This window comes from Malaya genurostris, chromosome 3, assembly GCF_030247185.1.
Source record: "Malaya genurostris strain Urasoe2022 chromosome 3, Malgen_1.1, whole genome shotgun sequence".
Lineage (NCBI taxonomy): Eukaryota > Metazoa > Arthropoda > Insecta > Diptera > Culicidae > Malaya > Malaya genurostris.
This window is the reverse complement of record NC_080572.1, coordinates 26,977,260-27,049,348: the sequence shown is the minus strand read 5'-3', so window position 1 is coordinate 27,049,348 and position 72,089 is coordinate 26,977,260. Positions and strand designations below refer to the sequence as shown.

At 38.6% G+C, this 72,089-nt stretch overlaps 2 protein-coding genes across 8 annotated transcripts in view; both read left to right on the top strand.

Moving 5' to 3' along the window:
• The first annotated feature begins 15,493 nt into the window (after positions 1-15,493).
• On the top strand, positions 15,494-52,528 carry LOC131434949 (elongator complex protein 4-like). 6 transcript variants are annotated; one of them, XM_058602284.1, is made up of 4 exons: positions 15,494-15,646; positions 15,707-15,871; positions 34,016-34,131; positions 34,199-35,144. In XM_058602284.1, the coding sequence occupies exons 2-4, from the start codon at positions 15,721-15,723 to the stop codon at positions 35,030-35,032; spliced, it is 1,101 nt and encodes a 366-aa protein (XP_058458267.1). In that variant the 5' UTR covers positions 15,494-15,646; positions 15,707-15,720; the 3' UTR covers positions 35,033-35,144. The 6 variants fall into 6 exon arrangements, with proteins under 6 accessions (XP_058458267.1, XP_058458268.1, XP_058458271.1 ...); XM_058602288.1 differs by lacking the exons at positions 15,494-15,646; positions 34,016-34,131; positions 34,199-35,144 and adding exons at positions 49,555-49,794; positions 49,852-50,247; positions 52,096-52,528 and having other exon boundaries at positions 15,735-15,871; XM_058602290.1 differs by lacking the exons at positions 15,494-15,646; positions 15,707-15,871; positions 34,016-34,131 and adding exons at positions 49,555-49,794; positions 49,852-50,247; positions 52,096-52,528 and having other exon boundaries at positions 34,459-34,587.
• Positions 52,529-59,693: 7,165 nt separating this feature from the next.
• Positions 59,694-72,089, top strand: part of LOC131437501 (neurogenic protein mastermind) — a 256,373-nt gene continuing 243,977 nt past the window's right edge. Inside the window, exons 1-2 of one of the 2 annotated variants that reach the window (XM_058606888.1) lie at positions 59,694-59,838; positions 61,426-61,785. The gene's annotated coding sequence lies outside the window, so the exon portion shown is untranslated. Of the gene's footprint in view, positions 59,839-59,874; positions 59,892-61,425; positions 61,786-72,089 lie in introns of those variants that run through there. The other variant, XM_058606889.1, reaches the window with a different exon arrangement.

Genomic DNA, 72,089 nt, shown 5'->3' with positions numbered 1-72,089 from the left:
AGGTTTTCTCGGAGATGGCTGAACAGTTTTTGACAATTAGATTCAAATGAAAGGTCCCGTGGTCCCATACGGAATTCCTGAATTTCATCCGGATCCGTCTTACAATTCCGAAGTTATAGGGTAAAGTGTGTTCAATATTGTACACCTCCACTTAGACCAGCGAAACAAAAAACGTAAAAAAAAATTCTAAGCTGGTCTCAAAACTAAACAAATCGATAGTCATTATCAGTAGGCAACTAAACAAACCGATTCCGGCTAACCTGGTTCCTGGTATCCGGTTCCGGAAGTACCGGAAACAGTGGTCATATATACCAAAATAGATCTCACTCACTTTTCTCAGCGATGGTTTGAACCGATTTTGACAAATTTAGATTCAAATGAAAGGTTTGATGGTCCCATACGAAATTCCTGAGTTTCATCCGGATCCAACTTTCGGTTTCGGAGTTATAGGGTAAAGTGTGTTAAATATTGTACAGCGTCACTTAAACCGACGGAACAAAAACCGGTTCCGGCTATCCTGGTGCCTAGTATCCGGTTCCGGAATAACCGGAAATAATGGTCATATATACTTTTGACCGATTTCCACAAACTTAGATTCAAATGAAAGTGTGTTCAATATTGTAAACCATCACTTAAAATATTTTCGGATGCAACAAACATTTAAATCGTAATTTGGAGTGCGTACTAGTAGAGTTTGTGTGTCATGTTAGTTGGTGGCCGTACGAACCGACTTTGATTAAACGGTTCTCGGGTGCCGGTGCCGGAAGTGCATATAAAAGTGAACCCACTTTGTTTTCTTAAGGATGTCTCACGCAATCAAAGCACTGTTTTATTCTTATTTTGTGTGCATGGGAAAGGCATCATTACACCACTAGGTTGATTAAAACAGCTTTTTGTTCCGTCGGTTTAAGTGACGCTGTACAATATTTAACACACTTTACCCTATAACTCCGGAACCGAAAGTCGGATCCGGATGAAACTCAGGAATTTCGTATGGGACTGAAATGCCTCGAGCATGCATACTTGCAAATAGTGCTCTCGATGTTTCTCTCATATCGGAGCTCACAACTCGGGATATTTGTGCTGTCACAGTTGGTATGACTACTGATGGCATAGACAGGAAATATGTCTATTGTTCGGCATATTTGCCGCAAAACCAACCTTCGCCAAGCGATGACTTCAAAAAGGTTGTATCATACTGCTGCAAAAGCGATTTACCGCTTGTAATCGGCAGTGACATAAATGCTCACCATATCATTTGGGGCAGCACAGATATAAATTGGAGAGGCTCTGATATAATGGAATTTGTGAGCAGTACAAACCTGCACATAGTCAATGCAGGAAACCGTCCAACTTTTGCGAGAGCTGGAAGAGAGGAGGTTTTGGACGTAACTCTCTGCTCTCATAGAATTGCGCATGAGTTGGTGAATTGGCTCGTCTCCGATGAGCTCGAACCTTCGTTGTCTGATCATAAGTACATCTTCTTTGATCATTCAAACGTTAAATTTGATATTATCACATATCGTAATCCCAAATCTACAAACTGGGACCTCTATGAAGAGGGCTTGGCGACTAGATTTTACGGGTACCAACCAACAATTGAAACCCCAATTGATTTGGAAAATGTTGTCGACGAGACAAATTCACTCATAGTTGCAGCATATGAAGAGGCTTGTCCACTTCGGATTGTGCGAGCTACTAGAGGAACTCCTTGGTGGAATGCTGAACTTGCTAGACTAAGGAAACTATGCAGAAGAGCTTGGAACCACCGACGCAGAGATGGGTCGGGGGCATTCGTGTCGGCTCGAAGGGCTTCAGAACAAATTGGCTCAAATGACACGTTCCCCTTGATATGATATCAACGAGGCTAGCAGATTAAATAAGTTACTTTCGAAGTCTAAGGACTTCAATGTCAGTTTCTTAAGAACTTCAGATGGTGAACACTTGTCTGATGAAGGTGATGTACTTCACTATCTTTTTAACACTCACTTTCCAGGATGTATGGATCCATCACCGACAGCTCTTCCCGAGACTTTTTCAGGTAGTTACGATTCTTGGGCCCTTGCTCGAAGCGTTGTGACGATTGAATCGGTCAAATGGGCAGTTGAGAGTTTTGCTCCGTACAAGTCTCCTGGAAAGGATGGAGTTTTCCCAGTGTTACTGCAGAAAGGGTATGAACATTTCAAACATGTTTTGAAGAAAATACTTACTTTTAGTCTTGCGACAGGATAAGAGCCTGGCAGGAAATAACTGTCAAATTTATTCCCAAAGGCGGTCGCGACACTTATGAGGAAGCGAAGAGTTTCAGGCCTATCAGTCTTAGCTCATTTCTTCTTAAAACAGTGGAACGCATAGTAGATCACTATATCAGGAATGTTAGTTTGGGCGTGCATCCGCTACATGGAATGCAACATGCTTACCAGCGTGGAAAGTCCACTACACCCCTGTTACATGATGTTGTGTACAACATTGAAAAAGCTTTCTCACAAAAGCAATCTTGCTTGGGAGTTTTCCTAGATATTGAAGGTGCCTTTGATAACGTGTCTTTCAATTCAATTCTGGAAGCAGCCCGTGGTCATGGCATACCTTCAAGTATCACAAATTGGATACACGCAATGCTTAGCAATCGACTTCTTTGTTCATCGCTTCGGCAAGCAGAGATTAGAAAGCTGAGTGTCCGTGGGTGTCCTCAAGGTGGTGTACTATCCCCACTTTTATGGAACCTAGTCGCTGATGGTTTGTTAAGGAAACTTGATAACCTTGGATTTCCGACTTATGGTTTTGCCGACGATTATCATATATTGATGACCGGTATAAGCATTAACACTCTCTTTGATTTAATGCAGCAAGCCCTGCGATCTGTTGAACAATGGTGTTGTCAGGTTGGATTATCTGTAAATCCGGGCAAAACATCAATGGTGCTTTTCACTCATCGTAGGATAATCACAGGAGCTCGTCCGTTGCAGTTCTTTGGTTCAGAGGTGACTGTGGTCGAACAAGTTAAATACGTCGGGGTTATTCTTGACTCAAAACTGAATTGGTCTGCTCACATTGACTTCAGAATTAAAAGAGCTTGCATGGCTTTCGGCCAATGCAGACGAGCTTTTGGAAAATCATGGGGACTCAAACCCAGATATATCAAAGCTCAAAGCTAAATCATCTCCAAAGGATGGTCCTAATGGCGATGACAGGAGCATTCACGACAACTCCTACTGCTGCTCTAGAGGCGCTACTGTGTATTAAACCACTACATGTGTTCCTAAAACAAGAAGCATTATCTTGTGCATACCGTCTTAGGGTTACAGGGCTTTGGAACAGTAACCCATTAGATTATGCTACCAGCCACACTCGCTTGTGGTCTCAAATGGTTACGTGGGATGAGTATTTACTAGCTCCTAGTGACCTAACTCTCACATGCAGTTTTCCTTTCAAAACATTCAATGTGAGCTATCCTCTTCGTGAGGAATGGTTGTCTGGTTGTCTGGAACGACAACTTGATGAACACATAGTTTGTTATACGGACGGTACTCTGTTGAATGGTCGTGCTGGTGCTGGTGTCTACTGTCGTGAAATGAGGCTGGAGCAGTCTCATTCACTTGGTAAATACTGTACTGTGTTCCAAGCAGAAATCTACGCGATTCTGTGTGGAGTACAATCAGCACTTCAGCAGAGGATCTGTGGTAAGCGAAATTATTTTTGTTCCGACAGTCAGGCAGCCTTAAAAGCACTCAGTTCGAATGACTCACGGTCGAATCTAGTGATCGCATGTCGAACTCAAATTGAAGACCTCAGCATTTCAAATGCTGTTTACTTCTTATGGGTACCCGGCCATTCTGGTATTACTGGAAATGAATGGGCTGATGAGTTGGCTAGAGCTGGTGCAACGAATGATTTCGTTGGTCCTGAACCAGCTTTACCACTTTCAACTAGTTGGATAAAGCACAAGATTCGTTCTTCGGCTGCATCCAAACATGCCAGCTACTGGCGCAGCTTGCAAACTTGCGCTCAGACAAAAGCATTTCTACCAGATTTAAATCTGAAAATGTCAAAGTGTCTACTGCATTTCTCCAAGCATCATTCTGGTCAGAGTAGCAGTATTCTGGTCAGAGCTCTGACTGGACATTGCAAACTCAATTATCACATGGCTACTATTCAACGTGCTAAGTATTATTCGTGTGATTTGTGTGAATGCGATTATGGTACTTCATATCATCTGATATGTAACTGTCCCGCATTGACGCAGCTACGTATCCGGGTTTTTGGTTCTCCATACATGGTTGAGTCTGTGTATGCGGAGCTAAAATTGAAGGATATTCTCTCGTTTCTCACCCAATGTGGTAAGGAGCTATAGTCAGAAGGGTTCATCGTCCTTCCTGGAGTGAATGAATCCCTTCTGTATTCACCTTAAATAGGGTTTAGCAGATTGTTTGGCATCTTTTGGGGGGTACCGAATTTACTTCTGCTCGTACATACTGCGAATCGTTCTGCATTCTTCCGGGAGTGCTGAATGGTGTCGCTTTTGTAAGATCTCTAAATAGTCTCGGGGGTTGGAGGTTTTATTAACAGCAGACTGTTCGGGACCTCGTAGAGGTTCAGAATTTACTTCTGCTTTTATGTGTTTTTGTGTCGTCAATTTTTCCCATCCTCCTAGTCCAACCCTTACCATTTCCTTTCAATCCTTCCCTCTTATATATCGGGAAAATGATGCTAAAAACAAATTGATGGCAAGGCACAAATCTCCAAATATCAAGGGGAACGTGCCATTTGAGCCAATTTGTTCTGATTCCTGATCAAACCTTTCATTTGAATCTAAATTTGTCAAAATCGGTTCATCCATCTCCGAGAAAACCTAGTGAGTTTATTTGACACATACACACACACACGCGCGCGCGCCTTTGGATTAGTCCTTGCAGTCTCTGGGGCAGTAAGGGGGATGTGGTGGGGTTTGACGGCAGGCTCTGTCGAACCTCCATAAAAAGCTACATGTGTCCACAACCAGGCCCTATCAGAGCGACCGTGCGCCGCTCAAAGCACACAAGCCCAGCAGGATAGACATCGGTAATATCCTGATTATGGCATACTGGTTATGGCGTACGACGATGGACATGATACGGATCATGGATAGGATGCCGTTTTTGGGCTGACAGCCGTACTGTTCTGCTCCTTGAGTAAGGATGGGTGACACCGACTTGAAATGGCGAGTAGGCTTACAGTGCGACTGCCTCCGTCCCGGTAAAACCTTGGCAGGCCTTCGAAAACGTTCGATACCCGTCCATCATACTTGTTAAGTACTAGGCTCGGATGTAGCATTCCTGACTCACACCGATCCGGCTCTGTACGCGGTCCTCATGAGGGACCGCGTCAACCCTAGCATGGCCTCACTGCATGTAAAGATAACCATGGGATTACAAAAGATGACTATGTACGACGGTTGTAGACAGCGGCCACCTCAATATTTATTTATTTATTTATTTATTTATTTATTTATTATTCCTTCATCTGACCAGATATAGTCTACATGAAGCATTGGAAGGGGAAAAGCCCAATTGAAGATCCAAACAGAAACTATCTTCAATTTGGCATAAAAACCCCTTCTTCTTTTCTAATTTCTATGGTTGGCTGAACTGACAATATAATCACATCACAAACAGTTTCATGTTACATAAATTGACATATTGGTTTTTACATAAATTCTTATACACTAAGTAAATTTCTTAAGTCTATCTTTAAAATTATCACATGAAATGGAAAAGTCGAAAAAATCATAGACATTGTTAAAAATACAACACATCCCCCTTATGGGTTCGTTCTGTCCATAATCAGTACGTTGATGGTCAAGTTTTAAAAAGTTCCACGATCTTAAAGTTCTAGGTGGTACGTTAATATTAACTCGAGAAAGTATATATGGAGCGTCAATTTGACCGATTAATAATTTTCCAATAAAAGCGGCCCTAAAGATATTCCTTCTTTTGGCAAGCGTGTCCATACCAAGCAATCTGCAGCGATCTGTATAGGGTGGTAATTCTGTAGGGTTACGCCATGGCAGAGATCTTAGAGCATAACGAATGAACCTAGCTTGAACTGTTTCAATTCGGTTAATCCAGACATCTATGTAAGGACTCCAAACTACAGATGAAGTTTCAAGGACTGATCGCACAAGGGTGAAGTACAATGATCGAAGACAATATGGATCTTTGAACTCTTTTGCTATTTTGAATATGAATCCAAGATTTCGGTTGGCTTGAGCAATAATATGACAGTAGTGGTCTCTGAAGGACAGCTGTGTATCCAGTAGTACACCAAGATCTCTGACAACTGATACTCTCTCGAGACGTTCTCCGGAAACAGTGTAGCTCCAAACAACAGGCTTTTTCTTGCGTGAAGTTCAGGAGTTGTACGAACAGAAGCAACATCTGCAACAGCAGCAGAACGAGCAGCAGCAGCAACAAAAACAACAACAGCAACAAGAACAAAAACGGAAGCAGAAGCAACAACAGCAGCAGATGCATCGTCCAGGGCAGAGCGGGTTGAACAAAACCCCGCAGAAGCCGAAAATATTGTTGGTTAAGGGTTTGGTGAAGCAACTTCACAACTTCATATACCCGAAGAGCAATGCCCATAAGGAGATCAAGATGATGGTCTAAAGGATCCGCAAGGCGGTAGTGTTGGCCGAGAATGATCTCGAAACGGCAGCACCGAGAGCTGAGGCGGCGGAGTGCGTTTTGGCGTCGGCTAAGGCTACCTCCGCGCCAACCTCTTCGGACCAGGGAATACCAGTGCAGCGACGGTAAACCCTATGAAGCAGGGTAATGAGATGCTGAGGAGATCTATTTCCATGGCTCCAAAGAGGGCAAGGACGTCGCCAGGTGATGAGAGACCAGGTGGACCCAAAAAGCAGTAGGTCCTACGGTCGACAGCTCGACTATGCAGGAGCGTATGGCTAAAGCGTTGGAAAAGATGGCTGAAGTGAAAGCCCTAAGCCCGGAAATAGCGATTATGTGTAGGGACCTGGATGAGGTCACAACGGTGGATGAGCTGGCTGGTGCACTAAAAGCGCAGTGCAACTTGGCGAGGTGCAAATGGAGATCCGGTTGATGAAGTCGTTCGGAGGCACACAGACAGCGATGATTCGTCTGCCAGTTACTGCTTACATGGCAATGGAGGTTGGCAAAGTAACGGTTGGATGGTCAAAATGCACATTGAAAGCCGCTCCGCAAATAAATAGGCAAGCGGAGAGATGCTTTAAATGTTTCGCCTTTGGTCATCGGTCAGGGGCTTGTAAAGACACTGTCCGGGACAAAGTTTGTTGGAAATGCGGGGAGACATGTTGCGAGAGACTGCACGCAGAAACGAAAGTGCATGCTTTGCACTCCAGAGGACTGGAACAACCACCAGACGGATGGCTTCAGATGCCCTGCCTACAAGAGGGCGATCGCAGGTCAATAACAATGGAGATTACCCAGATAAACCTGAATCATTGCGACACCGCACAACAACTGTTGTGGTAGTCAACGACGGAAACTAAGTGGGATGTCGCGATTATCTCAGAGCCGTATCAAGTGCTCCCTGACAACGGCAACTGGGTGGTGGATAGGACGGGTGCGGCTGCGATACAAGTTAGGGGCAGTTTCCCGATTTAAGAAGTAGTAGAGAGTTCTGAAAGCTTCGTGATCGCAAGAATCAACGGCGTCTTCGAATGCAGTTGTTACACAACCCCAAGGTGGACAGTGGAGCAGTTCAACCAGATGCTGGACCAGTTAACCGACAGTTTGACCGAACGAAAGCCGGTAATCATCGGAGGTGACTTCAATACCTGGGCTGTAGAGTGGGGCAGTAGATTCACCAACACCAGAGGATATATCTTGCAGAAAACGAAGCTAGATGTACGTTTTTGTAATGAAGGCACATTCCGAAAAGATGGGAGGGAGTCTATTAACGACGTCACGTTATGTAGTCCTTCACTGACGGCGAACATGAACTGGCGAGTTTGCGAGGACTACACTCATAGTGATCATCAGGCGAATAGATATTGCATCGGAAAACAGAACCCTGTGGTGAATCTGACAAGCATGACCGGTAGGCGAATATTGAAAAACACCTTCGACAAGGATCTCTTCGTTGAGGCACTTCGGCCGGATAGCGGATCAGAGAACACTGATGCGGGTGAGCTAACAAGAAGAATGGTTACGGCTGGTGACGCTACAATGCTGCGAAAACTGGAGCCAAAGAATAGACGTTCAGCTTACTGGTGGAACGAGACGCTCACTCATGGCGAGGAAAAAGCACAAGCAGTCGAGGATCGTCAAGTGTCCAATGACGAACTTGTAGAAGCGGCAAAGCGATTGAAAGCGAAGAAAGCCCCCGACCCGGATTGTATACCAGGTGTAGCGCTGAGAGCTACAATCTTGGCGTACCCGGACATGTTCAGGACGGTGCTGTAGAGATGCCTGGATGAAGGTAACTTCCCAGAAATGTATTGCTGCCAAAGCCAGGGGAGCCACCGGGGTCACTGCGTTCCTCAAGGGTCCATCCTCGGTCCATCTTTTTTGAAACGGGATGTACGATGGCGTCTTGACACTGCAGCTACCCAGGAAAGTGAAAACCGTGGGTTTTGCTGATGATGTAGTCTTAACGGTGCTAGGCGAGACACTCGAAGAAGTGGAGGCAACAATGTCGGAGGCAATGGGCGTCATCGAGAGCTCAACTCTTTGCATAAAATGATACCCGACACTTACGACTTTCGAACAGAACTGTGAAATTCAAGAAAATCTTTATAATCACATCACAATAATCGAAAGAGAAAATAAACAAAGAGAAACTGTCACTTGCTCTTATGGCTTTCCGAAAAATCAACCGAGATATGTTCTGAATGTCGGTTATTTTTATATTTACCGCAAGTTTTCGTCAAATAAATTACCGAACGGCAAAATAAAATCTTCCCACTGAGAAAACAGTTAGACCTTTCCGATTTGTTGGCATTTTCTTTCCTGTAAAATGTATGTAGTGTTTATTAAAAAAATAGGAGGTTAGATCCTTCCAAAATTATCCAGTAAAACTAGTCCAACGGGGCTCAAACGCCTCATATTGAAAATGGCTCAACAATGGACCTCCGTCTGTCGAGTTTGTTGAATGAAAAAAATGGTACTCGGTTCAATGAGCTGGTTCAAAATCGGCAAACGTAGGCCCCGAATCGGCCTCCTGTTGGACGGTTTATTGAACATTCATCGGACCAACTGTTCGACGTATTGGACCAACGGAGAACTTCCGTTTGACGTTTTTTTTTAGAGTGTTAGTGCGCAATAGAGAAGGTCGGGTTTCAGTTATGATTACCTGAGACCCGAAACGAGCACGAACTCAACGTGTTCTGTTTGGTTTCGGGTTCAGAAAAAAAATGTTTGTCATGTTCGGGTCGGGTACGGGTAACGATATTTTCATTTTACTGGTGCAACAAATCGCTCACCCGACCATCTCTAATGTGTAAGTTACAAGAAACCTATATACAGGCGCTTCGAGCGGTCTAGTAACAACTCGCACCCGACGGACAGATTTCCCTTCAGACGACGGGTTATGTCTGCCAGAATTTTTTCCGGCCTTCTACCAGAATTCGGGTAAAATCTCATCCCGTTCAATATCACTCCTGTTATAGAAATAAATCAAATTCATGATAAATAGCGTTTAATTGGGTTTAATCTCATTCGACCATGACGAAAATCAATTCTGTAATTTAAACAGTCTTTTGTCTCTATAATCATTATTAAATTTTTTCGCTGTATTTGCATAGCATCCCTCTTAGAATAAAACGTTCAACGGTGGTCCTTCATTGGTCCAATACGTTGGATCATTGGTCCAATGAAAGTCCAATCAATCGTTCAACGGGAGGCCAACATGGGACCTTCGTTTGCCGATTTTGAAACAGACCGTTGAACCGAATGCCATTTTTTTCGTTCAACAAACCCGACAGACAGAGGTCCATTGTTGAGCCATTTTTTACATGAGGAGTTGGAGCCCCGTTGAACTAGTTTCATTGCAGAATTTCTGAAGTTTTTCCACTTATTTTTTAAACTAACGCTACATACCTGCACAATACTTCTACTTCACGTAGAATAACAACAAATTTTCTTTCTATGTAAAGGTAACACTTAATTTTCACACTATTTTTGCAAGAGAAAAAACAACAACAAACCGTTCCAGCAATTTGAACGAATATTTCGTGCAATATGTCGTTCAACAAGCGCTCAAGGACCAACAAAATATAACGGCTTGCTGAGAGGGATATTACTACCGACATCTGAATTAGAGATGGTCGAATAAGCAGTTTCGCCCCTTTTCTATTTGTTTACTTCTATGATCCCTGTTTGAATTATTCAGTTGCTTCCTCGCGTCTTTTTTGTGAAATTGACTGATTTTCGCGACTAAGACAAATCTGTGGGTAATTTTATCGTCCCATCTACTATTTCCAGTAGTAAAAAGTTCGGAATTTATCTAAAATAACAAAAATAAATAGTTTTGCCCTTCCTTTCTAGCAATTAAAGTATCGCCCTGTTTGTTGGCATGAAACATGGAGAGCGAAACTTACTTTAAAGTTCGTTGTATTATTAAGATTGAGTTATTTGGAGAATCTTAATCATTAGACCAAATTGTAGAATTTCGAACCATTTATTCGTAGGAGTTCTCTCCTACTTGATTTGTTTGCGTTTGTAAGATTCGCCCTCCTTCGTAAAACAGCTGATATCAGCGTTGCCAGGTTAGTAGATTCATCTGACAAATGCCAGATTTTTCTCGCTTCGTCAGACACTCTAACGAACTAGATCTTTTGCCTGATTTTATAAATTTCCCAAGATTTGATCAACGCTCACTCGATCCTAACAGTTTTTTGGCCTCCATCCTTTTTCTTTGCTCACTGAAAACGAAGCTCAGTCAAAATTTCCTTGTATATAGTTGGACCCAGACAAGTTCGGAATTTGCAAATCAGATTTGCGTTTGCAGATAAATTTGCAAATCAGAGATTGATTTTTGAAAAATGACCTGGCATCTCTGGCTGATATATAGTCCGCATCACCGTTGCCAGGTATACCGATTTCTCGGTATTTATACAGATATTTGACCTCTGCAATACAGATATGTACTACCAAAATACCGATAATTCACGGATCGTACAGATAAATACCGATTTTCGGTTTTAGCTTGGATAGACATGATAAAAGGTTGCTGTGGGACCTTTTTTTTTGCTCGCCAAAATGAGCTTTGGTGACATTTTCCTGGTACTTATGTTACGGGATTCTGATTAGCATATTGTCGCAAAACTGAAATGTAGAGGCGCTGCTTGTTTAGTGATGATACTTTCAGCAAGAGCTGTCAAATAGGTAGGAAAATTTCTAATTACTCCACTTTTTCAACGATTTATTTTGAAAACAGGAAAATTCATCTGAAAAATCATAGTAAAAGTTGAAGAAAAAGTTTTTACTCTGAGGTGGTAATGTTTATCTTAGTTCTTTGTGCGAAATCTTCCGTTTATTCAGAATAGAGACTTAAACTTGGTTTGATACCATTTTTCAAATGCCTGAAAATAACAAATAAAGAATCCAAAATAAATAGTACTCGATCGCTATACATTCTAGTACTCGAAAAATCAACATTACACTGGTTTCTGTTTAATAAAATGTTGATCCGAAAAAACCTAACCTTACCCAATTTCACACATTTCTGAAGATTTTCCATGTTTAATCGTAGTTTACACCTAAGACAAGACCTGACAACTGGGGGGCTGCTTTTGTTCCAAAATGGACCAGTTTCTGATTGGCTGATTTTGAAGTTGCCACCCGCACATTGTAAAAAGAAAAAACTTTTGCAGGGTACGCGAGCAATGATGCCAAGTATAAAGAAAATCAGAAAACAAGTTTATTAAAATGAATAATTTTAGCTCACCAATGAAAATGAAAATTGTTTATAGTTATAGTGGCTGCACTGTGTAATTAAAATCAGCATCAAGCCTTTTTAGTCAATCAAAAAGGCATCAGCATCAAGCCTTTTTAGTAAAGTGTCTTTTTAGTTTAGTTTAGTTGTACGAGAAGAATGAACTGTTGTGTTCCACACTGTGGTCGCACTAAGCAGTTCTATCCAAACTAGATTTTTTCGGTTTCCAAACGATCCAGTAATACGTCAACAATGGAATCGATTTTGAGTTCAACATGAGATATTTCGTGTTTTGTAATCAAAACTCAATTAATTGCTTTTAAGCATTAATATATAATAAAAAAATGCATTTACCAAAACATTTTTCATGTTTATTGCAAATCAAAAACCGAGTCTAAAAATTTGAATTAAATAAATATATTTTTCTTAGCATAAAATTATTTAAAAATCTGTAAATATGGCTACACTGTAGCCGATACGTTGGTATTTATTCCACAGGGCGAAAATGACGAAAAGGATGATTCGAAAGGAAGAATAAGAAGCCAGTTGTCAGGTCTTGTCTTAGGTTTACACTAAAAAAAAGTAGTAGTAATCACATTGAAATCGATTTTCTTCTACTCCGAGTGTTATTCTATTGCTGATATCTATTTGTACTATTAAATAAACGATAAAAATGTTGCCAATCACTACTGCCGATATGAAAATTTTCGAAAGAATCCTCCTTTTCTTGGTTCCATTTTTCATTGGCAGGTGTCGCTACCGGTAAATCAGCTTTGCGACAATGTGTCAATTGCGCCAAATGCAGATGAAAGCATGCATGCATGCTCATGAGCTACAAACATTATCCAAGACACCATCCTACAGATGTATATATCCTGGACACCATATTATGTACAAAATTCAGCTTGTTTCAAAGAAGGGCGAAACTTATTAGAGTAGAAAAATCGAGTTTTTCAATCTGCTAATAAAAAATCGAAACGCAAAGTAAATTCAATCGATACCTTGATACACTACATTTGAATTTAAGTTAGTGAAAATCTATTCAATCATATGTGAGAAAGTGAAGTGAGCACTATTTTATCATATTTGATTATTATTACCGGTACTTCCAGGACCGAAAGCTGGATATCGGCATAGTAACATTCGGTTCATTCAACCATACACTAACATGAACTACAAATTCATTTACGGTTCTCTATGACGTTTTGAATGTGGGAAAAAATGTACCGGTAGTCGGACTTGGATAAAATTTAGCAAATAATTTATTGGATTATCAATGTTTTATTTGCTTTCAGAATCTCATGGTCTGCAAACTAGAGAAAATCACTAGCCTCTATAAAAAGATAGCTTATGAACAAAGAATTCCTGAAATTGACGTTTTCATACTGAGCACGATACCCAAAACCAGGGGTTTGATCCGAATAAAAATTAGGATATTCTTATGACATCTTAAGAACTTCCATCTCCGAGAAAAGTGAGTGATAATGTCACATTTTTTGTGCATTATTTTCACATTTTTATGCATATCACCCTATAGTTCTGGAATCGGAAGTGGGATACAAATGAATTTCAGGAACTTTGTCCGAGACCATAAGACCTTTAATTCAAATCTAAGTATGTGAAACTCGGTTCTACCATCTTCGAGATGATTAAATGATATTAATTTCACATTTTTGGTGCATATCACCCTGAAATTCCGGAAGCTGAAGTCGGATCCAAATGATATTTAAGAACTTTGTAAGGGACTGTGAGACCTTTCATTTGAATCTAAGTTAGTGAAAATCGGTTTAGCCATATCTGAGAAAAATGAGTGACTTTATTTTCACATTTTTTATGCATTATTTTCACATTTTTGGTGCATATCACCCTGTAATTCCGGAACCGGAAGTCGAATCCTAATGAAATTCAGGAACTTTGTATGTGACTGTGAGACCTTGTATTTGAATCTAAGTTCGTGGAAATCGGTTTAGCCATATCTGAGAAAAATGAATGACATTATTTAAACATTTTTAATGCATTATTTTTTACATATACATACATATTTACATTCCGGAAGCGGAAGTTGGATCTAAATGATATTCAGGAACTTTGTATGGGACTAGGAGACCTTTCATTTGAATCTAAGTTTGTGAAAATCGATTTAGCCATCTCCGAGAAAAGTTGATGACATTATTTTTACATTTTTGGTGCATATCACCCTGTAATTCCGGAACCAGAAGTCGGATCCAAATAAAACTCAGGAACTTTGTATGGGACTGTGAGACCTTTATCTTGAATCTAAGTTTATGAAAAACGGTTCAGCCATCTCCGAGAAAAGTGAGTGACAATATTTGTCACACACACACACACACACACACACACACACACACACACACGAACGTTTGACGATATCTAGTATACCTAGTTTATGGTTTTCCTGTAAGTGGAAACCGAAGGATAAACATTTGCATACGTTAAGAGATTTTATGATCAGTAATATTTTTTTAATATAAGTTTAAAAGCACACTGTTTAAGCTTCCGCATGTAAAAGTACCATAAGACATAAGACATACAAAATCTGCAGATTTGTCTGGCTTCTCTGCTTCCTACTACCATAATCAGTTCCGCCCTTCTTCGAAACATTCGTGAATGCCTTAAAAAATTGCCCGCATATGCCCGCCGAGTTTTTTCAGTCTTTTCTCAGTACAGAGATGCCAGATCTGTAGATTTGTTTTCAAATTTGCAGATTTTTTATTTAGTGCTGCAGACATTGTTTGTTGCAGACTTCTTTTGCAGGCTTTTGAAAATCGAATTTTTCGCAGAATTTCGTCAAAATTTACAGACTTTTGAAATTGCGTGGCGTTTTTCAAGCTCATCAAGTCTGTTTGTGTTTGTGTTGTTTTGTGTATCATACTATATAGAGAAATTGAAGTCTGCAAACTTTTTTTCAAATTTACCGGCTTTTGCAACCCTATCCGAAGATTTCAAATTTTACCTTGGCATCTCTGTCTCAGTGTCACCGTAAGTCTGCTATGTCAGATCAACATAAATCTCCTTATACCGTTTTCGTTTATGCCCCGTTTACACTTCTGCTGGCTGCCAGCATGCTGGTGTCAGTGTACTGCCCTCTTAGGAAAAAAAACGTTCAACGGTGGTCCTTCGTTGGTCTAATACTTTGGATCATTGGACCACTGTTGAACGTTTTTTCCTAAGAGGGCAGTACACTGACACCAGCATGCTGGCAGCCAGCAGAAGTGTAAACGGGGCATTATTGATCAGAGCAGCCCGAAAGCTGACCCAGAGTCGCCCAAACAACGTTCGATATGTTTGTTTTAGCAACCTGAGGTCGCTCTAGATCGGACTCCAATCGCGTAGTTTCACTCTGAAAATTTTCTCGGGTCGCACCACGCATCCAGCCGAGTTTGTTTATTTTATCTTTTTTTCATGAGTTGTTCGTTTTACTCGGAGTCAGAGTAGCTCGCGTCTAGGTTCAAAAACGAAAACGATACTAGATATAATGATTCGAAGATTTTCTATGGATGTACGGATCCGTACACAATGTACGCATTTATGAAAATAGGATATTTTCTACGGAAATTTTAATTTATTACCGGAAAACTACGAGAACTAGTTAAGCTGGCGAAAACAAAGCTCTCCACTGCAAGAGCTTTCGATAAAAATGGCAAATACTGAAATGAAACTACTATTTGGCATCGCTGTCGTAAGTACGTGTAGAACCGGTACGAGCATTGATGTATGTTACATGTAGCTTGTAAGAATATGGACATGATTCATTTCTATTTTGTTATTTTAGACCATTAAAAAGATATGTCCAGCTTTGTGAAACGTCGTGGTGCTGTCCCTATAAAAGGTACCAGGGTTTCGCTGCACAGTGCACAGCCAATTATCTCCTCCGGAAATCCTTCATTAGACCATATATTCGGAGGTGGCTTCCCTATCGGTTCCGTGATTGCTATCGGTAAGTTTTTATACTTCCTAGATTATATAAATACTTTTATATCTAGTTGTTTGAGAAGACAAATTGTACGTACGTACGTAGAAGACAAATTATCGTAAGGGTAGCGGGCAAACGAACGGTTCCTACACTTCACGACCAAAACAGTAGGAGCAACAAAAGTCCTTTTTGCCGTCCTCAAAACAACGTTGCGCCCGGGGTGAAACTAATGTCTAGAATCATCACCGTCTATTCTGCTTTCCGTTCGAATCGGATTATTTAGATCGAATACGAAATTTTGCATTCCATATCTCGATTGAGTACGAGTTTTCCATACAAAAGCATCACTCGAACGAAATACAGAATGCAAATTTTCGCATTCGATCGAATTATTCCGATCCGGTTGAAGTACAGAATAGGGGTGTATGTGTAAAATAACTAACGTTTAAGGAATGGAGGGGCGAGTGTTCCATACTAAGAATTTTCGTGTTTGTACAATAAATTAGCTCAATATGTTCAATGCAGTGTATGTGGACCCTCTATGTGGGACAGAACCGCCAGCCTAACAATAAATGAATTTTCTCCGTAGTTTAGTAATAATCACTGCTGTACTGCTTTATTAAATAGTCAATAAGATGCATTTTCATTTTCGACATTAAATATAGGAAAACAGCCCTCCGTGGTTGATGGGCTTGACGGTATTGCAAACATCATCAGATACGATTAATTATTGTTACAATTTAATATAAATATGTGTTATAACTTTTAGTTTAATTATTGAGTTTATTGAGTGAGGCATGAAACGATTTGAATAAGATGTTGATTGCAATACGCTCCAACATCCGGGGTTGGAGAGGCCGGTAGGGCTTAACTGAGCTCTTTTTTATGTTTCATTTTCATACTACCGGCCCTTATTACCGATGTGAAGTGGAAATTAAGCGAAATGAACGTACCCCACTCAGGTTTCACACGATAACGGAATAGTTGAATGATGGATGAGGTGATATGTGAGTGAAGTATAAGTGAAGTGGAATGCAAGAACGGTAATAAAGGCCACCGTTTCAGCTCAGGACTAACGATCGACCAATAAAAGAGATAGAAAATGGGTGACGGCACCCCTATTCATCTCAAATCCATTAGTCATTTCATATATGAACACCATTGGTTAGAGCGAGATCTGTTGTGTCTGTTCGATAGATTGACTTCGAGAGTGAGATGAGGTTAGGAGTATTTCGCGTCGCTATAACAGCGATATCGTACATTTTCTGAACTACTTTTATGCGGTATTGCTTATCAGAGATGAAGCAAAGATTTTGTATTTGATTTCATCACAATTCATTTATGAAAGTCGAGTAATCGGTAGAATAATATGGTGACTCTATTAATGAAATGACTATTGGCACAATGAATTTAGTCAAAATCTATTCGAATTTATCTATTAGAATTATTATCTATTAGAATTTACTATTTAATCAATGTTACAATATTTGTGTGTGAAATACATATTTGTAAATATGTAAAGGGTGATTTTTTAAGAGCTTGAGAACTTTTTTAAACAATAAAACGCATAAAATTTGCAAAATCTCATCGGTTCTTTATTTTAAACGTTAGATTGGTACATGACATTTACTTTTTGAAGATAATTTCATTTAAATGTTGACCGCGGCTGCGTCTTAGGTGGTCCATTCGGAAAATCCGCTTTTTTATCGACAAATTTTGTTCAGCGATGAGGCTCATTTCTGGTTGAATGGCTACGTAAATAAGCAAAATTGCCGCATTTGGAGTGAAGAGCAACCAGAAGCCGTTCAAGAACTGCCCATGCATCCCGAAAAATGCACTGTTTGGTGTGGTTTGTACGCTGGTGGAATCATTGGACCGTATTTTTTCAAAGATGCTGTTGGACGCAACGTTACAGTGAATGGCGATCGCTATCGTTCGATGCTAACAAACTTTTTGTTGCCAAAAATGGAAGAACTGAACTTGGTTGACATGTGGTTTCAACAAGATGGCGCTACATGCCACACAGCTCGCGATTCTATGGCCATTTTGAGGGAAAACTTCGGAGAACAATTCATCTCAAGAAATGGACCGGTAAGTTGGCCACCAAGATCATGCGATTTGACGCCTTTAGACTATTTTTTGTGGGGCTACGTCAAGTCTAAAGTCTACAGAAATAAGCCAGTAACTATTCCAGCTTTGGAAGACAACATTTCCGAAGAAATTCGGGCTATTCCGACCGAAATGCTCGAAAAAGTTGCCCAAAATTGGACTTTCCGAATGGACCACCTAAGACGCAGCCGCGGTCAACATTTAAATGAAATTATCTTCAAAAAGTAAATGTCATGTACCAATCTAACGTTTAAAATAAAGAACCGATGAGATTTTGCAAATTTTATGCGTTTTATTGTTTACAAAAGTTCTCAAGCTCTTAAAAAATCACCCTTTATATGTATGTACACATGTGTGTATATGTGTGTACGTCAGTATGCCTTGGTGCCTGTATATATTTATACATGTATGTATGTATGCGTTGTATCAAACCGTATATTATGATACCTTGCGATTGTGAGTGAAATGTTGATTGCATTACGCTCCAACATCCGGGGTTGGAGAGGCCGGTAGGGCTTAACTGAGCTCTTTTTATGTTTTATTTTCATACTACCGGTTCCTATAACCAGTGTTATAGAAGTAGAAGTTAAGTGGAGTGAACGTATCCCAATTGGGTTTCACACGATGACAACAGGTGAACGGTGAATCGAGTCCATATTTGACGTTTATTGGTGGTTTGTGTACAATGGATTACTGTGGTATGAGATAGAATATTGTAAAATAGAACGGAATAATAATGACTTAACCAATGGGCAAACCACTGATAGCTGTCAAACGATGTTCATCCAGTTTGTATTGTGAGGATGGATGTATCGTTTGGGACCTGATGGGTGAGATGATGTGTGAGTGAAATGTAAGAGTAAGTGCATGCAAGAATGGTAATAAAGGCCACCGTTTCAGCTTAGGACTAACGATCGATCATTAGAAGAGATAGAAATTGGGTAACGGTACCTCCATTCATCTCAAATCCATTAGTCATTTCATATACGAGAACCATTAGTTATAGTGAGCTCTGTTATCCCTGTTTGATAGATTAATTTCAGAAGTAACATGAAATTTGGAGCATTTTGCTTCGCTAAAACAGCAGTATTGAACCACTTCCGAACTACTGCTATGCGTTATTGCTTCTTAGAGACGATGCAAAGACTTTGTATTTATCACAAATCAATTATTAAAAGTCGAGTGATCGCTAAAATAACATGGTGACTCTACTAATGAGATGAATATTGGCACACTAGTTTTAGTTAGGATCTATCAGAGTAGAAATAGTAACTCAATGTTGTAATGCTTGCGTGTGGAATACATGTGGGTATGTATGCATGTGTGTATGTGTGTGACTGTATGTGTATTTGTGTGTATATACAATATACATTTTACCGTGCCTTTGAGTGCGTTGTACCAAATTGGTAGTGATGCATTTCGATTGTGGGTCAGGAATCAGGAATCAGAACGGATTGGCTCAGGTGGCGCGTTCCCCTTGATATTTGGAGATTTGTGCCTTGCCACTGTCAAGGATCAACTGAAGACAACTAAATGTGAACATGCTGTAGCAATACTTATGGGACCCAAGGGTCAATATAATTTAAATAAAAATGCATGTTCTCAGTTTTTTTTCCCGTCAAACCATCATGACCGGCCGTACAAAGATGTCATTAAAAAAACACTAATCCTTTTTTGTCTCTTTTTTTTCGGAATTGGATGACTGAGCATAACCAAGAAATTCGGAATAAAGAATAAGATACTCAAAAAAAACAGGAACAAATGTGATAAATGTGGAGCTGAAAAATTGGAAAATAATTTAATTAACACTCTCAGGAAATCTTAGATACAAAATGGAACATCGGTAAGACTAAAAAGACCATTGCATACAACTAACTTTTACATTTCAGGGAATAAAATAACATCAGCAAAAGTACGGAATGGAAATAAAATAGAAGGACAACAAAAGACATTTACGAAACACAATTGAATAGAACACTGGAATTAAGGTAAAACAGAATATTAACTATGACCAAAGGTAAGAAAACCAACATGAATAAATAATAGAAACTTTTGGGTAATAATATAATTTCCTCATATTGAAAGAGGCGTTTATATGGCGCGCATGCGCTAATTCGGCCTGATACAAATTAACGGGGAGGGCAATACATTTTGGACAGGGCTGTAAAAAGCTGATTGGAACCCTTTCCCCACCAAAATGTAATATAAGGAATATATAAGGATAAGGAAACATTAAATATAGGAAAACATCCCTGGGCGTTAGCACAACCTTGAGACAGATTGAATGATGCTGTCACGGTCCCAGGGCTTGTCTGTATCCTAACTCAATGGAGAAGGATGCACACTAATGGTGCCATGGGTAATGTCCAAACTAGTGATCCACTCAATCATCAATCATCACTCATATTCTATTATGCAAATGCTAAGGGGCTGTCCATAAAAGACGTCACGCTTTTTTGGATTATTTTTGACTCCCCATCCCCCCTTTGTCACAAATTGTCACAGAAGTAAAGACCCCCCACCCCCCCTATGTCACATGTCACGGATTCAAAATGAATAAAATTCATCTCAATACATTCTCGATATGTATGACAAACCATACAAATATGAGGGAAAATCGATTTATTACATGCTGTCATTGGATTAAAAAATATCCCTAAAACTACAAAATCATCGGAATTATTTCCGTCACACAATGGGTAGTGATTTTGAGTCACACAATGGGTAGTAATTTTGACTAGCAAAAGTACGGAATGGAAATAAAATAGAAGGACAACAAACAACACTTACGAAACACAATTGAATAGAACACTGGAATTAAGGTAAAACAGAACATAAACTATGACCAAAGGTAAGAAAACCAACATGAATAAATAATAGAAACTGTTGGGTAATAATATAATTTCCTCATATTGAAAGAGGCGTTTATATGGCGCGCATGCGCTAATTCGGCCTGATACAAATTAACGGGGAGGGCAATACATTTTGGACAGGGCTGTAAAAAGCTGATTGGAACCCTTTCCCCACCAAAATGTAATATAAGGAAACTATAAGGAAACACAATGGGTAGTAATTTTGAGCTAAAATGATTCTTGATTTATGTAAGTTCAATCATTGGATGATTTGATAAGCTTTGATGTTGGTGGAGGAAAATCACATATGATCAAGATAAGACATGACATGATCTACGTCTGAAATCGTTGATCTTCCGCCCTTTTTCAAATGGAGTACAATTGAATAAACTGCATCTTAATCAGATAAGAGAAATTCTTATGATATACTATTATCAATGCTAGAAAATCAAATTACCGAAAAAAATGTCAGTGCATAACTTAAGTTAAACCGTTTGAAGGCATCTTTTTCTTTTTTACTCATATTAGGCAAAATTTATTAATTTCGCTAATTTACTCGCTCCTCCGTGCACTTTTGCTGATCACAACAGAAATGATTTCCTGCATCATTCATTTCCGAATTTACAAGAAGAAGCTTTTACATCAACAAATACACATTTTCATATATAATGTAAACGTTTATTGTGAAGATTTTTTCAGGAAATAGAGCAAAGCAGTAATATAATTAGGTATTTCAAAAATGCGCTCATTGAAAATATTGGACGTCACATTCCAAAAACCTCCCCCCCTTCCCCCTGTCACAAAAAGTCACGTTTTATGAAACATCCCCCTCCCCCTTACGGCGTGACGTCTTTTATGGACAGCCCCTAAACATACATTCATTTCCTCTTCCAAGGTTGAGCTTTGAGCTTGAGCTTGAGCGACCACCCCTGGTTACTACTCCGTTACTGGTCGGGATTAGCTGAAATTGTACAGGGAATTTCTAGATGATCGAACCTGGGACTGGTAAATCATCCTTCAATGTAAATCTTCTGGTAACCCCAGAATTCATTGATCAGTACCGGCGCCGGCCAGGCCCGAACGTAGATCATCTAAGGAATGGAGAGGGATGTTAGTCCAACACTTGTTGTTACTAGAGGCCGTATATACTACTGCGCACTCTACAAGTGTCACGAAAGAAGGATGTTTGTTAGTTAAAATTTCAGTATTGGTATTATTCGCGCACGACTCAGTATGTTCCGGTTTCAGGATACTCGGATGCACCACTAAACTGACTGACTTCCCGAGGGAACGTTACAATAATATCCGATACTGAAGTGCCGAGGAGTCTTTATTCACAGTTCTTATTCGTGGAAACTGAAGGAAAATTTGAAATACTATCGCGTATCGAATAAAAACTTACCTATTTTTTTCTAAATGGAAATAGCTGCTACAAAATAAATGAGTGAATAAGATTTAGACAAAATAGTTGATTCATTGTAGTGACATATTCTAAGAATTTTTATAAAATTATTTTAAATCATCAAGCAAGGATGCATACACATATTTCACGCGCGACTTGATTTTTTATTTTTTTCCCTGTTTTATTATTTACTAAAATTATTAATTGGTTATATTGGTTGATCTGGGCAGCAGGCTACCGAGAGAAAATTGTTAATTTATCCAGTATTTTTTTACTATTTAGTTGTTTTTATCATTCAATTTATAATCTTAAAAGACAAGCAATAACATAGAAGAAGAAAACATATCAAATAAAACTTCTATCCAAAGTTAGTCGCGAATTGATAAGTTGATTGAAGAGATAATTTAGTAAAATAGAGTAATCAGAAGTAAAATGTTAAAAATATCTAATAACTGAAATGAAAAAGGAACGTCTAGGCTGGTACTGTCCGGAGAAAGATAATAGGTACTATCAATCTCCTAGTGGACCCCAGACCCTCATACATTTATTTCCTCTTCCAAGGTTGTAGATTAAGTACACCATCAAGCCATATATCCAAGTACACCATCAAGCCAAATATCTTCTTTAAATATTTCAGCATATTTAAATATTTCAGCAACGAATTTGCACATGGTGAAAGGATCAATGCACAATTCCTGGTAAACGCCAGTTTGTCAACATAGACTAGTTCGTCTGGCAAAGAAATTGAAATTGTATATCCTGGATCCATAAATGGGCCCGGTTTAGAATATAGTAAAAAATCATTTGCCTTTTTGCTTCATTTTAATTCGGGAATATATTCAAATCATTTTGTGTGGTTTATTTAGACTTATTTAAGGCTTCAAGACTTATACACAAAAGTTTTTCAATGTAGTGCAATTATGGAACCACGAAGTTCATTTGAAACATTTGCTCCACCCTTTTTCATTTTCGAACATACCGAATGTTACACCACAACAGCCATTCCACGGTCACCCTTCGAATTGATGAGGCACCACGATGCACATACTGGATTGCAGCAAGGCTTGACCACTTCTTGGTTGTTTGTTTACGTAGAATGTTTTGACACTAATCGACTTTAGGGTTGGGGTCATCTATTATGCCACACTTGTCCCATAGCATTATGGTTAACTTGCCCCGTCAAGAACCGAATGAGAAATGATAGTACTATGTTGCTAATGAACCAACTATCGATATCCAATTTTGAACCAATGTTTCATTTTCATTTTCATTTTGTGACATTTGGTGGGGCATTGAGAGCGCAAGTCAGTCCAAAGCCGTTAGTATAAGGGGTAATGGCGGGGTCTATGCGGACCACATAATTTATGATCTTACCTCGTAATTCTTGAAGACACTTACATTATTCGTGAGGAGTTACTCATTCGACGACGATTAATCCACTATTTTGCCGATGTACTTTCCGAAGCTTTCAATTTCTTATCCTGCGTTTCATTTCTTTCCTGTAACTACCGATATTATGTAATGTTACACTCCGTACCGGTTAGTACAATATAACGTTACAATTGAGAGATTGAGAATTACAAAAGAGAGAAAAACGAGAGAAGAGAGGGAAATGTATTAGTTGTGTGTTGAAATACGGTCGTCGTTATTTCTATTTATTTATTAATAAAATGAAAATCAATAATAATTGTTTTGTTTACTTTTCCACCTCTTATTCTATCATTTCTCCCATTTGCATGTTTATCAAATTTGTTCTTGTACTTACCATTTGTTTAATATTGATTTAACGATTATTGTCTTATGCTATTAATATTGATAATTGTTACTGTTATTATTATTTTTTTCCTGTTTTACTGACTATTAAAGTTCTGGGAATCCTTCCAATACCGATGATCATTCGCTTGTGAATCCTTCTTCATCTGAGGGAATTATATCCTCATTCATGGACTCGTTTCCGTTGCTACTTTGATCGTCCTCTTCTGAATCGCTTAGTATATTGAATAGTTCCATCGTTGCTTTCTTCATTAATGTTGTGTTTGTGGCTCATTCTTGCCATAGTCTAAGCGGACGTCCACTTCTTTCTATGATTTGTTTTACAACCGATTTCCAGGTGATCGCAGGTCTTCCCATTTTATTTTTCTTAGAAATTAATTTTTAATACCTATTTTATATCGAAGAGTAGTTCTTAGGATTCCATTATTACCACTTCGGATAACGTGTCCATAGTGGTTTAATCTAGCCACTCGAATTTTATTTTTATTCTCCTAGTAAGCTCTTTGCTGATGGTGAATTTTCCATATCCATTAGTTCTTGTTGAGTATCGCTTTGTTGAATGTTCGATGCCGTGTGGAATCCAGCGGAAAAAAATGATCCAAGAATAGATCCACTGGGTTCCTGCTTCCATGTCGTGAAAGGCGATAATTGCAGGGGTTTCTTTTTCCTTTCAGTTATCAGATATTTTCAATGTTTCACTTCTGATTACTCTATTTTACTAAATTATCTTTTCATTGAACCTATCCATTTCCGTCTAGCTTCGGAGACAAGTTTTATTCGGAATGTTTTCTTCTTCCATGTTATTGATTGTCTTTCGGGATTATAAATTGAATGATACAAATCAACTATTGCGCAAATCCGTTGATATTACAAAGTTAATAACAGAGATAACATATATACGTATATTGAATACATAGTAAAAAGAAAAACACTTGATATTAATATTTCAAACAATAAATTAATATTTTCCTCGGTAGCCGGCTGCCCAGATCAACCAATATAACCAACTTATAATTTTAATAAATAATTAAAATAATAAAAGCGGAAATAATAAAGAATCAAGACGCGCGTGAAATCTGTTGACCTTTGTTTTGGTGATTTAAAATGATTTTACAACAACTGTTTAGAATATGTCAATGCAATGAATCAACTATTTGCGTCTAAATCCTATTTACTCGTTTATTTTGTATCACATAATTTCATTTATAAAGAATAGGGAAGTTTTTATTCTTTATGCGATAGTATTGCAAATTTTTCTTTAGTTTAATCGAATAAGAGCTGTGACGTTCATTCGGGAAGTCAGTAAGCGTAATGGTGCATCCGAGTATCTTGAAACCGGAACATACTGAGTCGTGCGCGAATAATACCAATACTGAAATTTTTCCTAACAAATATCCTTCTCCCGTGACACTTGTGGAGCGCGCAGTAGTATATACGGCCTCTAGTAACAACAAGTGTTGGACTAACATCCCTTCTCATTCCTTAGACGATCTACGTTAGGCCCTGGCCGGCGCCGGTACTGATCAATGAATTCTGGGGTTACCAGAAGATGTACATTGAAAGATGATTTACCAGTCTCAGGTCGGATCATCTAGAAACTCCCTGTACAATTTCAGCTAATCCCGATCAGTAACGGAGTAGCAACCAGGGGTGGTCGCTCAAGCTCAAGTATCGCTTTGTTGAATGTTCGGTATGTTTTTACTTGCTGACTGCTGATGTTGCTCTGACTGTTTTAATAGGGCATCTTTATCCTTACTCAGGGTTATTAAGGTGTTAATCATTTCTTTCTCCATTTTTCTCAGATCAGATATATTTCTCTTCAAACTGCTTGATACTTTCATACTATATGTTACTACTGGTGTTATCAGTATGTGGTATAATTTTTTTATTACCTCCCAGTTCAGTTTGTACTTCCTCAGAAAGCCGCACATTGCATGAAATGCTTGTTTTGCTTTTTTAATTCTTTCAGCTGTGATTTCTTTTCTGTTAAGACTAGTGTCATTTGATGACAACTTTCAGTTCAAATCTACCAAATTTTTGGAATCTGTCCTGATCGGTATTTTTGGTGTCATACGGATTTCTGTACAGTACTTTTGTTTATTTTTAGTCCTATGGGCTCTAATAACGGTTCAAGTATATTAAGCATTAATTCGATGTCCCCTTCTATTTCTAGGATTATCAGAATGTCGTCTGCATACGCTAATATACATGGTGTTTGCAAGCCTTCCGTATGTTACCAAATTAATTTCTGGTGTGAACTCTTTAAGTGTCATTATAACATGATCAAGTATTAGTATAAAAAGACGAGGACTGAGTGGGCAGCCTTTGATGATTCTGTTTATGAGTGCTGGGGATACTCCCATATCCAGTAATATTGGTGTCATTTTTGATATATTGATTGTATCAAAGGCTTGTTTTAAATCAATTGATAGTAATATTGATTGCGTTCCATCTCTCCATTTTTCGTCTAATATTCTCCTTAACACGAATATTTGGTCAGCTGCACTTCGAGCTTCTTGGAATGCCATTTGATATAACATCGGTGGTAGATGTTTTGAGTATTGGTACTTGGAGCGTTTTTGTCCATGTTTGTGGTATATCATTTTCATTGAAGGCTTCCCTGATCATTTGTAATAATTCGTGCATTAATTTGTCTGACCCGTATTTGAACAATTCTGCTGATATTTCATTTGTTCCCGGTGCTGCATTGTTTTTCATTTGTTTTATGATGTTGATGATTTCTTCTCTTGTTGGTTCTGGTCCGGCGTTACTTCTTCATCCAAGCGTATGAATTCCTCCTCATTTTGGCTGTGTTTCAGTGTTTCTTCCCATTTTTGAATCTTTATGTATTTTCTCCTTCTTGAGTCTGCACTTCGTTTATGCTGTTTTATAAATCTGAACGTTCTTACCATTTGTTTCAATGGGTTGCTACTCTTGATTTCTTCCAAGAAGGTGTTAACTTTCTCTTAGAAGTGCTGTTCGTCTGCTTCTGTTTTTAATTTTCTTGCATCATCATCATCATCTAACAGTTATAGGCCTGGGGTGTCCTTTGCTGTATCAAGCATACGTCTCCACATAACTCGGTCCATGGCTGCTCGTCGCCAGCCACTCAAGGCACGGATGCTTCTGAGATCACCCTCCACTTGATCGATCCACCATGCTCGCTGCGCTCCTCTTCTTCTTGTACCAGTCGGATTAGATTCAAGAACCATTTTCACTGGGCTGTTGTCCGACATCCCATGACATGCCCAGCCCATCGTAGACGTCCGATTTTAGCTGTCCGTACGATGGGTGGTTCTCCTAGCAGCTGTTGCAATTCGTGATTCATACGCCGTCTCCACGTTCCGTCTTTCATCTGCACTCCGCCATAGATGGTCCTCAGTACCTTTCTTTCGAAAACACTGAGGGCGCGTTGGTCCTCTGCCAACATAGTCCAGGTCTCGTGGCCATAGAGAACAACCGGTCTAATGAGCGTTTTGTAGATGGTCAATTTCGTGCGGTTGCGTACTTTTCTAGATCGGAGGGTTTTTCTGAGTCCAAAGTACGCACGATTCCCTGTCAAAATACGTCTATGAATTTCTCTGCTGGTGTCATTATCGGCGGCCACCAGTGAGCCCAAATACACGAACTCGTCAACCACCTCGATATCGTCACCGTCTATCAACATTCGTGGTGAGAGGCGTAGTGTTTCTTCTCTAGAGCCTCTTCCTCTCATGTAGCTTCAGCTTTCAGTCCGATGTAGGTTTCCATCATCTTCTCAAGGTTACGTGTCACAATATCAATATCGTCAGCGAAGCCAAAAAGTTGTACGGACTTTCGGAAGATCGTGCCACTCGTGTCGATCCTCGCTCTTCGAATCACACCTTCCAGGGCAATATTGAACAAGATACAAGAAAGTCCATCACCTTGACGTAGTCCTCTCCGAGATTCGAAGGGACTCGAGAGCGTCCCAGATACTCGGACGTAGCACATCATTCTATCCATCGTTGCTTTGACCAATCGCGTCAGTTTATCCGGCAAACCGTATTCGTGCATTATCTGCCATAGCTGTTCTCGATCGATTGTGTCGTATGCCGCTTTGAAGTCAATGAATAGGTGTACGTGGGTACGTTGTATTCACAACACTTCTGGAGTACTTGTCTTATCGCGAATATGTGATCCGTAGTGGTGCGGGCTCCAGTAAATCCCGCTTGGTACGGCCCTACGAATTCCTTAGCTATTGATGATAGACGACGGCAAAGGATTTGGGAGAGTACCTTGTAGGCGGCGTTCAGCAATGTGATTGCGCGGTAATTGCAACAATCTAGCTTATCGTCCTTTTTGTAGACGGGACATACCACTCCATCCATCCATTCCTGCGGTAGAATCTCCTCCTCCCAAATCTTGGAAATCATCCAGTGCAGCACTCTGGCCAGTGCCTCTCCTCCATGTTTGAGCAGCTCTAACTGGTTATTGCCCGCGTTTGACCTGGTAACTGGTCATTGCCACCCGGATTGATTCCTGTACCGTTCTCTGTATCTTGTGCTTCGCCATTCAGATGCTCGTCATAGTACTGCTTCCACCTGTCGACCACCTCACGTTCGTTCGTGAGAAGGTTACCACTGGTATCTCTGCACATTTCGGCCTGTGGCGTGTAGCCTCTACGTGAGCGGTTCACCTTCTCATAGAATTTCCGTGTATCATTTGCGCGTTACAGCTGTTCCATCGCTTCGCGATCTTGGTCTTCCTGGTGGCGCTTTTCCACAGGGAAACCGTGTTCTGTCTGTTCCGTGCCTGTCTGTATAGTTCCTCGTTCGCTCTAGTGCAGTGTTGCAGCATCCTCGCCCTTGCTGCATTCTTTTCTTCGACCAACTGCTGACATTCGCCGTCGAACCAGTCATTTCCTCGATTCGATAACCTCGTACCTAGCACGGTTGCAGCATAGCTACTCACGGCGGACCTTATGTTCCTCCAGTCGTCTTCAAGAGTCGCCGCGCCAAGCTGCTCTTTCGTTGGTAGCACTAGCTCCAGTTGTTGCGCGTATTCCTCTGCAGTACAAATGCTACGTACACGGAGAACCCTTCGATCATAAAATTGCGATATCGCAGTTTTTGATTTTTGCGATAGTTGATTTAACTAATTTCTTTTTGATTCAACCAAAATGGTTTTTGATTTGCATATATCCAAGTAGTTGAAAAATATGTTGTTTTGAATGCTGTCAAATGCCGGAGACAGTTGAAAGCAAAACAATAATCGCAATGCAAAATCAACAACTTTTTTAGTTGAAATCTGTTCGCGTCGCTTCAAAATGTCAATGAAAACAGCTTCGATGGTTAAAGCGTTTGGTGAAATTGTGTTCATTCGATTTGAGAATTTTATGATAACAAGTGTTTATCTAACAGCGGTGTTGTGATAAATTTAATCTTGTTAAAAGATTTGGTGACAAATTAGAAAATGTTAATGATTGATCATCTCGTAATCTTTCAGGTATGCGCAAAAATTTTATGCTTCAAATTCGATCATTGATTTACTTCCAGCAGACTGCGGTTTACTTCCAGCTGTTTGATACCGATGATGATGTTCATGCGTTAGCAATAAAACGCTTTTTGACATGAATTTAATTTATAAAAGTAACAGGAGCGAAGGGTTTCAAACGCACAGAACGCGCTGCGATTGAATGGCGCGTTTGAATGGCGCCGTCGCAATATTCCAATTCCCAGCGGTTGATGCACCCAAGCTCATATAAATTGACTAAAATTATCAGTGCATAACTTTAGTTCAACCGTTTGAAGGCATCATTTTAGGTAAATTTAATAATTTCACTAATTTACTCGCCCCTCCGGGCACTTTTGCTGATTAAAAACGTTTTTCTACATCAATCATTTCCGATCGAATCAGAAGTATTTTTTTCAGAATTTAGATCTTTACTGATCTCAAAACAAACAAACAACTGAAACCGATTTATTTTTCAACTAATAGAATTTTGTTTCAATAACAACACCAGTTATTTCAACTAAAATATTTGTTGAAATTGAAAGGTATGTGTCCTCACTAATTGACAGCATTTTTTTTCAAACAGTTGAATTAGTTGTTTCAACCATCGTTTCTGCTAATCGAAAAACAAAAATGACAGTTTAGTTAAAACAACAGTCGATTAGTTGTACCAAATTTTAACCAATCGAATTCAGAAAATCAACTAATATTCTGGTTGAAATGGGATCGCGGGTGGTTCCGTGTAGCTGCTCGAGATTTAGTCCCGGCGTTCCTGTGCGACGAGTATTGTGCACCGTCGATAGTTTTGAGCGCATACAAACCGCGACAAGGTAGTGGTCAGAATCAATATTGGCACTGCGGTAGATGCGGACATTGATGACATCGGAGAAGAATCGCCCGTCGATGAGAACATGGTCGATTTGATTTTCCGTATGTTGATCAGGTGATCTCCAGGTGGCTTTGTGGATATCTTTGCGGGGGAAGAAAGTGCTTCGAACTACCATTCCTCGGGAGGCTGCAAAGTTTACGCATCGTTGACCGTTGTCGTTTGTTACCGCGTGCAGGCTCTCCAGCCCGATCACGGGCCTGTACATTGCCTCCCGGCCTACCTGAGCATTCATGTCGCCGATGACGAGTTATACATCCCGCCGTGGGCAGCTGTCGTAGGTTTGTTCCAGCTGCGCGTAGAATGCTTCCTTCTCGTCATCGGGACTCGTCTCATGTGGGCAGTGCACGTTGATGATGCTGTAATTGAAGAAACGGCCCTTGATCTTCAATACGCACATTCTATCACTGATTGGCTGCCACTCAATCACGCGCTGGCGTGGCGCATCTAGCCCAAAACTACAAATCCCGTTCCTAGAACGTTGGTTGTGCCGCAGCTCTTTTAGAAGGTAGCCGCTCAATGCCCACTTTTCCACACCTTCTATCCCGTCCAACAAAGTTCCTGCTGTGCTACGACATCGAAGCCGCGGATTTGAAGCTCATCATGCAGCATTCGATCGTATCCTGGGAAGCCAAGCGATTTGCAGTTTCATGTGCCAAGCTTCCAATCGTAATCCTTAATTCGTCGCGTAGGCCTTTGCCGATTATTCCGAGTCGTATTTCTTCCTTGATTATGCGTAACAAGTGTTTTCCGGGTGGCTTGTTAGGCCTGCACGAACCTCCTGTCTCGCCATTGTGTCAGCACTGTTTAGAGTCCCACACTGGCACAAGGACGGTATTCAGCCGCTCCTAACATGGAGCACAGACGCTGTTTCGAGCTGCCCCAACATGATGAACAGACGCTCGGATAGGCTCGCTCTCTGTAAAGAAAAGGAAAGCCCCACCCCCCTTCCCTGTCAGCATACGACCAAGGTCCCAACGGGTTGGTTACCCGATCTTTCCTATGGTTACTCGTACCCCAGCCGGCACCGCGGGGAGGTAGAGATTGGAGTTACTGGACAAGAGGCTAAGAACCACATTGGGGCCTGAATTGCGCATTGCGTCGTTAATCAACCTTGCGTTTACTTGCATATGATCTACCAATTTTTAATTCCTCGTTCGTTCTATCTGCCAGTAGCTTTTGTCTCGCTAAAAAGTATCGTTGCGATGCAGCTGCACGTCTGGGTGACTTTTTTTCTTCTATTGCTGTCCTTGCAGCCGTGTTAATTGCTTTTGCTGTATTGCTCCATTTGTTCTCCACTGTTTCTTCTCCAGGTGTGTCCTCCTCTAGTAGCAGATCTAGCGTCGTTTGGTATTGCTTATTGCATTTTTCATCAAATTTGAGTTTTTCTAGATCTAATTTCTGTTTTTTTTTTGTTGGTTGTTGTGGTAGATTTTCCTTGTGTTCAATTCGACGTTTTCCTTTAATTATACATTCTAGTACTTTGGATCGCTCATAATTGTTGGATGAAAAAAGCTCGTACATCCGGAAATTCGATGTCATGAATTCTATTAATTAGAATATGGTCGATTTGCGATTGTGTCTTCTTGTTTGTCCATGTAAACTTCACTGATTTGGATTTAGGGTAAAGTGTTATAATATGCCCCCCTTAAGAAAACATTGAGATATTTCCAAGTGTATTGATATATTTTCCTCGAGAATGTAAGTATTTCATCGCAATACGGATGAGGAACATAATTTTCAATGACTCCAATAGAAAAGATGAGAATTGATTGATATAAACACATTTTCCAAAACGGCCACATTCTTAGTTTTTTTCGCTCGCCTCAGACATAATGCCCCAGCAGCCGTAAAATATGTCTCACAACAAATCAGGGGCATGACACACAACAAAAGACATTTTATCCCACAACAATGATGCATTATGCTTCTTGAAATGTCCATAAAGTTACTGTTTTGAGATAATCAGTATGTCAAAGAAATGGCGGATAAAACATCTATTTAGTCGAAGCAAAACCTTACATCGAAAAGCAGCCAAATGAAATTTTTAGTTTTTTCATACTTTCCTGTAAACGACAACCACCAAACTTGCATAGCAGAAAGATCCTACGAAAAGATAGTGTTAGTGATAAAACTTTGGTTCAGAAAAGTCTTCAATGCTTAAGAAAGGAAAGGGGCATTTTGGCTAGCAGGGGCGCTTTATAAGACTTTTCCCTACTTAGGGTGATATAATCTTTCATTTTGAGACAATGTTGCAATGTTTTTAGTTCTTGTGTAATCGATTGTTTCCAATGAATTTCTTATCGTTTTCCACTATGTCATTTTTTCCCAACCGAGCATTCATATCTCCTGCAATTATTATACGATTTTTCATTTTTGCTGGTAGACCTGATATATAATTCGTTATTATGTCAAATTTGTTATTTGATTTGAGTTTGGAGCTTCGTATGTATGTTGAGATGAATATTAATGGTTCCTCAAGTATTCTGCATTTATATGAGCACGAGCTATTGCTTATTCTCTTGAAACAGCCGTCTTCATTAAGTGTTTTGTTGATTACTATTGCTGTGTCTTCTCCAATTTTGTCCTTCATATCTGAATTATTGTTTACATTGAACCAGTAGTAATTCTGTGTCTCGATCGTACATCCTGCTATTCTTGTTTCTTGAAGTGTTACTATAGCATATGGTATATCAATGATCGGACGTTAAAATGAAACCCAAACAAATTGAGAATTATTGAAAAACTCTTATTGTGTAGGATCTAAAGTTTTCAAAGAAATGTCAATATCAGTAAAAGCTCCTCTACCTGTCGATGGACATGTTCCCGCAAATGTATGTATGAATATGTTATGTATAGCGCTCTATACACTATAAACCCAACTGCTATGCAATCCATAAATTTTGAATGTGGGTAAATTTCTTCATACGAAAACAGTTATTAGTCACATCAGTCGAGTTCCACAAAAACATGTTCACCTCACTTTTTCTTATTCCTGTTTTTTTCACCTCATTTGAGCTGACATCGATAAATGGCACTAAACCTTAATTTTCGGTTATAGTCCAATGGACTTCCATTTAGTTGGACTACCAGCGAAAATCTCGCTGCGTTACAACATTGAGTATGGACAAAAATTTGAATTTTGACAGCACAATAAATTGTTTTCTAATCAATAAGATGCTGTCGATTTTTTTTAATAATTGGTATAAAACAAGAGCTTTACTGAATTTCTATTACAGCTTTGATTCAGATGTATTTTCAGAAATGGTAAATCACATTCAATTCAATGATTTAAATTCTAATTTTTTGAGTTCTTTTGAAAATTAAATAACATAATATGTGCCCATTTGATTAACTTACAAACTATCTAGTTAAACCAACTCAATTGAAATCAACTTCTACCAATTGATTGAATCCTCTAAATTTTTCCATTGATCTCATATTTCCAAATCGTTAGTTGAAATAAGATTGGATATCTCCGTTCAATGCATTGATTCAAAGGATATGATGGAAATGAGTGCATTCGATTCGAATTTTCCCGTCGCTATGAATTCTTTAATATGAAGCGAATACATAGGCATATCATAAAAAATGTAGATGTATTTAGAAAGTCAAAATTATTTAAATTAAACAATTGTGCAAATAATATTTATTTTCATATTAAATAATTTCAGAGGAAGATAAATTTGCTAACTATTCACGAGTTCTCACAAAATATTTCTTGGCTGAAGGGTTGGTGAATGGACATTCAACATTAATTGCAAACTTGGAAGAAGATCCTGTTGAGCTGGTTAGTAGCTATCGGAATAATACCATCACAAAATTTCCATGACCTAATGAAAAAAAAATATTTTTAGATGAAAACGCTTCCAACTCCTGTTGATGATGCTGAAGTGAAACCAATAAATAACAACCAAACCCCGGAAGATATGCGAATTGCATTCCGTTACAACAACTTATCCGTTGTAGACTTAGAGCAAAAACCCAGCACACAGCAGATCGGCCACTTTTTCGATCTTTCTAAGCAGATTGAACCGTCGGAGCTAGATAAGCATGACATCGTCTATTGGAACGGGTCGCAAACGCACCCACATAGCTCAAACATATTCTCGAATCCCATCTATCAATCGCTTTTAGATTCGATTCACCGAAAATGCAACCAATCTTTATTCGATACCTCTAGTACCGATGTGAAAGATAAAAACCTCCTTCGTATTTGCATCAACTCACTCGGCTCTCCTCTTTGGTACGATAGGAATTTTTTTCCGGATGTTATTTTATTCCTCACCATCCTAAAATCAATCATACGAAATAGTATCTCGTGTTGTCTTATTACTATTCCTGATCACCTCTTCCATCATTTTGAAAACAATGATTTGTACGCACGCCTAATCGATCAAATTGATTATTGTGTCGCGTTAGAGTCATTTGCAGGATCCGATAAAGAAATGAATCCTGCCTTCAAAGAGTATCACGGGTTGCTGAATATTGTAAAGCTTTCCGCTCTCAATGCGTTAGCATCGTTCACACCGGAGACCAATGATCTTGCCTTCAAGTTGCGTAGGCGAAAGTTCGTCATCGAGAAACTCCATTTGCCACCGGAATTAGGTGAAGATAATCGTGAAGAAAAAAAACAGAAGCAAACGTTGTCCTGTTCCGTTGGTGGCGGAAACAACAAGTTAGATTTTTGATCGGGAAATACGTCATTCGTACTCCAGAATGTTGTAATACATCATTTTTCTTTATTAAATAGATTTTTTTTTATCACAAACATCGGTCCCAATTAAGATCTTTTGAGATCAAGTCAGTTTGTTTTCTGTAAAGGTGAGCAATATCATAAATCAATGAAACCCAGATATCCCAGTGTACGTAGATACTGGCAGCGCTTCTAGTGAGAAACGAGTGTACGTTTTTCCAATAACTACTGTGCTTGATTGAAATGCGCATGCAACTTTATATGAGCATCTACACATCCATTTTCTACCAGATGGCGCTTTTATGGTAATATTTACCATCCCGATTCTAAATTTCATTCGAATCGGATTATGCCGATCGAATGCGAAATTTTGCATTCTGTATTTCGATCGAGTTCCGAGTTTTCCATACAAAATCATTACTCGATCGAATTACAGAATGCAAATGTTGACATTCGATCGAAGTAATCCGATTCGATCGAAATATAGAATACGGGTGATAAATTATGTATCATTTGATTCAGCTCGGCGAGATTGGAAAATAATGCACCTATTAAGAAACGCATTTTTTGGTTTGCGCTTCAGAGGTTAAGTTTTTCTTCAAATTTTTTAATTGGAATTGTACCCTTCTCTTGATGTACACCCCTATTCTGTATGTCGATCGAATCGGATTACTTCGATCGAATGTGAAAATTTGCCTTCTGTAATTCGATTAAGTGATGCTTTTGTATGGATACAAAATACAAAATTTCGCATTCGATTGGAATATTCCGATTCGAACGAAATTCAGAATCGGGGTAGTAATCAATTAGCGTTACAATTTCATATCAATATGTGTTACAACTTTTCGCTTCATTATTGAATTTAATGAATGAGATATGTAATGACTTGAATAAGATGTTGATTGCAATACACTTCAACATCCGGGGTTGGAGAGGCCGATTGGTCTTAACTGAGCTCTGTTTTATTTTTCGTTTTCATACTACCGGCCCTTATTACCAGTATGAAGTGAAGATTAACACTCCTATTCTGTATTTCGATCGAATACGAAATTTGCATCCGATTTTGAATTTGCATTCACGAATTGATAAGTATGACAAGCCAAAAAATGCCCAGATGAATCATGGTGATTTTCGAAATTTTCTTTAGGGGCACAGTACGTTCTCGCTTCTCCCTACGAAAAAGTCCTGTATGTATGTATATTTCTTTATTGATTTTATTTATTTTTTGTATGTGATATGTACAATATACATTATATAACAATTTTATAAATTTAAAATCATGATGAGCGGCCATACACATTTTATATTGGAAAGCTACTAGTTCTTATGTTTGTTGAAACATTCACTTCACCTTTCCATCGACCAGCCCGGTCTAAATGAAGTGTGTGCATCACATTTAGTTTATGTTCTTCAGTTTTGTATGAATAATTAACATTTCCTATATTAAACAATACTCGAGTTTGAAATCAATGTTTCCCGGTCGACACCTTACTATTGATCAACTGTCATCATAGACACACGGGAAGGCATGAGATAGGAACTTGTGAGCGTTTAGTTATCTCACCTTTTGACGACCCGAATGGGCTATAAATTGAATGTACATTTTTAAAGTGATCTGTCCCTTAGTAAGAACTCTTCTCTATCTGCGGGATACACTGATTTACAAAATAATGTGTCTAGCTTAGAATGTGTCGAAGTTCTCTCAATTAATTGGGGCAAATGAAAGTGAGCGCACAAGTCCGAGCAATTAAAAGTTTTGCTATTAAAAATAGAATGTTTTCAAGTTCACGAAAATTTTAGTTGAATTCTCCGTGACTTTCTCACTGCTTAAAAGTATAGATGGAACTAGAGTAACAAAAGTATTTAGGCTAACATATTTTGGTACGTTGCTCTAATATATTTTGGTCCGTTGCTCATATTTTTGGTAGAAATCAAAATGATGTACATATTCTTACCTAATATGTAAAGGAATGGAATAATCTTTCAAATTCTGAGAAACGATTTACTTCATTTAGATTACATCCAGGAATATCAGGGCCGAACCAAAATACCTCCGTTGCCGAGTTTGCAACTTTTTTTTTATTTAACGATATATTTAATAAGGCACACTGCTTTAGCTCTAAGATACCGAGGGTTACCCTATTGGCAACTTGGTGGTACGAAACCAGTTACGTGTGATCTTCCTTCAAATTCTCAGTGAACTGTATTGCTGCGTGGAACTACTTGAACAATGTGCTCCAAATCCAAAAGGTTTTGATTTTCAAATATCTCGGGGTGTGGTTTGATTCCGAATGCACGTGGGGAGGACACATTAGGTATCTGATAACAAAATGCCAACAAAGAGTAAATTTTCTTCCAACAATAACAGGATCTTGGAGGGGTGCTCATCCGGAAGATCTTATAAAATTGTATCAGACAACGATACTGTTGATGTGTTTGCTTTCGTTCTGCTGCAAACTCTCATAATATCAAACTTGAGCGAATTCAGTATCGTTGTTTGCGCATTGCTTTAGGCTGCGTGCACTCGACACATACAATGAGTCTTGAAGTTCTGGCGGGTGTTCTTCCATTGAAAAATCGTTTTTGCGAGCTTTCATCGCGACTGCTAATAAAATGTGAGGTACTGAATCCCCTGGTTATTAATAACTTCAAAAGGCTAGTTTAACTTCAATCTCAAACAAGATTCATGACAGTATATTTTAACCATATGTCACAAGAAATTGACGCTTCAAGATATATTCCTATCCGTGACAGCCTCCTAAATGTCGCTAACTCAACTTTATTTTTCGACACATCCATGCAGCGCGAAGTGCGTGGAATCCCGGAATACCTACGCTCGATTCCAAAAATATTTTTAAGTAAGTTCAAGCATATGAACTCTGAGAAAATATTTTACACGGACGGATCACGAACTGAAGAGGCTACTGGTTTCAAGAACCTGCATCTGTTTATATAGCAGAGTTAGCAGCAGTTCATTATTGTTTGAGTGTAATCGTCACATTATCTCCAAACCATGATTTTCTCTTCACAGATAGCCTGAGTGCAATTAAAGCCATTCGCTTAAACGCTTCTGGCAAAAAGTAACCGTTTTTCTTTGGCAAAATAAAACAATACCTGAACGACATTTTGAATAATAATTATCAAATCATAATAGTTTGGGTCTCGGCTCATTGCTGCATTCCAGGCAATGGAAGAGCCGATATTTTTGCCAAACGTGGTGCTATTGAGAATGAAATATATGAAAGACTGATTGCTTTCAACGAATTCTATAGCGCGTCTCGCCAAAGAACACTTGACAGCTGGCAAGGTTCTTGGGATAAAGATGATCTGGGTCGGTGGAGGCACTCAATTATTCCTAAAATATCGACTAAGGCATGGATCAGGAGATTGGATGTGAGTGGGGACTTCATTCGTGTGATGTCCAGACTCATGTCCAATCACTACACGTTAGATGCACATCTCCTTCGAATTGGACTTTCCGAAACTAATCATTGTGCTTGTGGCGAAGGTTATCGCGATATTGATCATGTCGTTTGGACATGCGTGGAGTATCATGATGTCAGATCTCAACTATTAAATTCCTTGCGTACTCAAGGTAGACTATCAAATGTCCCAGTTCGCGACATTCTTGCTTGAAACTTGTTTATCATTTCATTAAGTCCATTGGAGTTCCAATTTAAATTTTATTTTATGTTGGACCCCTTTCTCTTCCATGAGTTCAACCAATAGCCAGCTATATTAAATGAATAAAAGTGATGTAAATAGTTATAAAGGCCCGTTTTCAATTCCATTTTCACATTCACTTCACTTACATGTCACTTCACTTGATTTTCCCTATTACCAATATACGCATAGTGAAGTGATCAGTGTAGTGGAACAAAACTCAGTTTTTCAATGAAATGTTGGTGGCGTGATGTTCATAATGACATCAAGTTCATCCAAATAATTACTTTTGTCTTTGAATCGACTTCTGTGCTACTCGACTTTCACCGTGAAGTGATTCCGATAATATGGGTCACAATCACTTCACTTGGTTTTCACCGTGTAGTTATACCGGTAATAAGGGCTCATGTACAAAATAAATGTATCGCTTGATAAAAACAGTGTTTAGATTAACTAATGAATACCAACATACTAATATGATATTCGAAATGTATTATGTTTAAAGTACTATGTATTGTGAATGCCACGGCGAAGCAAAACTGCCTGTAAACTGTATATTGCCTATGAAATAAACGTATTTATGGAAAAAACGTGCTCCAAAAGCTTCGTTAAACTACGTCGCGTAAATTTTCAAGTGTGGATGATTATTTTAAAACTTGTCTGCGTAGAATGCTATTATTGAACTTCATAAGTTGCTAGATCCAAATTGTTTTCTTTTTGATTTTCTCATACAGAATGGTTATGCAATCATTGTGAAAACCGACTTTTGAACTGAGGTTCCGACAAGAACCGGAACTTTTGAACCGAGCGGAGTGTCATATATCATTCGACTCAGTTCGTCGAATACGCAAATTGTCTGTGTGTGTATTTTTCAGCAAGAATATCCGGCTATATAATAAAGAATTTCGCTATACCAGTTTAAACCCGCCTGATAGTTTATTTGTTAGAAGGGTGCGTCTTACTCATTTCAGACCTTCAGGGAGAAACAATACGCTTCCCCCACTTGACTCAAGTTGGCAATCCAGTCCATCATCCTGTCATTCACTTGTAAGATACCCTGATGCACTCCCTGCCCCTCCTTGTTTTCAATATAATTGAGCATAATACAATATACTATAATATAATACAATATGATATAATATAACATAATGAAATATAATTGAATATAATATAGCATTATATAATGCAATACAATATAATATAACATAACATAAAATAATATATGAAATAATATGCTATGAACAATATAACAGTTAATGTCGCAATGTAAGTTTGGCTCTTCTTTCGTCGCAGTATTGCAGGAAATATAATATTTCTCTTTAATGATAATAATAATAATTATTATTATTGTTATATAAAATATAATGTAATTTAATTCAATTCAATGTATTATAAATAATGTAATAAACAAGAGAATTATATGTTGCAATATACTATGATAAACATTGTTTTTCAGGATGGGCTTCAATTTATAAGCCATTTCGCGCCCTCTCATTCTGCCACTAACGCAGGAGGCGATAGCACCCAGTCGACGCCGTTCTATTGACCAAATGTCATCATAGACACACGGGAAGGCATGAGATAGCAACTTGTGAGGATTTAGTTATCTCTCCATTTGACGACCCTTACTCACTGGAAATGAAATGGTCACAAACTCTAAAATGGAACGAATTCTCTTTTCTCAGCGTTAGCTTGGCCGATTTTTACAAACATAGTTTCAAATGAAAGGTCTTATGATTTCATGCATAGCTCCTGAATTTCATCCGGATCTGACTTCCGGTTCCGAAATTACAAGATGAGCGTTCAAAATTTCAAACCGTCTTATAATGCGCACCGGTACGTACATGCGGTGGTACGGTAGAAGTAAACACAATACTGCTTCTACGAATGAAGCACGCTGTGTGCAAGTTCTTACATGCGGTAAAGAAAGGTTTTATTAGCTTATAACCAAACAAACTGACTGAACCGGTCGAACTTTTATTTAAATAATTGCCTTATTATCCTATTAAAAGAGGTTGAATATTATTCTAATCCGACCTTCAGGATATTGAGAGATAAAAATGTCTAATATTCATATAGAGTACGACACAAAAAAGTACGAAATTTTCGAAGCAGATTGTAAAAGTACTCGAACTTCTAGGCCTGGCTATTTATTGACCCTATAAACTTATTGCAACTGTGTCAGTCTCCCGATTCCGGATCCGGAAAGTTATCCAAAATGTCTAATATGAAATTTTCATCGATTTCTCGTGAAATGTTAATGAGAAAGGCACCATTACACAACTAAGTGGATTAAAATCAGAGATGCCAGGTAAAAATTTGAAAAATCTTCAGAAAGGGTGCATATTCGAAAAAAAATCTGCAGTCAACATATATGTCTTTCAGGCAGGCATTTTGTTGTAAAGTATGATACGCTAAATTGATTTCGTTTCTCTGAATGAAACAGGTTTTCAACTTTTGGTTACTTGCGTAACTACTTATTAGTAATATATATTAAAATTAGAGCAGCTGAACTACTTCAGAATTGGTATATGACATTTCACTTTGTAATTTCAGAACCTTAAGCCATATCTAGATAAAATTCAATAGTAGCCCATGAAACCAAAATACCTTTCATTTTAATCCAAGTTGGCAGAAATCGGTTTCGCCACCTCTGAGAAAAGGAAGTGACATTATTTGCTATAAACATACACATTTTGCGATTTCAATCGACATGACACACTCCAGAAAAAATAGTGCATACTCGTGTAGTAGTATCAATGTACGATGATTTTTTCGTAATTCTGAAGGAAAATAAAGCCCTTGAGCGAAAAGTCCATGTAACATTTAGTTGTTTGATTACTAATTTTCAGTGTAGTATTCTGAAACATCGGCTTCGGAAGGGTTACTGGTTTTGTTCGATAAAAGTTTCCACAGACAGCAAGTCATGAAGTTCGACGACGCGTCAAGAGCTCATCATTTGCTATGCTTTCTACAATCGTGCCCTGGTTCTGCCCACACTCAGAACACCATCGAGCATAACAGTGTATGTTGGTGGTGGCATCCAGTAACATATAGTAGACGACGTATGGTGACGGATTGTTCACCAGCTTTGGTCATTTGGGCCATGCTTCGCTGCACGCATTTCCTTCCTTCCTTCCTACCTTTCTTCCGTTCGTCCGATGCTTCAAATCAGTCATTGGAGTGTCGGAACGCCGCTGTTGGATGCGATCGGCGTGGTGTCCGTTGTTGATTAATTCCCCATGTTGGTTGCGCGCACTGGATCAAGGCTGCTTATTGGCATACTGAGAAGGGAACGATGGGGGCACTTTTTTAATGTATGCACCATTGGGAACTCAACAGTAAATGCAGTTAGTTGAAGCATGTCTGGGCGAAAAGGTTTTCCAAAACTGAATGCTATTCGTAGATGATCGAATAGTGTTCATACATGTATTCAAAATTCAATTCAAGACAGTAACCAGAGTCCAAAACAAAATTTCATTAACGATAACTCCAATAATTAATACTCGACAAAAGGGTGTACGATTTTTCTACTCTCCCTTCGGATATCTGTCGATCTACAAATCCAACAACTACTGCAGCACGCGATCAGCGTAAAGCAGACCAACGGCGACGGCAAACGACGCCGGCGATGATTGGTCACTCAGGTGCCCACACTTGACTCACTGTTGGCATCCGCGTGCCGTATTTTTCAGTTCTTTGTTGGCAGGCGCGGTGTTGTGACGATATCGTAGCGAAATTGAGGCTGGATAAGCTTTTAGTGAATTTATTTGCGACGAAAAGACTAATAGTAAAATGTGAAGGATCTGCTTCTCCTCATCATGAAACCCAATCTTCGAACGGCTATTTGTGACGTGAAGTGATCTTGAAGAGGAGAATTAGAAAATAGTGAAGTGCCGAAAACGAGTAGTCACCGTTGGTGACCTCTGAGTTGTTCCGTGAAGATCAACGGAACTTGTAAGAATCGGTAGAACGTGCCACGTGCTGCAACAGTTGAAGTGTACATTACTGAACGGGTGCCGCGGGGAAAGGAAAGGCGGCTAGTGATCATGCGGCTGAGTAAGATCTTCAACCACAAGTTTGTGCTTGGCAGTTGCAATCTAATTTTCATGGTAATGATTATTGCTGTTGTTTGATGATTTTTTCCATGTTCGAAATTGTGGCAGTCATGTTGTTTTTTTTTTCTTTCTTTCTTCAAACACTCTCTAGTACGTTGATAGTATCAGTATGAAGTGAATCAATAAGTATTAAATTCGAAGAAACGTTATTTTCAATGGTTGTAGTAATACCGAGAACCGAGTGAAGCTCATTTCCGGATGTCAATCAAATAGATGTGCAGTTTTACCTAACACAATAAACCTGATTCAACGAGCTGATTTCAACTGCAATCATGATCAGGAGAAATGTGAACATACGTTCTGCTGAATCTATCAATGAAGATGTTTCTTTTCGACAACACAATTTTCAATCGAATCAGTGCTAAGCGATCTTGAATCTTAGAACGCGGTTTCAACACATAATTATTATTGAATATAAATATGTTGATGTAAGGTTTGCTCGAATGATAAATGATTTACTGTTATTTTTTCATCAACATATAGAGCAATTCCGTAGAAGATGTCAATTGAATTTTTCGAGACAATAACCATTGTGACTTTGTCAAGAAAAACAGCGTAAACGGTTTTCAGTGTTTGAAAAATATCAACTTCATTCTTCAGTATTTTTTTTAAGGGAGCTCTTTTCCCTAAAATGAGGTTATCGAATAGAACCTCGAAATCGGATTGAAAGTACTCGAAGCAGTCTGTTTTCTAATTCCGTATTCTAGTTGGGGAGAAAAGAAAATTCCTTGACCACTAAAAAGAGCTGCAATCTCAAAAAAAAATTCAAAAAAGTTCATTCAAATTTAGACATATAAACATCATCGCCATACAACAATCTGTTTAATGTTGGCAGCCGATTGTTGTTTATGAGGTTGAAACAATGCTAAACATTAAAATAACCGATTTGCTTTCTATTATAAAACATCATTTTTGGAGAAGTAAAACGACGAAGTAATCGATAGAAAAGTTGGAAGCCCTTTCCGATTATGCCGTGAAATATTGGTTTCTAGAATTTCTACCACGAATTTGGGCTGATTTGAAACACAAATTCATTCAGATTATTTCGGTTAGTTCCGAAAAGTGTGACTCAACGCTTACGTTGAATATTCGATAAGATTCTCTGTTCGCAAACCTAAGAAGATGGCTGATCACACAATGATGCACACCATCCGGAAATTACTTTTCGGACGGGTTCAATCCGCTAGTATGTCTCCCGATATATTTAACCATCGAAAATTATCTAATTTTAATTTTGATATGATATGTTTAGTGTCTCTACATCTTGAGCTGTGTATGATTATTATAACCTAAAACTATTCTTGCAAAATCAATGCAATCTGCTGTGCATTATTTAGGTATTCTTCATGATATAAATAACATGATTTTCCCATGACTTTCGAAGTACGTTAAAATCAAAAGGCAAATCTTCCAACACCTGCACCTCACCACTAGATGGCTTGACAAACGACAGGTCAATGTTTTCTCTATTCATTCGTGCCAAATTTGCATGAAAATCGAATCGACACGAGTAACGCCCAAAACATCAAAACATTAGCAAGGCTTTCTTCCAGCGTGCAGTTTTAGAATGAATGAAACGAATTGAAATCTAAAACAGACAACGTTCGTCAAACCTACATCGAACAGTCTGTCGGCCCGTGAGCTTTATACATTGCTCTAATTACAGTCATTGCAATAAAAAACGATAAATCCCTCGATGCCACTGACTGTGACGGTGTCGGTAACATTTTTTTCGCTCATCAAATGCCAATCCCCAACCATCTGGACCGACGCAGGCAAAATCTCAGCGAAACATTTTTTGGTTTTACTTTCACGAAAGCGAAATTTTTGAATTCGTGCGGTATTTTGTTGTGATGCTTGCAATTTAGAGGTTTTAAATTATTCAAATGTCAATCGATAAGGATTGTGTGCCTTAACGCAATGATGATCGCGTTTAATCAGTGTCAAACGAGCCGCGAAACCGAACTTACGCGAGTAAACGGTTTACAAATCGTGACAGGATAAAAGACAATTGTTTTAAGGGACTATTTTCACACCAATAGTGTTTATTTTGGTTCTATTATGACGATTTCGACGTGTTGTATGGTTCGTAAGGATAGTTTTAATCGCATGTATCAGGACAACTGACTTATTTCTATTACTAGAGGCGTCCGCGTCGAACGTTTTTCTTATCATCATTTGGAAAGAATAGGAGGGAATTTTCACAGAATTATAACATTGATTGTTAATCCAGATCAAATATTTTTTTTGCAAATTATTAATTTCTAATTGCACTGAATAGGAATATTTGTTATCCCCGAACGTCGGCGAGTTTGACATATTAGGTAAGAAGTCGGCCGCTAAAACAAGCCAGTGCCAAGTATGTGTTAAAGTATGAATATTGTGCACGGGATCGTTTTTTGTGAGAAAAAGGCGGATGGATAATATCAGATAAATAACTGGAGGACGTCCATACTAATAAAACTGACATGACATCTTTCATACTTCAAAAAATCTATAACCGTTGGTATTCGTTGATTTTGCAACTTTTACTGCTTCGCTTCCAGAATTATAACGGTGCATCTATACTAAAGTTCGACTTATTGACGACAAACATATTCTACCACACAAATAACGCTGAACAATTGAGAGTAAAACAATACGAACCTGAATTCTGGACATTCAGGGATCGGAACTGAATTCGGAACCTGAGATTGATACCGAACCCAGTTGCAAAATTCAGGTTCGGAATCCAGATCAAGAACTCTCCTCATGAATTTAGTTCTAGAACTCTAGCACTGAACTTATTCTTAGAATCCAGAATCTAGAAGTAGAATCTCAAAAATGTAGTGCCACACACTGAATTTTATTCGGTAATTTTTACATTTTTTGACGAGTTTAGAACAGCCGAACTATCGTACACTCTCATTCTACTGATATATCAGCACAAATGAATATTTCTTGACAGCAACATCTTAAGATACCGCTGTGATGAAATGCTATTTTTACTGAAAAAACGAGGTTTGAGCAGCTGAGATCGGTAATCCAATTTAAGTGTGCAGAACTTAGAATTGGGACAGAATCTAGAACACCACGAATCTAGAATTAACACCACGCAAAAGGTCTGTTTTTATTGCTGTTGGTGGAAGGTTCTCATCATGACGTCCAGTCCTCTATAACGCACTAAAAGAAAAGATCGATATTCAACCAAGGTTTACCTTTTACACTCGTTCAGTTGAGAATATCGGGACTGACACTACCTCAAAACCGTTTTTTGGCACGGAAAAGGAAAGGAAGCGTGAAGAAATGTCTCCATTGTTCCTAAAAGTTTGAAAAAACTTTTTTTTAAGTATGTGTAGTTATCTCACACTGTTCAAAATTAAATCATAAATTGCTGATCAGATTTCTGATGACATGGTGAATGGTTTATGTTTTCGCGTTTAGTATTACTCGAGATATTTTCGATTAAGTTCTACCCATTGTACCACCCGGGTGATAAAATATACATATCCGCGATATTACTTACTTATCTTACCTAACAGCTATAGACCTGGGGTGTCCTTTGCTGTATCAAGAATACGTCTCCACATAACTCGGTCCATGGCTGCTCGTCGCCAGCCACTCAAGGCACGGACGCTTCTGAGATCACCCTCCACTTGATCGATCCACCTTGCTCGCTGCGCTCCTCTTCTTCTTGTACCAGTCGGATTAAATTCAAGAACCATTTTCACTGGGCTGTCGTCCGACATCCTTATGACATGCCCAGCCCATCGTAGACGTCCGATTTTAGCTTTCCGTGCGATGGGTGGTACCCCTAGTACCTGTTGCAATTCGTGAACCGCGATATTGACGCCAATATCGCGGTTTTTTAAAGAATTTTTTCAATCGTTTTTGTTTTAGCCAAATCAATTCGAATGTCAGCTGAGAGCAATGCAAAGTAATCGTTCGTCTCTTTACTTTTACGAAGGCAAACTGATAGTTTTTTCGCTTGAAGCAAAACCCAACCCAGTTTCGATACTAACTGCTGTCAAGCATATGAATTTGACAGCACTTGGGGTCGGAACTGGGTTAGTTTTGGTTTCAAGCGAAAACGACATAAACATAAAGCAAATAAACCTAGAGAACCGAGTGTAATAGTAATGTAACGAAGCTGCCAGTGACACTAAAAGCGCCGAAATGTTCCTAAAATATATTTACAAAGTTGCCTGAGCATTTCACATAAACCACAGTAGGTATACATAAAGTGCACTTATTTTCCTCTAGAGCACGGTTAGTGTCTTCGAACTGTGAGAAACTCAGGTTTAATTGATTTATGACATATGATAACATACAGTTTGAATAATTTGTTTTCAAAGAACTTTCGAATGCAGAACATTCAAAAATCCTGGGGAGTTCCCCCTCCAGGTTCATTTTGCAATAATTTTGTCAATATTTTTTATCATATCATAAATACACACTCAAAATCGATTCCCGAGCGCGGTATAATGAAATGCTTAATTAAATCGGCAACACCAAGTGCTACTGATTATTCAGTAATCCAAACGCTTCTTCCCGAAATTAATGTACATAATAATTTGATAGATATTTCGGTGAATCGCATCTTGTTATCGAACTTTGGCATAATCATTTGCCAAACTTGTCAGTAATATACCGAATGTGTTTGCTCAGTATACACTGAGGTCTCCTTTTACGCGGGGGATACGTACCGCGTAAACAAAAACCGCGTAACTTCGGAAATCCGCGTAACTTCGCAAATCAGCTTAAAAAACCGCAAAACTAAAGAAAAAAAATTTTTGATGCCAAATGTCATGAAACGTCCAGATCTAGTGAAATCTGAAATAATTTTTTTTAAATTGACTTCGGGACTGATGCCTAATGTCTTAGAAAATTGTACCAGATCTCGACGTTTTATGCATTCCTAAGACAAAATATGAAAACCCCTTAGCTTGGGAAATCCGCATAAAAATATCGCATAACTTAAAAAATCCGTGTAAAAAACCGCGTAACTTCGGAAATCCGCGTAACAAGAAACCGTGTAACTTCGGAAATCCGCATAAAAAGAAACCGCAATGAAAACCGCGTAAAAAAGACTCCTAGATGTACTAGCTTCTACCGAAATTCAACGAGACACTCGTTATTAGCCGTAGAAAATTAGCGATAGTGAAATCAAAAACTATTTTTTTATATATTACTTTGACTACTTATTTCTAGTTAGCAATGTTGAGGAGAACTAGAAACAACTGCTTTTAGCCGTGTAATTTTTTGTGTTTGTTTTTCTTTGTTTATATTTTGAATTAGAAGGTGAAATCTTTAAACAATAAGTTTTTCCAGCCCTAGCTGTTGTGTTCATATTTCAGTAATTATACTTTTGTCAATTTGCTGAAATCGCCTATCATAAAGAAATTGTTTACCCATCAACGGAATCGATTTGATTTCGTTTTATTATTTGACTTCTTATTATTCAACGAAACGCGATAATTTTTGTCAGTCACCTTCATTGCGAATTCACAGTGGTGCGTATTATCAGAAATTGCCCCGTGCACCAAAAGAGAGCAGATAATGTAAACGATATAATAACGATGATCAATGGCAGCGTGAAAACTGTACCTTGAAAACCAGTGCTTTACCTTGGTCAGCAACCGGGGACAAATAGGAAGCAACGCGTTATCATGCAGTAGTAGTGAATGGCTTGTCGCCAGATATGATGAATACGGGGTAAATCAAGCGATATAATTCATATTTTTTATATAAAAATTGTATTTAGGTCTATTTGCTTACAAGCTTCACGTGGCCGATTGAGCCGATTTTTTAATAGAAATGTTATTTTTAATACTGCATTTCGTAGTCACCCTTTTTCTCGGGGGAGAGGAGTTTCCATTTTCATCCAACGAGGATTGAGGAGCACTTTGTTCGTGGCGTTTATAGTCGCATCGTCGGTATTGGTGTTGTGAAACGTATTAAGGATAGCTTCCGTTTTTTTCTCACTATTGTTCGTAGTCTTATGCTCGTTGTTAGTTGCTGTAGATGCGTCTTGTACTTTGATTGCAGTTGATTGTTGGTTTGATGCTGGAAGCGTTTTTAAAGCAGAAGTACTGGGTACACTAGCTCTCGTACGCGCACATGCACACGTACTTCTATGGCATTGTCCATCATGTACACAGGGATTTTGTATTTGATGTTGTCACACTCAACGCTTTGCACCTCATTATCAACCGAAGGGAATGCAATTGCATCTTTTTCACGTTTAAACATAATATACTCACAGTTAGACGCCTTGTTGAATTGAATCTCAGTTACATTATTAGCTTCTAGATGCATTTGTTCTTTAAGTCAAATTTCAATTTCGTTTGCTGCTAGTCTAACTTTGCAGCATTTGAAATCAATACAAATTGAATTTGGTCTTTTAGGCCAAGTTTCAGGCTTTGTTAAAACGTATTTGCTCATTTCGTACACTCTATTGTTCACTACACTGAATTGTCTTCTTTGTTTCTATCGTCTCGACTGAAAGCAATTTTGGACTGTGTCGGATGAGATGCGAGCACGAACTGGAATATAATTCATAATTCGAACACGAAACGAAACAAGAATGAAACGTAAAGTTAAACAATCAGACGTCTAGTCATTATTTAGTAATAGTAATAGTAATTATATACTTTTACCTTCGATAAATTCGAGTATAAAATTTTCACTCTTGATTTGGTATGTTAATGCACTCTGATTTTAAATAAACTTTGTCATACTCCATACATAATTTCAGCTGTGCGGCATCACTTTACTGGCCACTGGATTCTACATGTTCACCGATGCCCCTCGGATTCTTTTGTCTCGCCTGTTGATCTCATCCAGTGAGCAGCACAGAACTGCTTTGTCGGAACTCGAGCAGCCGCTGTTCTATTATGTAGCTTTGGGTTTAACCACAGCTGGTCTCGTGGCCATTACCGCTTCACTACTGGGATGTTGGGCTACCTGTATGAACACGTATTGTATACTAACGATTGTATGATTCCTCAGTTAAAAAGCCTACTACTCCCAAGACTAATTAAATCTCTTTCAGTACTTCCTCATCATTTTGTGTCTTCTGATCGCCGAATTCGGTGTTTGCTTGATGATAACCGCTTGGCCTCAGTGTCTTGGTTTGAACTTGGATGAAACGGCCATGGTAAAAGCACTGCAAGGTAGCTACGGTGTACCCGATCATGAACAGTTCACTGCCGCTATGGATCTTGCCCAAACCATCTTTGAATGCTGTGCTATTAATACGGCCATCAACTACGACACCTCTCTGTGGAAATTGCAAAGTCTTGGCAAAAAAGAACTCACTGTACCGCTGACGTGCTGTAAACTACAAAACCGATACGAGTTTTCAGCCTACCTGGATCCGATACCAACGAATCTAACTCTATGTCAAGCTCTACAATCACATGACTATGAAAGTAGTAGACACTTGGACGTAAGTATTCGGGTTTCATGAAAGCGGTATCGCTTTTGTTTATTGATCAGAGCAGCTCGAGAGCTGACCCAGAGTCGCCCAAACAACTTTTCAGATGTTTGTATTAGCAACCTGGGGTCGCTCTAGATCGGACTCCAATGGCGTAGTTTTGCTCTGAAAATTTTCTCGGGTCGCACCACGGCATCCATGCGAGTTTGTTTATTTTTTCTTTTTTCTATGAGTTGTTGTTTAGGACGCGTACCACGTGTTCGTTTAACTCGGAGTCAGAGACACCCGCGTGTAGGTCCAAAAACGAAAACGGTATAAAGTGCCTATAGCCAGAGTGACAACAGCTGTTTGTTTGGAATGGCAGCTTTAGTTCCAAACGAGCCAACGACCTGTCATATGCCATTTAAAGCAGGTTCGCCGAGAGAAAAATGAGCCCGGGGGGATTGCAACACGGGCCCCGTTGGTTTAGTGACCAAAAAAAGGTTTCAACGAATGATTTGATTAAGAAATACTTTTACCCCTTATAACCCAGGGGTTCTCAAATTTGAACCAAATGAGCAGATATCATCAATTCCATCATATTTTGTGTTGAAGATGTTAGAAAATGCCAAATCACTATTAAAAAATCTTCCAAACGAAATTATCCTATGTATCATACGCTGGGTCAATACAGTAGTTACAAAATTATAAGATTATTATAAGATAAGTGTATATTTTGAGAGTGATTTTTATATATACGATTCAATGTCTTTTAAATAGTACCGGGAGAATATAAACAATATAAACATAAATATTTGGTGCATTGATAACATAATCATCTGTCTATATGCAATAAACAACTTCATTTCTCGACGAGGTTCATTCAACCTACCTGGGTTCGATTCCCAACCCCGCACACAGGGTCAGGAGGTTTTTCTGATCCGAAGTGATGAATGACCCTAAGGTTAAATTCTGTGTAAACGAAAATAAAAAAAAATGTTTCCATTTCTTCATTCTTAGGAAAATGGATTACCTATTCGTATTTGTAAGATATTTGGGATATTTGTACGATTTATTGGGAGTATCGTAAGCTCATTTAATAATTTTGACAATGTTTAATAAGTTTTGGAGGTATTTATACTTCTTTTTCTAAGCGTTCTACTCCATATTCACGTGTTCGTTAAATCCTAAACGGTCCATATCCTTATCACTTTTTTTTGCAGCCATGTTCTTGAATATTCCACATTTCGAAGATATAACAAAATGGATTTGATTTGCTGATGGAATGCGATTTTCTAGAGACTTCAACTAATCAGAAAATTTGGATGCTCGAGTTTATCGGTAACGATATGCTTTGGAAAGAATACTGCTGTATTATTCTACTGTATCATATATAACACGTTCAAATGTTAAGAACAATATTTTATTGTTTAACATATGTGTTTGGAATTTTGCTACAGAAATTCGGAATTTCGTTAATGGTCATTTGTACCTTTGATCTTTGCAAGGTTTTAATACAAATAAAACGTTGACACTTGAGAACAATGTTAATATACTGAAGAATTAGAAGTGTAAACTATCAACTATTGCTTTAGTAAAGCTGTTAGATATTAAACTTCTAAAGTAAACATGTATCAAAATATAGGAAGTAATTTACGTATGATATATAATATCTTCGGTTAAATCTTCGAATTCCGGGCCCCCTGAAAAAGTCCGGATACAAAAGGGAATCCCCCTTTCCCTCCCCCCTCTCGGCGGCCATACACTAACGAAACTGCCAACATTTCGGATTAAATATTTTGATTTGTTACCAATATTACGGAGGAGATGTCGTCACTCTGGTTATAGGCAATCTCATTGCTTATTCCTATTTTTTTCTAGGGCTGCCTACATAAGATCGAAATTTGGTATCGAGAGCAATACTTTCTATTTCTGTGTGCCGGATTGATCATCGCTGTTGTCGAGTTCTGCGTTCTATTAAGCATAATTCTGAGTTGTACAAAATTGCCCCGGCGAGCGGTTCTTCGTGCTCCAGAACGGATTTCTCCGACAGGTGGTCTCGTTCAACCAAGGAGGCACGGCGTTCGAGATAACATCTACGAACGGGACCCGCCGGTACCAGTTCCGGTTCCGTCGATACGCGAAACTTATATCCAACCCAAAGAATTTACCAAATCGAGACACGAGAATCCGTTTAACACTGGATCCCATTACTACCAGATTTCAAAGAGTTATCTCGTGTAGTATTCGTTCACTAGAATTAAGATGTATTGTCATAAAAATAAGGTTAAACAATAAATATTAAGTCCAAACGAATAAATACAACATATGATTTCATTACAAAAATCCATTTCTACGTTTTAGGAAAAAACATACAGACCTTCGAAAAGCTGAAGCATGGTACTTGGAATTTCAAAAATTTCAACAAAATCGGTTATATGAAATTCGTTGATTTTTCATGAAAAGCGTGAGAAGGTTTTCCAAAAATGTGTCCGAATGTAATCCTTGTAGTCAGCATAAGGTTCATTTGAAAAAAAAATCATGCCATCGAATTATTTTTACAAATAATTGTGAAAGATCACAAAAAAAAACTCATTTTTCATAGCTATTTTTGATAAGACTCGGAAAATCCTCCGAATTTTCCCGCCATTTTTGTCCTGCAGATAAATAAAAGCTGTATATTTTTGGTTTCGGCAAATTTTTCAAAATTTCCATCGAAAATTTCCTAAAACCACCCGCGCGCATGGTACTTGGACGATGGCCTTAAATGACATATAGGAAAGATAAATTGTATCAACTAGAGACAAAACTTGGAGAAGGTAATGTCGGAGACATAACCGCGAAATTGACGCAGGACTGCATTCGAGCTAAATACAAATTCGGTGTCTCAATATTACTTAAGTTCATGCAGTTGATATTTCGTGATATTCAGAATGATTATGATTATCCTAAACTAAATGGTCCTTGGGCGCAATATTATCAATATTATTTCTTCGATGTTTAATACTGTCCAGAGTATTTACCTCAAATGCAAATGATCAGTAGCTGAATGTCAGTGTAAAAATTATCCCACAGCAGAACACCCCACAGTGCGGATTGATTCCATATTTAAGCCATAGATAACAGATATACAGGAAAACATGTGAACTGTGTGTAAAATTTTGATTCAGCGACCTTACAACAAACTCGAACATCGAAAGTAAAGTGCACTCCATCGGATCCCAAACGAAAAGGACACAACCTCAAAAAATAAACTGGATGAACACCGCTTGGCAGCTATCAATGGTTTGCTCATATGTTGTCTTTATTATTTTATTCTATTCTACAATATTCCATCTTATTCCACAGTATTCTACCTAGAAACGTCAAAGATGAACTTGATTTACCGTTCATTTGTTGTCATCATGTAAAACCCAATTATGATACGTTCACTTCATGTAATTTCCACTTTATACTGGTAATGAGGGCCGGTAGTATGAAATTTAAACACAAAATAGAGTTCTCCAACCGCGGATGTTGGAGTGTACTGCAATCAACATCTTAGTCAAGTCGTTCCATATCTCATTCATTGAATTCAATAATGAAGCTGAAAGCTGTAACACATATGTATATACTGTAATAGATTATATCTGATAATGATTGCAATATAGTCAAGCCTACCAACCATGGGAGGGTGTTATCTGTACTGAAGCTATGTAAGTGAAAGGCTCTCTTTTTACTTTTTGTCAAATTAACGTTTCTAGCGACATCAAAATAAGCAACATTCAGAATTTTAAAGTTGATTTTTTTTCGCAATGCTCTTTGGGATCCATTTTTGGTTCTTAGAAGTGCAAAACTGTTGAATTTTCTCCGATATTGAACACTGTTCGGTGTTTAATTTCAATTAAAATTCAAATCTAGCCGCAAACATTTATTTTATTTGCCATTTCCGGCAAAGAGCTTCGCCGTTAAAGATTCTGTTTCTGTCGGATTTTTGCCATACAAGACTGGCAGAACTGTTTTGAATCGGTTCTTCATTTTTAGTACCTTTGGTTTTATTTTTGTCATGAATACGACTTACTTTATTGTGGGGTTCCTTTTCAAAATGAGCCATATGGAAGAATGGGCAGAACTTAATCGTGAATATCTCGACTTGTATTAACGGCAGCAACATAATTTTTTCACCATTTCATCAAAAATATGATTAGGAATTTAGGATAATATTTTGAACAGTGTGAGATAACCACAAACAACTCAAAAATTAAGTTTTCTCAAACTTTGGAAACAATGCGGAAAACTTTACTTTTGCTTGGCTTTTTCGCGCAAGGACGACGATTTTGAGGTAGTCAGGCACATTCAACTTCAATTGACTGCGTATAAAAGGGGAACCGTGATCGAAAATCGATCTCATTTCGTCATCTAACACTCGATGTGGATAGACGAATAACCTACTACGACTTATTTTGTTTTATCTTTTATTCGCAGCTGTCTACCTACCCAAGCTATGGGTAAAACGCGCCATAGATCCGAGAAGGATCCAAAGGATGCTGAGCGTCTGAAGCCAAGTGATGCACACCGTTTGCTGAGTAACAACCAATACGCAGATCTGCCAGTTGATGTCGAAGAGGAACTGCAGAAGAAGGAAAAAATGTCGCCTTTCTACCTGAATGGCTTTCCACCGACTCTACACTCGGATTTCAACACGCTGATCAGCAAAGGACTACAGGCAACAATCCGTTTATGTACTGAAGCTACAAAATAACTGTTCCGGCGTTGAACCACTACAAAGCAGTGAAATGTTACCTGAAGCAGACAAAAGCGGAATACTTCACACACAATATTGCCGCCAACAAACCTATGAAGTCTGTACTTCGAGGACTACCCGACATGATGGAAGCCGAACTAAAGCAGGCACTGTCGGAGGCTGGACTAAAGCCTTTGATGGTATTAAAATGAAACGACACAACACGGACAAAAAGTATCGAGATCAACTGTACTTGGTTCATATGGTGAAGGGCTCCATCACCATGAGTCAACTGAAAACGATAAACTCGTTATTCCATATAATCATCGAATGGCAAAAGTATAAATCGGTACATCGGGATGTCAGACAGTGCACGAACTGTTTGAACTACGGCCATGGAGTGAGGAATTGTCACATGAAAAGTCGGTGCGGGAAATGTGCCGAATCACACAATACCAATGATTGCCTACTAGATGACATCGCAGTAAAATGTGTGAACTGTGATGGCGACCATTCATCTACTAGCAAATCGTGTCCCAAACGTGCTGAATTCACAAAAATTCGACAACAGGCGTCCCGTAAACAATCAACGCGCAAGAATATTCCACAGAAGGATGAAATTAATTGCCCACGGCTCCCACCGAATAAATATTATATTATATATAAATTTGCCGCCACTTCCTCACAGCAATTCAAAAGATTCAGCCGCTGGATCACAAAGATTCTTCCTCCAAAATCCCTCCTGGATGGGGCAATAATCAACCACAAGCGAAGGGCGACTCTGGTGACTTATTCTCTGATGGACAACTGATCGTCATTTTTGAAACAATGACAACAAAACTACGAAAATGCAGAACGCGGTTAGATCAAATCAACGCCTCAGGCATATTCATCATCGAATATGTAATATAGTGAGTTGGTTGTAGTAAATTGGAATGCTTGCTCACTCAGGAGCAAAACTGCTGAATTGTCCGACTTTTTCAAGAGAATGCCGATATTGCTGTTTTAACTGAAACTCATCTTAAACCTGAAATTTCTATTTTCATTTCCAATTACAGAATTCACAGGCTCGACAAGGACAACTACTAGAGGAGGGGGAGTTGCCATTGCCATTAAACGACACATTCAGCACAGGCTTCTGCCTGCCTTCAAATTGCAACTTATAGAAGCCATCGGAATTGAGATTACAACGACGATGGGTCCCATCATCATCATTGCAGCGTACTGCCCCAAAAAAACCAATCTTTGAGATGGTTCGTGTACATCATTGAAGTGAGATCTGGCTATGCTCACTCGACGACAGAGCAAATTCATCATTGCTGGGGACCTGACCGCACGGCATGAGCTGTGGGGAAACAAAAGACAGAATCGAAACGGTTTCGCACTTGCCGAAGATTACGAAGCTGGACAGTACAAAATCCTCGCTCCGGATCAACCAACGCGACTTTTCAGATCGGGAGTTCATTCCATTTTGGATATATTCATCAGCAACATCGCCATAGACAGCTCTCCGGTTGTCTTCAACGAGCTCTCTTCCGACCTCTTTCCAGTAATATTGACATTGGGATCTCCACCAGAAACAGTGCCTATTCAACCTCGGAGGAACTAGTATCGCACCAACTGGGTCTAATTTCAACAAATCGCCGACCAACTTATTAATATCGATTTGCCACTTGATTCCCCGATAGAAATCGATGCGGCCCTGTCTTCCTTCCAGCATTCAATCACAGTCGCTCGTGATAGTACGGTTCCAGTACAACATATGCCGAGTTCCTCTCTTCAAATTGGCAGTGTCACCAAGAAACTTATCCGACTTATCTACGGGAGGCAGTATCAACGAACTGGCATCCTAGATAAGAAGACCTCTTATAACAACTTAACTAGGCTAATCCAGGAAAGAATAACTGAGCTTCGCAACAGGAACTTCCAGCAAAAGCTTCGAGAAATTCTCCCACATTCAAAGCCCTTCTGGTCCTTAACGAAGGTGCTTAGAAAAACCCGAAGCCTATTCCTCCTCTGATGTCACCCCAGGACGCAGCTGAAGGAATACCTTCAATCACACCAGTAGAGAAGGCAAATGCGCTAGGCCAGCAGTTTGTGTGTTCTCTCAATTTAGGACTCAACATTGTTAGTCCACATGAAAGAGCCGTTGCTGATAGTGTAGCTAAGGTTGACCAATCAGACAGCTTGGTTCCTGAGGAAAGTAGAGTCACTGCGAATGAGCTATTGTGAAAAAATCCAAAAAAATGAAGGCCCCCGGTTTCGACAACACATTCAACATTGAGCTGAAACATTTGAGTATTCGCTCATTTGTCTTCTTACCTAAAATTTTTAACAGGTGCTGGGAGCTTGGATACTTCCCTTCAATGTGAAAGTTAGCTAAAGTTATCCCAGTTTTGAAACCGGGGAAAGATCCTTTCTTTTCCAAGAGCTATCGGCCCATCAGCTTACTCTCTGCTCTATCCAAGCTGTTTGAAAAGTCAATACAAAGGCGAAGTCGTGATTTCGCAGATGAACAGGGTATACTGCAAGAACAGTTTGGGTTCCGGAAAGGAAGATCCACCATCCATCAACTCACAAGGGTTAACAACGTCATCCAACATAACAAATCAGTGTCCAAAACGACTGCCATGGCAATATTGAAAAGGCATTCGATAATGTGTGGCACGATGGCTTAAACTGCATCGGTATAATTTTTCGATGTATCTTATCAAAATTATCTAGCAGATAGAGCATTCCAGGTTTCTCTGAATAATGCACTTTCAGAAAGATTTACTATTCCTGCTGGTGTACCCAAAAAAAGTATCCTAGGTCCCAAACTATACAACATTTTTACATCAGACATCCCACCTCTTCCGGGTGGTGGTGTTCTGTCTTAATTTGCTGATGATACTGCCATTATTTACAAATGTGTCATTAATGCTCTGAAGAATAAACTACAGACAGGTCTGGACGCTCTAACTGAATATTTTACAAGCTGGAAAATTGTGATCAATGCAGCAAAAACTCAGGCCATCTCGGTACAGTGGTCCTCAACCGCCATAGTAAGGTTCATGTCTCACAAAACATATTTTAATGTCGAATCACGTTAGAAAAACCGTAGGTAGGTTTATTGAGAAAATATTCGTATTGGCATATAGGGTAAAAAAATAGTTTTATTACCATAAAAAGTGTTAAGTATTTAACCGGCATCCGTCCCTCAAAAATTGTAACACAAAGGTTCCTAGTAATCAATTTGGTACATGGCGCCGGAACATACTGAATTTAAAACAAAAACAACAGTATAAGATGCATCGTGCCATCAGATGCTCGTTTTACGGAATTCGGATCAATTAGACCTTCGACCGTCCTCCCCCTTGTTCGGTACACTTGCTACATTCCTCTAAAAATACTTCTTGAACCTCTTCTGAGACGGGAGTATCATCTGTACTGGTCAGGAAGTATAAATTCGTCAAATTCTATCTGTGCGGATTTGACTCCAAAAAAGTGGCATCACTACGCACTTAAATTGGATTATCGATCTCAGTTGTTCAAACCTCGGTAGCTGATTTTTTCAGTAAAAATAACATTTCATCACAGCGGTACCTTAAGGTACTGCTGTCAACAAATGCTTATTGGCACATTGCCAAGAAACTTAATTGCCAGTAGTGAAACCTGCCAATGAAAATGGAACCAAGAGAAGGAGGATTCTTTTAAAAAATTTCATATCGGCAGTAGTGATTGCAACATTTTTATCGTTTATTCAATAGTACAAATAGATATCGGCAATAAAAGTACACTCGGAGTAGAAGAAAATCGATTTTAAAGTGATTACCACTAATTTTTTTAGTGTAAACTACAATTCAACATGGAAAATCTTCAGAAATGTGTGAAATTGGGTAAGGTAAGTTTTGTTGGATCAAATTTTTTTTACCAGAAACCAGTGTAATGATGATTTCTCGAGTACTAGAGTGTATAGCGATCGAGTACCATTTATTTTGGATACTTTATCTGTTATTTTCAGGCATTTGAAATATGGTAATAAACCAAGTTGAATGCTCCATTCTAAATAAACGCTAGCTTTCGTACAATAATAAGATCAACATTACCACCTCAGAGTAAAAACTTTTTCTTCAACTTCTACTATGATTCTTCAAATGAATTTGCTCGCAATCGTTGAAAAGGTGAAGTAATTAAACGTTTTCCTACCTATTTGACAGCTCTTGCTAAAAGTATCATCTCTAAACAAGCAGCGCCTCTACATTTCAGTTTTTTGTTATTTCAGTGTTCTATTTTCAATCTTCAGCCGAGTATCAGTTTTGAGTATTTACAAATATCTGTTACTATTTCGTGATATTAATAACGAAATAGTGAAGAAATTTTTTGGATGTGAAATTCAAACGAGTTTATTTTTTATAAAATTAATCATTTCGCTGTAAATGGTTTCAGATAAATACTAATTTTTTATTTGGGGTAATCTGGCATCTCTGGAACAGAGCACAACTCAGATTAATTATGAATGAAACCGGGTCCTGATCACACTAAAACAGATATACAGCTTATTGCGGCTGCGGAAAGATGTGTAACGAAAACAATGCTAACGTTGTATGCGCATAGTGAGAGAACAGACAGAATGCATGAGCAAAAGGAGAAAAAAACAACCAGCAACAATCTGGTCTGCATAAAGCGAACGTGATGAATTTCGTATCAGTTTGGCTGTGTTAGTATAAGCGTTCGATGAAACAGCAAGGGTCAGCCGTATGTTATTCCGCTGTGAAGAGTCGGTCGGTAGTTGCTCAGCACATTTCTACGCGTACGGCAATGTTTGATACGATGATTTTCGAGGAAGTGTTCGACGCGACAGCATAAGCCTGTTGTCATGTCATAAGTGTATATTAAGAGAGGGTTGTGATTTATAAAAGGTTAGTGCAGTAACAGAAGATCTCAGGATTCAAGTTGGCTATGGCAGCGAAAAGTTGAGTGAAATTGTGCAATTTATAGAAATCAGGATCGTGAAGGGCCAACAAACAGGCAACTTGATGTTTTGTGTAGTCGGTGGCGATGGCGCTAATTGACAGTTCCGCTCCGTCAGTCAGTAAACGACCGCAAGAAACGTACGTAGCATTGGGTGAATGTGAGCATCGCTACCATTGAAGGAGTGAAAGAGAGAAAGAGAGCGAACAATTTCTGTTTGCAATACCGTACTTGGCATACCTTGTCAAAGCAGTGACCTATTCACCCCTCAGGTAGGGATGTCGTAATATCGATCGATTAATCGAGTAATATTTAATCGATTAGTTTGAATCCAATATTCAATTATTAAGCTAATCTAATACTTCGAAAAATTCTAAAACATTAATCGATTAACTAATCGAGTAATTGATTAAAAACCCAGATAATCGATTGGAATTCAATCGAATAGTTTGAAAATTCAAAAATCGAGTAACTCGAGAAATCCGACATCCCTACCCGCAGGGTTGAAACGGTTGTATACGCGTGTTGGTAAACTCGCCATCGCTACCGACAGATTGTGAAACAATTTAAGCGTGGAAAGATTAGGGATGTCTAATTATTCGAACTTCTCGACTATTTAATAATTTTTTATGAGTAAATCAAAATGTATGGTATAATATCGTTTTCTTGTGCAATTTCTAATATAGAGTTGGATATACTCATTCATAATAAATACAGGCAACACTGTACGACCAATATACATTATCCATTCATCTTATTCTGCCAATCGTATAGAATACTCGCGCAAGAATCCGTAGTACTATGCTTTCATCCGTACACACTTTCGCATAACGTTCACCTGTGTTTGTGTTGTTGGTAGTGTTACCTTTCGTCCGTTTTTCTGTCGTTGATTATCGAAAGAGAAATAACACCGCGCGCCTACTTTGCCCATGACAGAAAGAGTCGGGTTGGAAACGCAGATATAAGGCTGTTGTTTGAGCTCAACAGCGTCGAAAAGGGACGAAAATAAAATAAAAACAAGACTGGTTCCGATGTGAAATTGAGCTGAGCCGGCTGTTGCCAGTCGTGTTGTGTGTGGTGATAGATTCGTTTATGGTGGTATTAGTGGGAGACAGTAATAACACAAACGAATCGTTTTTTTGCCATTCGACTGTGGTCTCCTGTATAATAAGTTAAAATCAGTACTAAGAAGACAGAACAAATCTAAAATTCGAAAACAAGCTGCCCTAATCGAACTTTACAAATTAGCTATACAGGCTAGACAATATAATGTTCAATATATTATAAAACAGTTCCATTGACTGTATTTTTGTGAGAAAAATGCATGCAACTATTTTATAATTTTTATTGTTGAGATAAAAATCCATTTTACTTTTGTTTGTTTTAAACAGTGACAAAACAAGTTTCAAGAACTGTTCTGTTACAATTCGAACTATAGTTTTGATAATGTAGGATTCAATTCGGGTGCATCTTCAGGATAGACGTTTTTAATTCCTGTGATGAATTGGTGAAGATGACTGATTTTTTGATTTTAGGTTATGCTTTTTGCGCGCAGAAATTATATGTGCTTGCTTCGGAAGAGCAATACTAGAAGAACCAATAAGTGGAAAGTGGAAACAAATTAAATGAAGAATATTGTGACCTAAACAATGAAATCACAATTGTCAAGTCGTGATTCAGCGAATACCGAGTAAATACAGAAATAAAACGTATCAATGACGTGCGCTACGCGATAATAATCGACGAAATTAAAGTGCGAACCAGCAACTATGTGCTAAGTGGAACAGAGCAAGCTATGTATTTGTTTTGATTTTTGCAAACCAACGGTTGTTGCTGTATCAGCAGTCCCACGAACGAAGATAGCAGTCAGCCGCGTGGATTTCCAACTAAATATGGTGAGTTTCGCGATTATGAATTTAATACAGATTGATACCCGTGTCCGTCATTTTGACATAATAAATGTGTAACTGAACGGACTGCTTCGCGAAATGTCTTTCGGAAGCGATCATATCAGTTCGTATCAATTTGACAAACGTCAGTTATTACCGAAATCGTAGGCAAATAGTTTACTGAATATTCGGCAAAAGAAACCAAGTAAAATTTGTGAATTACTGAGCCTCCAGCAATTGAAATGTAAACAAAGAATACTTTTTTTGCCTTTCTCATATAGAAAGGTTATGCAATCACTTGAAAAACCGACTAGTGAAAATTGGCCCGGAGGGCCAAGTGTCATATACCATTCGACTCAGTTCATCGAGCTGAGCAATGTCTGTGTGTGTGTGTGTGTGTATGTATGTGTGTGTGTGTGTGTGTGTGTATGTGTCAAATAATCTCACTAGGTTTTCTCGGAGATGGCTGAACCGATTTTGACAAACTAGGATTCAAATGAAAGGTCTCGTGGTCCCATACGGAATTCCTGAATTTCATCCGGATCCGACTTCCGGTTCCGGAATTATAGGGTAAAGTGTGTTCAATATTGTACACCGTCACTTAAATCGACGAAACAAAAAACGTAAAAAATTTTCTAAACTGGTCTCAAAACTACACAAATCGATAGTCATTATCAGTAGGCAACTAATCAAACCGATTCCGGCTATCCTGGTTCCCGGTATCCGGTTCCGGAAGTACCGGAAATAGTGGTCATATATACCAAAATGGTTCTCACTCACTTTTCTCAGCGATGGTTTGACCGATTTCCACAAACTTAGATTCAAATGAAAGGTCTCGTGGTCCCATACGAAATTCCTGAATTTCATCCGGATCCGACTTCCGGTTCCGGAATTATAGGGTAAAGTGTGTTCAATATTGTACACCGTCACTTAAACCGGCGAAACAAAAAACGTAAAAAATTTTCTAAACTGGTCTCAAAACTACACAAATCGATAGTCATTATCAGTAGGCAACTAATCAAACCGATTCCGGCTATCCTGGTTCCTGATATCCGGTTCCGGAAGTACCGGAAATAGTGGTCATATATACCAAAATGGATCTCACTCACTTTTCACAGCGATGGTTTGACCGATTTCCACAAACTTAGATTCAAATGAAAGGTCTCCCGGTCCCATACGGAATTCCTGAATTTCATCCGGATCCGACTTCCGGTTCCGAAATTATAGGGTAAAGTGTGTTCAATATTGTACACCGTCACTTAAACCGGCGAAGCAAAAAACGTGAAAATTTTTCTAAACTGGTCTCAAAACTACACAAATCGATAGTCATTATCAGTAGGCAACTAAACAAACCGATTCCGGCTATCCTGGTTCCCGGTATCCGGTTCCGGAAGTACCGGAAATAGTGGTCATATATACCAAAATGGTTCTCACTCACTTTTCTCAGCGATGGTTTGACCGATTTTCACAAACTTAAATTTAAATGAAAGGTCTCCCGGTCCCATACGGAATTCCTGAATTTCATCCGGATCCGACTTCCGGTTCCGAAATTATAGGGTAAAGTGAGTTCAATATTGTACACCGTCACTTAAACCGGCGAAGCAAAAAACGTGAAAATTTTTCTAAACTGGTCTCAAAACTACACAAATCGATAGTCATTATCAGTAGGCAACTAAACAAACCGATTCCGGCTATCCTGGTTCCCGGTATCCGGTTCCGGAAGTACCGGAAATAGTGGTCATATATACCAAAATGGTTCTCACTCACTTTTCTCAGCGATGGTTTGACCGATTTTCACAAACTTAGATTCAAATGAAAGGTCTCCCGGTCCCATACGGAATTCCTGAATTTCATCCGGATCCGACTTCCGGTTCCGGAATTATAGGGTAAAGTGTGTTCAATATTGTACACCGTCACTTAAACCGGCGAAGCAAAAAACGTGAAAATTTTTCTAAACTGGTCTCAAAACTACACAAATCGATAGTCATTATCAGTAGGCAACTAAACAAACCGATTCCGGCTATCCTGGTTCTCGGTATCCAGTTCCGGAAGTACCGGAAATAGTGGTCATATATACCAAAATGGTTCTCACTCACTTTTCTCAGCAATGGTTTGACCAATTAAGACAGGTTTTTAATTGTATATATTCAGTTGCGAATTTCAATTCGGACTAAATGCTGTTCGTCGAATATGTTGGTTCACATGTTTTTCGACATGTTCAAAGCATTAATGACACTTGTCTAGTCGAATTTCGGTAAAAGCTAACACATATTTCGAAATGTTGGCAAACGCATTAGCTTATTTCGGGATAATTGTTAATCAATTATGCGTTCAGCACAAGAATTTCCCAACTTTGCAAAAAGATACACTGCCGAAAAATCAGTAAACAGTAATTTACTAAACGAATTTTGGAAAACACAATACTGATTAATGAACAATCAGCAGTTGTTTTATTCCTTAAAATTTTGTTCTTCACTCAAAAATCAAGTACATTTTAACCACAAAAACAATGTTCGCGTATTTTTTTCAAATATCTTTAACAAGATATTAAAGAGCAAAAATAAAGTACACATATTACTTCGTTATGTCTGATCGTTTCTTGCTTCAAAATGGTCATTTTCGCCCCAGTCATTTTGAAATTATAGATTTCGAGGTTGGTGCAGTCCGAGTCAGCTTGCGCTCGTATAAGTGAGCATATGTACCTCAAACCAATTTTATCATACCATTTCGGTAGATAGTTCACAAATGCTGATGATTTCAACTTGTGTCACCGTCCTGTTAAAAGCACATGTCGGCCTGTTATTTAGGTGGGTAAAACTGTGTACCCACGGTACATCACAAAATAAAAACTCGATGCATCCTGCCTAAACGAGGAACAGAGCAATAGGAATGAAGGGAAAGGATGTTTTAAGTGATCAGAGCTAGATTTAGAATATAAGGTCAGCAGCAGGTTTAGTTCGGCTTGGCGGTTCAACGCATACGGTACTGGTCTTACAAGTCAGTTGTCATATGTTCGAGCCTTGACTTGAAAAGATTCTTAGTGTGAGTTGGATCGTAACACCAGCTTTTCAATGGTTCTATACGCTCAGAATCGGCTGCGAAGTCTGCTGAAATAGAATGATATAATTTCATAGAAGGAATGTAATACCAAAGCATTGCTTTACTAGATGATTCTACAGTTTAAGCTTCAACAGTCTCGTAGAAAGAATCATTTCCGTTTTTTCGTGTTACTTAATCAGGTTACCTTCTGGAACATGTTCCCACATGTGCCAAATAGCTATGTTAGTAGGTGTGCTATTTGCAACCTTCAGATTGATTTGTCGAATTCGTCACTTATATCGTCATTTTTTTTGGTAGAGGCCGAAAACAAAGTTTTCGTTCGGCACGTTAATAAATCCGTGGTACTTCGGCACTCAATAAATAAATGTTTTGCAAGTAGTAACTTTACATTTGCTACTGGTTCAGAATGAAGTGTTAAAGTTTGCACAAAGCAGTTCAATTTGAACTGCTCTGCACTGAGGAGTCTAGGACGAGTAATATGGTGTGCAAAGTTTCGTTTTAATCGGGGTATGTGAAGCCTGAAGACTAACGTAAGATCATTTACTTCTTAGGTCAGAATAGTCGGTCCAGTCACCTATGAGAAAAGAATAGTGCATCGGTGTAAGTGTAACGAATTATTCATTTGCACCAACCATAATTACCTCGAAATTTTTAATTAGGTGCGATTTAAATTATGTCTGTCATAGTGACATAAGATTAAAGGTGTGCTCTAGTGAGCCGAGCTAAAAATATTCTTTATGTGAATTTGCTCATGTTATACAGTAGAGTCAACAATATTGAGAAAATTTGTGGGAAATCCAATTATAATGAATTATTTGAGTCTATTATTATTATTGGATGAAATGGTCCACGTGAACCGTTCTCTTCCAGAAACACACATCTCACACTCTTAGTTAGAAGGTGACATCTGTGTCCAAGTTGGAGAAATCTAAGTACATTCAAACCTTTCCCGATTTGAGAGTGTATTCACACCTGATTAATCAGTTTCGCCGTCATTGCAATTTGTAAACATTGCCGATACCGAGCCGGATCGGAAAGGTTTGAAAGTTCCTAAACGGTTCATAAGATATCAATTTACTCCTATTTCTGATAACAATAGTCCTTATTTTAGAAATAAATTCACCAAGCTCAGGACGAATATGATATATTAATATTCATCTCAACTGGATCAAAATAATTCAAATTGGTGACCAATTCCAGGCATAAAAATGCTCGCAACCATCTAATGACCTATTGTCAATTTCAAGCATTATTAGTCCTGTCCACTCCGTGATCGATCCAGACAACATAATAATTTTCATCTTTTACATTTATAAGCGAACAATCGATCTCAGTCGACTTTGTCAATTCGCGAAATGTAAATTGACTCCCACCCCCATCCACCAAGCGGGGGTACGCGCCCTGTAACTCATCATCCAAAGCACAGGGAAAATGTTTTATAACTTTTAATATGCATATTTGCTGAAAAAGGTCGATTACAACGATCAGTCGAAAATTTGATTAGACAACAATAGTCTTCAAAATCTAGCATTCTACACACACTCGCATGGAAGCCTGGCCGTAGAAACAAAACCTATTTGCTATGAATCAAATAACAAATGTATTTGATTTCAAGTGAAATTAAATTAGAACCAGATTCAAATAAAATGTATTTTTGGACTTGAAGTAAATACAGGGTGCTCCATCTTTTATGTCGGTATGTAAACATTGAACATATTTGAGAAAACACCCGATTTCTATAAGTGATGTATTTTTTATTCATTTTGGTTCCTTACAATTTTTTCGGACTAGTTTTTGAAAACAATATCAATTAAGTGACCACATTTATTAGCAATCACAAAATGACTCATTTTTCTGCGTTTGCCATTACCCTTTCGAGCATCTCGGGTGTTATAGCGTCGATTTTAGCACGAATGTTTGCCTTGAGCTCGTCAATAGTATGAGGCTGGTTGGCTCAAACCAAGAAGTCCGGGGGGTTAAATCTGGTGATCTGGGTGGTCAGCGATATTTTTCCCGATATGCACGTTGAGTTAACACAATAGAACGACGGTTTTCGGTGTAAGTGTCTCTATTTCAGCGCGTTGTTTCAGTGTGAAGCGATTCATAGCAGAAATTCAACTGAATGTGTGTATGTATGTGTGTATGTGACAAATAATGTCACTCAATTTTCTCAGAGATGGCTGAACCGATTTTCACAAACTTAGATTCAAATGAAAGGTCTTATGGCCTCATACAATTTTCTTTAATATCATTTGGATCCAACTTCTGGTTCCGAAATTACAAGGAAATATGTGAAAACTTATTAAAAAATGCGAACTCAATTTTTTCGGAAATTTCTTCACCAATTTTCACAAACTCAGAAGCAAATAAAAGGTTATGGAATTCTTTAAAATATCATCGAAAAATTGATCCAGATCCGACTTCCGGTTCCGGTATTACAGTGCGATTAGTGATTTTTTTTTAATTTCATGAGTATTTTTTCACAAGCGATAGCGAAACGAGGTGCACATTTTCATAAAACTTTCTGCTAAATTCGTCCAGTTGGCAGATCTTGTTAGTGAATATATAAAACTACTTTGGGATTACTAGTTCTCGGTTTCCGCTTCCGAAAGCACCGATAATAGTGAAGAACAAAACTAGTACGCGACGGTACGTGCAGCTTTGCTCCGTTCGCAGCGTGCTTTGTTCAATATCGTATAGCGTGCAGGGTTGCCACATTAAAATTTATATTTTTCAAAATAGAAGTTCCTATAGTCTCCTAGGTTGCTGTTTAATTTCATCCGAATCCGACTTCCAGTTCCAGAACCATAGGGTAAAGTGTGTTTAATCATTTAGTGCGACGATGCAAAATAAAGAAAAACTCTTATTAACTTGACAAAACTGTTTACAAAGTCAAACGGTTATGTTAGTTCATACCCAAAGAAAGTTTCTAATTTTTTTCAAGATTAAAAATAAATTCTTCACAGAATCTTCTAGTGATAATTTTGAAAATATAAGTAATATGAGAAAGGTACCATTACACCACTAGGTGGATTAAAAAGGGTTTTAAGTAATTTTTCTCACTTGAAAGTTCGCGCGACGCAACCGAACGAACTGCTAAGCTACTTCTAGAATACATTGTTCAGCTTCTTTACAGCGAGAAAGTTCACACGAAACTTGTTCTATGCTTTCAAGTTGCTAAAAGTACAACGCGTATTCTTAAGCAGCGAGAAAGTTCACGCGGAACTTGTTCTTTATTTTCAAGTTCTGAACGTGTGTACGCGTGTACTTTTAAGCAGTAAGAAAGTAATTATGTAACTTTTGGTTGCTTATGTACCATGCATTAAAATGAATATACTAAATATATGTTAATTACAATCAATGACACTATCGATTACTACCCTTAAATAAAAAGAAAAGTATTCGAAAATTTGAAGTCGAAAGCTATATAGCACTCGACCATTTCTTATCGAGAGTAGTCGTTTACGAGCTCGATTGTTTTGGTTTCGTAATGCCAAAACTTCTCGATAATCGAATACTTCTTCGAGATTCAATAAAACTTTAGACGAATCGAGATTCATTATGTCATCCCAGTGTTCCTACTTGAATAATGTACAGTTTTAATGAATACGACACAAAATTTAAAAAACAAACTCGAACCTCTACTTGGTTTATCGATAGTCCCGTTACGTCTGTAATGAGATTTATTTTTATTTTATTGAACCGAAAATCCAAGATTGATGCGAATGTTCTTTCGAATCGTGCAAGTATGTACGGAATTATGATACTGATTAAGCTGCGTGTAAGTGATATATTGCCAGCCTCAGACAAGAAACCCAAACGAAAGCACATACGATTGAATGAAGTAGAAAGAGAGAGAGAGGAAAAAAACCTACATAAAAGACACGAACAAATATGCTCTCCTATCAATAATAAAGGCAGCAACAAACAGTGAATATGCTTATGAGCATTCATCTCCTTCGCACTTGCTCGGCGTCACATTTTTTCCCTTCCCGACTCCTGTACAACTTGAGGACTAAGGTATCAACCGAAAAGGCTAATGCTCGCCCGGGTTGTTGGCTGTGGATTGCGACTTGTACTGGCTGGCACTGGCTGCGGTGGTGTCTGGAACCGTTGGTACGCGAGCAGCGGTATGGAGGAGAGGTCTCCGCTTCTTTCGGGTTGCTTCAGTTTTTATTTTCCTCACAACTGCCGCACATACAATCCATCTAACGAGCGGGTTCATTCTTCGACAAAACCCCCGTAAGAAGAGAACAAGAATCGGTTGGTTGGTACCGGAGTTCGTCCGGACCGAAACCAACGACGAAAAATTCAACAAACACACAACAGGCTGGATTTATTTGCTTATGGGTGCAATAGCTGAACCGAAGAGCATGAGGTTAAGAGCGAATAAAATTTCGCCCCTTTTCCTTCCATGGCAAAGACGAGTACGTGGAATGTCCTTTCGGTTGTATATGGGTTGCATTTGAGTTCATTTTAACTGAGCAAAAAAAAATTTCTTGGAAATATTCTGTCGGTATACTGCAATTCAGATCGTGTGTGCACAAGTTTGCTTAGTTTTGAGTTCCGATGAACGTGACCTACTAGCGACATCCCAAAGATATTCATCCGAAAATATCCTTTTACGTACCTATTTAACACACTTTATTTTTTTGTTTTTCCTAAGGTTTGGGGAAATACATTCAGGAAATTACATACGAGCATTCAATTTTGTGAAGTTATTTTAAATAAAAGCTCTTTATTCGAATTGACCTCAAGGAATGGTGCTCCCGCATTATGAAAACCTTGCATCAAAAGGCTTCTTCGTTGTGCAACGAGTAGGGTAACAGAGGTATTTTGGCCCACTTTAGGATTGATTTTATTTTGGCCCACTTTATAAAAATATCCACCAAATATTGTAATATATTTAAAAAACCCTTCCGCAGTAGGTAATTTAATGTGATTAGCTTCAAATTGATGCAAAATGAGTTACTTAACATCGATAAAATCCCATGAAATCGATAAAGTTTGTTAGGTGGGCCAAAATATATGAAGTGGCCAAAATACCTCTGTTACCCTACGATATTGCTATGCAGTCGAAGAGCTACAGGATCATTTTTCAAAGCACACTAGCACTCACACCAACGAAGGAATCATTGGACGCACAAACCGGCAACCGGAGGGTGCATTTCGATGGTTTCGATTGCGTTTCAGCGTTTATTCCTGCTGAAAAAATTTACTGCGAGAATGGAACGCGCTTCCTGTTGACTTTTAATCTTGCTTTTGACAGTGTTTTTGGATTATGGAAAATGGCTTTCATGACTTCGAGAAATTTCTACATAATACAATTATAAACTTATAGCACAAGCACTAAAACGGGCTCTGAAAAATTCGATTTTCCGATGCTTTGGTCATCCATTCATACAAGCAATTTGACAGGCTTTGTAAGTTCCGTATGCGAGCAGGGCTTCCAGCGACCATTTAATTGAGTTACGTTATGTTGTGGAGATGCTCTTAGCGCATCAGAAACTGATTGTCATATAAGGCTTGTTCGCGATCAAATCTGAACAGATAAAACTTTGAATAAAACAAATTTGTTGTTAGTTCAATTATTTTTTTTATTAATTTGATTGTGTATTATTAGTCTTAAAACTAATTACAGTTACTTAATTAGGCTGCATGATTAAAATACGAACTTTCGAGTTTATCCAGCCAGGTGTCTCTACAGACTTCTCTGCAACAAGATGTCCATAATTTGTTGATTATGTTAAGGGGCGGGTAGGGTACTTTTGAAAAATCATTTATTATTTTTTAATATTTTCTTATAGTAAAACATTTCAAAAATATTCTGTCAAATTTTCCAGCCTATTGGAACGAAACTCTGGAAGTTATGGTCCTTTATCGATGGCTATCTCATTGTGCGAAGAAGCAAGAGCTCGGCGCACAGGCCCAAGATTTCTACTTCGATTGACTTCAAAACTTGACAAAATATTCTTGAAATGTTTCATTGTAATAAATTGTAAAAGCAAAAATATGAGTGTTAGGTCCTACGGGCTCCCTGGAGTAATAAGTTGTTTCCATTGATTTTATAGACAACAAAACTTTTTTTAACTTTTTTCATTGTCATTCAAAAACTACTGCGCCATTTTTTTTCAAACTTTGTACACACTTTCTACATATAAAAAACCAGACCCCAACGTTTTCCTTTTCGTTGTTTGTTACTTTGGGGAGATTTTACAGCTACAAAATGGCGGATTTTTTCGAAAAAAATCGTAGTTTCCACTTAGAACAACTACCAAATGCTTTTCGCACTTAATCTTCTTTCGACGTCATCTTCGATCTGAAAGCTTGAAGTATCACCAAAAATTGATTTTACACAATGAACCGACATATAACAGACTTTTGCTCAGAAACGTTTCAATAGTGTGGTAGTCATCGTCACTGACTGCCATTTTCATTATTTTATTATAAAAAACGTAAACAAACGAGAAAGAGAAAAAAATCCTGTCCAAACGGTTTTTGCCTTTCTCTATAGAAAGGTATTAGAATTGCTGGAAAAACCGACTTTCGAACGGAGCCTCGGAGACCCATAGTGTTATATACCATTCGACTCAGTTCGACGAGATCGGAAAATGACTGTGTGTATGTGTGTGTGTGTATGTGTGTGTGTGCACTTTTAGAAGATATTTGAACGCGCTCAATTTTCTCAGAGATGGCTGAACCGATTTCAACAAACTTGGGCTCGTTTGAAAGCTACTGTCGGGCCATTGATCAAGTTCGAAGATCAAATGGCTGTGACTTTTGGTTTCGGAGATATGATTGTTTAAGTGACGTAACCGACAAAAGGCGTTGAATTCGAACGCGCTCAATTTTCTCAGAGATGGCTGAACCGATTTTAACAAACTTGGGCTCGTTTGAAAGGTACTATCGTGCCATTGATCAAGTTCGAAGATCAAATGGCTGTGACTTTTGGTTCCGGAGATATGATTGTATAAGTGACGTAACCGACAAAAAGCGTTGTATTTGAACGCGCTCAATTTTCTCAGAGATAACTGAACCGATTTTAACAAACTTGGGCTCGTTTGAAAGCTACTGTCGGGCCATTGATCAAGTTCGAAGATCAAATGGTTGTGACTTTTGGTTCCAGATATATGATGGTATAAGTGACGTAACCGACAAAACAATTTGATTTTTACCGCTCTTATATATATATGGGTGCCAAAATTTTAGGATCACCTCTATTTTCGTTAAGTTCTAGTGCTCAAAAGTTT

Bases quoted from the DNA above. Each gene is read 5' to 3' on its own strand.
- LOC131434949 (XM_058602284.1), top strand. From the start codon at position 15,721: ATGTCCAGCTTTGTGAAACGTCGTGGTGCTGTCCCTATAAAAGGTACC. The intron at 15,872-34,015 runs GTAAGTTTTTAT...AAATAATTTCAG, and splicing joins CGGTTCCGTGATTGCTATCG to AGGAAGATAAATTTGCTAAC. The intron at 34,132-34,198 runs GTTAGTAGCTAT...AAATATTTTTAG, and splicing joins AAGAAGATCCTGTTGAGCTG to ATGAAAACGCTTCCAACTCC.